Raw genomic sequence first — 72,089 nt, 5'->3', positions numbered from 1 at the left:
TTTTCAAAAATAGAACCAGTGCACCCCAAGGTGACATACTAGGCCTAATAAACCCCTTATCAAGGAGTTCCTGAAGTTGTTCTTTCAATTCCTTCAACTCTGCCGATGCCATACGATACGGTGGAGTAAAAATGGGTTGAGTGCCCGGCACCAAATCAATACCAAAGTCAATATCCCTGTCAGGCGGCATGCCCAGCAGGTCTACAGGAAACACATCCGAAAAATCACGTACCACCGTAACAGAATCAATGACAGGAGTCTCTGCACTAACATCCCTCACAAAAGCCAAATAAGATAGGCAACCCTTCTCAACCATGCGCTGAGCCTTCAACTATGAAATCACCCTACTTGGTACATAATCTACAGAACCGCTCCACTCAACCCTCGAAATTCCCGGCATAGTCAACGTCACCGTCTTAGCATGACAATCTAGAACAACATGACATGGAGATAACCAATCCATACCCGATATCACATCAAAGTCAACCATACTGAGCAACAATAGATCCACTCGGGTCTCCAGACCCCCAATAGTCACCACACATGACTGATATACACGGTCCACAATAATAGTATCGCCTATAGGAGTAGATACATGTACAGATGAAACTAAGGACTCACGGGGCATATCCAGAAAATTGGCGGAATACGAGAAAACGTATGAATACGTGGAACCAGGGTCAAATAATACTGAGGCATCTCGATGATAAACTGAGACAATACCTGTAATCACAACATCTGAAGCAATAGCGTCTGGTCTGGCAGGGAGATCATAGAAACGGGCCTGACCAGCCCCTGACTTGCCTCCCCCTCTAGGGCGACCCCTAGCTGACTGACCTCCACCCTGAGCTGACTGGGTGGGTAGTGAGGTAACTGGTGCTGTAGTCGGAGTCTGACTCCTCTGTTGAGATAGACCTCCATGACGACGAGGACACTGCCTCCACATATGTCCAAGCTCCCCACACTCAAAACAACTCCCTGGTGCTGGCGGTGGAAACTGAAGGGAACCCCTAGCACCGGGATGACTGGTAGAAGAACCTGGCATGGAAGAGCCCTGAACAGGTAGAGCACGGAACGAACTCTGAACTGGAAGGGCACTAAGTGATGAGTGGCCCTGATGAGAACTGTGAGAACCTATGGCCAGATGATGCACCCCGATGAAATGGCCGAGCTGACTGAGCCTGCCTGAAATGACGACCTCTACTGTGCTGGAACTGACCCCCAAAAAGAGCATCACTGAATCCACCCTGACCACGAGGCCTCTTGGCCTCCCTTTTAACTCTCTCCTGACCGCGAACAATCTCAATCTGCCGAGCAATGTCGACAACCTCATCAAAGGTAGCACCTGAAACCCGCTCCCTGGTCATGAGCAACTGTAGCTAATAAGTGAGGCCATCAATAAACCTCATGATCCTCTCTCTGTCCGTGGGAACCAACCAGATAGCATGACGGGCTAACTCAGAAAATCGCATCTCATACTGTGTCACAGACATATCACCCTGGCGAAGCCGCTCAAACTATCTGCGCAGCTCCTCTCTGCGGGATCGAGGCACGAATTTCTCCAAAAAGACCACGGAGAACTGCTTCCAAGTAAGGGGTGTTGCACCAACAGGCCTACGCCTCTCGTAAGTCTCCCACCATCTGAGTGCAACCCCATAAAATTGAAAGGTAGTGAATGAGGCCCCACAAGTCTCCAAAATACCAGCAGTACAGAGTATCCTCTAACACCTGTCCAAAAAGTCCTGAGCATCCTCTCTCTCTCTATGCCACTGAAAGGTGGTGGCTGAAGTCTCCCAAACCTCTCCAACCTATGCTGATCATCCTCAGGCATAGCAGGAACCACATAATCCTGAGCAATAGCAACCGGCTGGGCTGGTGGTGCCTCCGGTGTCTGAAGTCCCTGAATAACCTGCTCGGCTGTGCGAGCGACGGGAGTCTGAGTGCCTCCCCTGGCTTGAGAAGTGGCTGCAGCCGTTGAAATAGAGACCACCTGAGCAAGGCTAGTACACGCTATCAGAATCTGAGCTAGGGCCTCCTGAAGGCCTGGAATCACAATAGGCACAGGTGGTGCCTGAGCTGGTGCATCAACAACTGGAACTTGGTCCTGATCTGGGACAACCGGTGGATCTGTAGGTACTGCCCCAACTGCTGTACGGGTTGCACCTCTGCCCCTACCACGGCCTCTACCGTGGCCTCAGCCTCTCGCGGCCCTGGCTAGTGGTACTGGTGGCTGGCCCTCCTGATCGGTAGTACGAGTCCTCACCATCTGTGAGAGAATGAAACAACAGATGTTTAGTTACTAGAATCAACAGATTCGCACGACAAGAATTCAAGAATGTGGAGTTTCCTAAAGGTTTTGCAGTCTCCTAAAGATAAGTACAGACGTCCCCGTACCGATCTGCAAGACTCTACTAAACATGCTCATGACTCGTGAGACCTATGTAACCTAGGCTCTGATACTAATCTGTCACGACCCAAAACTAACCCCTGTCCTGATGGCGCCTATCGTGGAACTAGGCAAGCCGACTCATTTCCAAAACAAACCGATATTCTCATTTTAAAGTTAATTTCAAGGTTATTTAACATAAAAACCTTCGTAAAGGAGTTCCAATCAAAATAAAAGTGCGGAAGGAAAAGCCCGATATCGGGGTGTCACTAGTCATGAGCATCTACTACAATCTGTCTAAAAATATCAAGGCTAACTCAGCCTGAAAAATAGCTAAATACAACTAAAGGAAGATAAGAGGGAGAAGAGCAGGGGCTGCGATCGCCAAAAAGCTACCTTGCTATCTCTAAGAAAATCTGCAACCAGAACACTCAATAATCGCTACCGTGACCAGCTACACATGAATCTGCACACAAGGTGCAGGGAGTAACGTGAGTACGCCAACTCAGTGAGTAACAACAGTAAATAAAAACTGAGCAGTAGTGACGAGTAATAAAGCATATAACATTCATATCGGGAAATCTCAGTAAAATACCACATGCTTTTAAAAATCAGGATTTGAATCAAAACATCTCGTTTAACCTAGTTCCAGTAAAAATCATTTAAAGATATTTTTCAACAGTTTTCAGACAGAGGAAAAATGCAAAGGTGAGCAAAAATGATGAAATCATAAACAGCCCCTCGGGCAAAAACATCACTCATAAACAGCCCCTCGGGCAAACCTCACAGTCACTCGTGCCACTCGGGCATACCTCATAATCACTCTTGCCACTTGGGCATACCTCACAATCACTCATGCCTCCCAGTCACTCAGCACTCAGCACTCAGTAGGTACCTGCGCTCACTGGGGATGTGTATAGACTCCGGAGGGGCTCCTTTAGCCCAAGCGCTATAATCTGCATTGACAACTCACGTGCTACACGGACAACTCACGTACCATAATAATAAAGTATGTTGTAGGCGGGCACTCCCGATCCACACTCATCCTCATAAATCATTCCCTCGGCGTCACTCAGTCATAAACCTCTCAAGCCACTCGGGCATTTCAGTAAAATAGGGCATTCGGCCCAAAATATTTATATGCATCAAAATAGAGTCATAAAACTGAGTTATGCGGTAAACAAGTATAAACATGACTGAGTATAGATTTTCAATCAAAAACAATGAGAGGATGGTAAGAAACAGCCCCTAAGGGTCCAAACAGCATTGGCGCAAGGCCCAAACATGGCATTCAACCCAATTTACAGAAATTCTTTCTAAAACATATAAGTATCATATGGTTTCAACAAAGTATGCAACTTTACAACTGCTACGAGGCGGACCAAGTCACAAATCCCCAACAGTGCACGCCGACACGCCCATCACCTAGCATGTGCGTCACTAAAAATAGTAGAATGATACAAAATTCGGGGTTTCATACCCTAAGGACTAGATTTACAATCGTTACTTACCTCAAACCGCGAAATTCTTATTCTGCAATGTCCTTTCCTCGTGAATTGGTCTCCAAACGCCTCGAATCTTGTCATAAATAATTCGTTTCAGTCAATAAAATTTATTGGAATTAATTCCATAAGAAAATACTAATTTTTCATAAAAATCTGAAATTTAGCTCAAAAATTGCCCGTGGGGCCTACGACTTGGAACCCGACAAAAGTTACAAAATCTAGAATCCCATTCAACCACGAGTCTAACCATACCAATTTTACCAAAATCCGACCCCAACTCGACCCTCAAATCTTCAATTTAAACCAAGAGGGTTTTCAAAATTTTCCAACTCAATTCATCAATTAAATGATAAAAACAACCATGGATTCGGGTAATTTAACCAATATTGAGTTAAGAACACTTACCCCGTTATTTTCTCTGAAAATCACCCAAAATCGCCTCAATTCCGAGCTCCAAATCGCCAAAAACTGAAAATGGGACCCATTTTCATAACTTAAACTCACTGCCCCGACTTTTCTTCTTCGCGAATGCGTAACACCTCTCGCGTTCGCGATGCACACCCAGTCCACCCTTCGCGAACGCGAAGAGCAAATATTGCCAGCCTCCCAGTTCCTCTTCGCGAACGCGAGGCTCCACTCGCGAACGCGATGAAGGAAACCAGATGGTGCATCAGAAAAATTCCAGCAGAGTTCCAAGTCCAAAATCCAAACCGTTAACCATCTGAAACTCACCCGAGCCCTTCGGGACCTCAACCAAATATACCAACAAGTCCTAAAATATCATACGGACTTAGTCGAACCCTCAAATCACCTCAAACAATGCTAAAACCATGAATTACACCCCAATTCAAGCCTAATGAACTTTGAAATTTCTAATTTTTACAAACGACTCCGGCACCTATCAAATCACGTCTGATTGACCTTAAATTTTGCACACAAGTCATAAATGACATAACAGAGGTATTCCAATTTTTATAATCGGATTTCGACCCCGATATCAAAAAGTCAACCCCCGGTCAAACTTCTCAAAAATTAAACTTTCGGCATTTCAAGCTTAATTCCTCTACGGACCTCCAAATAATATTTCGGACACGCTCGTAAGCCCAAAATCACCATACAAAGCTATTGGAATTATCAGAATTCGAATCCGAGTTCGTTTACACATAGGTCCATATCCGGTCTATTTTTCTAACTTAATTTTTCAATTATGAGACTAAGTGTCTCATTTCACTCCGAGTTCCTTCCGGACCCGAACAACCTAACCCGATATAACATAATATAGCTGAATAACACAAAAAGAAGTAGAAATGGGGAAAATGGGGCTATACCTCTCGAAACGACAGGCCGGGTCATTACAAAGCTTGACTTGGGCAGGCCATGAACCAGGTCCTTCTTGACCAATTTGTTCAGCAACGTAAAACTTGCATGACCTAATCTTTTATGCCATAATTCAACATCATCATCAATAGTGCTCAGACAACTTAGATCCCCATTTTACAAGGACTCAAAATCAGCAACATAAATATTTTTGTATCTTTTAGCCACCACAACCACCTCACCAGTTACAACATTTGTGACCGTGCATATTTTTAACACAAATTTCACTTTGTTTCCCTTGTCACAGATTTGGGAAACACTCATCAAACTGTACTTCAAATCGTTCACATAGTACACATTTTCAATTGAGTGAGAAAGAGACTTCCCAATCCTTCCAACTCCCAGAATGTATCCCTTTTTGCCATTTCCAAAGGACACACTCCCCCCTTGCATGGTTTTGAGTGAAAAGAAATCATTTGTGCTTCCAGTCATGTGTTTAGAACATGTCACAACCCAAAATCCGACTAGTCATGATGGCACCTAACCCAACCCGCTAGGTAAGCCAATTAACCACTAACTAATTCCAATAACAATTAATAGAGCAATTAAGTAAAGAAATATCTGAATCTAATACATTCCCCAAGAACTGGTAGTACAAATCATAAGCTTCTAAGAATAGAGTTTACAAAGCCGAAATTAAATAAATACATAGTCTGTTTGAAAAGTACATAAACAGAGTTTTATAGATCTAAGGCAACCACGAACAAGAGGCAGATACAACCGGAACGCAGGTACATCTTCAATCCAGCTCCTATCGAACACAACAACATCAAGGTGCAGAAGTATAATATGAGTACAACCGACCCCATGCACTCAATAAGTAACAAACCTAACCTTAGGTTGAAAGTAGTGACGAGCTAATAGAAAGAGGGTCGAGTCCAACACCAATATTCCACAACAGTTCATAACAACATAGTACAAGTAACAAACGAGTATCTCAGAAATAAAAGGCTCAGTTCGTTCATAGTTCCAGAAAAATAGGCATTCTTTTTCAAGTATATCAGTGAAAATCCAAATCTTTTACCGAAAAGCCAATATACGAGTAAGTTTGAAAACTGTGATTTCCCCAAAACTCCTTTCAACAAATAGTAAGATGTTTCATTTTTAGATAGCATGAGGAAAGTACTTCTCTATGCCTGCATGTCAAGATACAGGTAAAATCCTAAATGTCCCCAAAACTGGATAGCAGAAGGAAATGCACCTCTATGCATGTATCTCAAGTACGCATGTCAAATGCAATGCATCTTAATGATGAGCTCATGTACTCACACTCTCAGAGTACTCAATCTCATTGTCTAGCATTCTCTCTCACTATGCTCAGCACACTCAAACACACGGTGTTGTACCATACGCGCTGCGGCGCGCATCCCGATCCATATTTATAGTCGATTGCGCTCACTGGGGTGTACAGACTCCGGAGGGGCTCCTTTTCAGCCCAAGCGCTATATCGCTGCGGCGTGCAGCCCGATCCCATAAAATGTAATCCATATAACATGATGCAGCATGCAACCCGATCCCAAAATATCAATATAACATGCTGCGGCGTGCAGCTCGATCCCAAAATAGCAATATAACATGTTGTGGCGTGCAACCCGATCCCAAAATATAAATCTCACTCAGGCCCTCGGCCTCACTCAGTCATCACTCTCCAGTCTCACTCACGGGCTCACAATGCTATGAAACTAGCCCGACAACAATGATATGATATAATAATAAATAACTGAGACTGAGATATGATATGAATGCATGAATATGACTGAGTACGAAATATCAATAAAATCAGTGAAATAACAACAGGAAACGACCACTATGGGTCCTAGCAGCACCGTCATAAAGCCTAAACATGGTATCTAGCACGATTGACAGCTCAATTACTTTATCACATGGTGAAAACACTGATATCAACAAAGTAGGACCACTATACAGTGCCATGGGAACAACAAAATCTCAATTCACATGGTGCACGCCAACATGCCCGTCACCCAGCATGTGCATCACCTCAACACTAATCACATAACATGTATTTCGGGATTTCATACCCTCAGCTCTAAGATTAGAAGAGTTACTTACCTCGAACAAGCCAATACCCATGCCGAGCAAGCCAAGTGATGCTCCAACGATGCCATCACGCGCGTTCCAACCTCTTAACGGCTCGAAACTAACTAAAAATAACTCAAATACATCAAACAATGCTAAAGGAACCAATCCCGATCGAAAAAGATCAAATCTTGAATCAAAAGCCCAAAATCGGCCAAAAGCCCAACCCGGGCCCGCACCTCAGAACCCGACAAAATTTACAAAATTCAACAACCCATTCAATTACAAGTCCAACCATACTAGTTCCACTCAAATCCAACTCCAATTCGATGTTCAAAACTCAAAAATTCATATTATGAAACTTTAGGCCAAAAACCCTCAATTTCCTCTTTAAATTTCATCAACCAAACGCTAAAATTGAAGATAGATTCATGAAATATAACCAAAACCGAGTAGAGAACATATACCCCAATTCATATGGTGAAAATTGCTTCAGGAATCGCCTCAATCCGAGCTCCATAGCTCCCAAAATGGAAAAATGAAGCCAAAATCGTGAACCCTTGTATATAACATTCTGCCCAGCACATCCGCATTTGCGGAAATATTCGTCGCACCTGCGACCACCGCTTTTGCGGAAACACCTCGTACATGTGATGCTCGGCTTCCTCACCATTTCCGCTTCTGTGACTCTCTGTCCGCATCTACGCCATCGCAGGTGTGTAAATCACATCGCACATGCGACCTCTGCTGACACCCTCCAACTCTGCACCTGCGCTCGAGCGGTCGAACCTGCGGCATCGCATATGCGCTCGAATCTCCGCTTCTGTGGTCTTCCTCACCTAGCACTATTCTCGCATCTGCGATGCCTTTATCGCTTCTATGGCTATTGCAACTGCGCAAACCAACCGCAGGTGCGATCCTACTAGAACCAACAGCCTCCAGCTTTGCACATGAAATGAAAATGATCTGAACCTCGTCCAAAACTCATCCGGGCCACTCGGGACCCCGCTCGAATATACTAACAAGTCCAATAATATAACACGGACCTACTCGAGGCCTCAAATCACACATAACCATATCGAAACGACGAATCACACCTCAAATCGAAATCTATGAACTTTGAAACTTCAACTTCCACAACCGATGCCGAAACCTATCGAATTACGTCTGATTGACCTCAAATTTTATACACACATCACATTTCACATTACGGACTTATTCCAATTTCCAGAATCGGATTCCGACCCCGATATCAAAAAGTCCACTCCCAGTCAAACTTTCTAAAATTTCAACTTTCGCCATTTCAAGCCAAATTTCACTACGGACCTCCGAATCATAATCCGGATGCACTCCTAAGTCCAAAATCACCCAACGGAGCTAACGGAACCATCAAAACTCTGTTCTGGGTTCAAATTCACAAAAAGTCAAACTTGGTCAACTCTCCCAATTTAAAGCTTCGACAATGAAATCCATTCTTCCAATTCGATTTCGAATAACCTGAAAATCAAAACCGACGATTCACATAAGTCATAATGCATCATACGGAGCTACTCATGCATGTAAACTACCGAGCGAAGTGCAAATGCTCAAAACGACCGGTCGGGTCGTTACATCCTCCCCCACTTAAGCATATGTTGTCCTCGAACGTGTACAGAGTTGTTCTCAAAGCCATCAAATCGCCGTATATCCTTACCATGCACATATCCGGGGGTGATCCCACGTCACCTTATCCCATACTGGTCCGATAACACAACATAACCAAAATTTCTCAATGCAACCTAGCCTACCAACCTTCGAATCTAATTTCTAACATCCGAAATTTCTTATAAGATCTGAATCCCACAACCTACACACTGTATAAGTCTGAACAAGCTGTACCAAAAGCCATAACCATAATTCAAATACTCAAAACTCAAATACCACATAGCTCAAATGCTCGAAGCAATGATTTCTAATCACAGTAGCTGCTCAAAATAACCCATTGCCGGTAATAACCTCATGTCAAACCAAACCTCGTCCTAAAACCTTCGTACACTGCCGATGATGAAAGAAACACGCAAAAACTCATAACCATTCATTAGATCAACCAGTCATGAAATCCTCTCTCCTTCGACAAGAACTATAGCAAATTTCTAAGCCGACTTTCGATATTATCCTTCCAACCATGTTGTAATCTATTCCGATAGTATCCATCCTAGGTCCAATGACCTCATCACATCCAACACGACCACTCTAGTGACATGACACATCAATACAATCTGAAGCCACAACCCTCGCCATCCGTGTACCAATAAGCAATAATCCAAATGTACTCAATCACGAAAATGACTCAAACAAGAGAACGATCCCGCAAGCTCAACGGGTAACACCACAACGCGATGCTAAGAACCCATCACACACTGGCCCATATGAGACACCTCGAACCACCATGCTCAAAATCAACAACCACGCACAATTCGACATCAAGTCCCCAAAGTGCATTACCATAACCACGGAGAAGCCAATGACACAATGCCACCCAAAACTTGAAAGGACATAACCAATACGCAATCAATCATGAAATACCCAAATACTCATCTCGCTCAAATTCCGCTATAAGGCCCTAATAGAAGTGCACCATGGGTGCATACAACCAACGGATCACGACCCCTCGTAGCATAGAAGAGTAACTCACCGAACATAACAAAATACGAATAAGATCATCTACAACTGAATGGCATATCCCTCAACAATAGCAGTATGGAGCCAACCAATCCGGCTTGGTGTAGAATACACATCCTAATTGGGCCTACCAATGGACCCCCAACTCAACTCCGGGCACCCGCACATGGATAAATAACCCTCTGAAGCCCACAATAATCGAATCATAACGCTTACTATCATCTAGCTAGCTTCGGCCAAGACTTCACAATCCACAACCATAAAAACAACCTGCTCTTGAGAACTCCCAGTCTCTAAATCCATAGAACACACGAATCCCATATATGATCCCAACTCCACCGCCACAATGTCTAACTCATCTCTCATACACGATCATCCCACGAGGAATACTTCTAAAATACTTCCGTGTCACATAGCAAAATTTAAATATCAGCAGTCGATCAACTAGAAGAGTGCCACAATACCAGTGAAATGTCCATAAATCAAAACACATCGCCCCTTCTGAAATGTATACTCTCATCAAGCCATGCCAAATAGTAATATCATTTACCTAGTCATCTGAAACCGTCCATGCTTCCAAACAGAATTGTGATCCCGCTCACATAAATCTCAATCCCATACAACACACCGCATATACCATGCCATAATATGAAAAATACGAGAACTTCATAGTCCGCTCTGAGTCACAAGCAACTACATACTCAATTAGCCAAGGACCTTCCATTTCATCTCATCCCGGAGAAAATCCCAATACGCAACATATTCCTCACGCCGGTAGGAAATATACTCCTCAAACTGTGGTAAAAACCATTGAGAACTCTTCGAAACCCATTTGCGCACAACCAAGCTATCAGAACCGAATCTCTCCAACTCAACCCAGCCACGCAGGTTGCCAAGACCCAAGAGCATTGCCACGAAACACCTGTAGAGACTAGCCACGTCATAAGTACCTATAGAACCGATCATCCCCATTACTGTGCTAACCCAACCTACTACCACGCTATCCTATTTCTCCAAGTCCTTTCCAAATTGCCTTCAAATTGATACTTCTCCTTGCCAGAACACCACGATCCCTAACCAAAATTCACCACACAAGAGACCCTAGTATAAAACCATAACGCCCTAAGGCCCATAAGCCGCTGACTCCCCTCTTAAGCACCCCAAGGCACCACAACCAAGACACCCACTCTAAAGAGACCTTATGTGAACCTAAAACTGTTTCTTTCACCTTCTTGATGCTGAAATGCATAATCCACAACGGTATAAAATGTCACAAGTCTCGACACTGTCCCATGTAACTCTCAGTTTCTAGCCATATACAAATCTTGAAAATTATCCAAATCGCTACATATAAATCTTGAATCCATTAGAAACATTCTCGAGAGTCATCCACTCTACTCAAATCTCAATTAAACCGACCAAACGGACCGAACGACCTGTGCCCCATTAGCACACCAACCCCTCAAGGGAGTAACCTATACTCCTAAGCAACTGAGCAAATTCCTATTCCATGTACACTACATCCTTCGTGAATAAACACTCAATTATTTTGTGATTCCCACATACCCATAGAGTGTAATACAGCATGTATCCAGAAATTCCTTTACCCGAGTCATCCTCTATCTCGACCTCTGTAAATCATAACTGATTCACCAGTATACCCCGAACCGAAACCAATACAACACATAACCGTGCAATCCACTCGTCGATAGCAGACTCCCCCACTTGGCTCAAATCTATAGAACCAACTAGTCGATAACATCACGATACCCATACTCTATTGCTTCCAAACCATACCGAAATTCAACTAAATCCTTCGTAAGCTCATGTAACACAAACCATATAATACCTCAAATCGTCTGCAAATCTCGCATTCATCCTCGTGATAGTCAGGTCAACTCCCACAAGCGATCCAAACTCAAATTGCAATATATATCATTCATTGGTAAAAGAGAACTCTCTACAAAACATCATAAGGACCACACAACCTCAGGTCGCCTCGCAGGAGATAACCCGCCTGCTCTGTCTCAAACTGACATCTCTCTATACCCTTCCACAGTCACGACCACTACGCAATCACTTAATCTTCTTGATTCTGAACTCATCGACAAGACATGAGAATCTACTTCTCTCCACAACTAAACAACATGAGAGATCCCTCAACACACCCATGACTCGAGACCATATGCCAAATCAAGACAGAAATCAGACACCCCATAGTCCTTGCTACATCTCAAGTAAACTCTTCTCATCACATTCGAACAATTTGAACACCTCTCGCAGTCTCATCATACTCACCACATAGTCATCCAATCAAATTCTACTAATAGGGACACTAACTGACTTATAAGTCCCAAAAGCACGTGCTCACACAATCAAAATCTCTATGCTCAAGCTACAGTCGAAACCCGACCTCAAGTCCTCTAGACTGGACCATCATCAGCACGCCAAAATCACATCTCGCACCTCAACCATGGAATCACAAGTCGCCGGTGCACAGCCGATACCGAGTGCTCACATGCGCATACGAATGCATGGAAGTAATTCAAAGGGTTACGCTTCAAGCTGAATCAATGCCGCACGATAAGGAAAGAAAGATGGGAAGTAAATCCTAAATGTCATGTAGCCTCTCAAAGATAGGTATGGACATCATCATACCGATCCGCAAGACTCTACTAGACACTTGCTCATGAATTGTAGAACCTATGAACCTAGAGCTCTTATACCACCTTGTCACGACCCAAAATCTGACTAGTCGTGATGGCACCTAACCCAACCCGCTAGATAAGCCAATTAACCACTAACCAATTCCAATAACAATTAATAAAGCAATTAAGTAAAGAAATATTCGAATCTAATATATTCCCAAGAACTGGTAGTACAAATCATGAGCTTCTAAGAATAGAGTTTACAAAGCCGAAATTAAATAAATACATAGTCTGTTTGAAAAGTACATAAACAGAGTTTTATAGATCTAAGGCTACCACGAACAAGAGGCAGCTACAACCGGAACATAGGTACATCTTCAATCCAACTCCCATCGAACACAGATACATCAGCAACCAATATCTGCATGCAAGGTGCATAAGTGTAGTATGAGTACAACCGTCCCCATGCAGTTAATAAGTAACAAACCTAACCTTAGGTTGAAAGTAGTGACGAGCTAACAGAAAGGGGGTCGGGTCCAACACCAATATTCCATAACAGTTCATAACAGCATAGTACAAGTAACAAACGAGTATCTCAGAAATAAAAAGGCTAAGTTCGTTCACAGTTCCAGAAAAATAGGCATTTCTTTTCAAGTATCTCAGTGAAAATCCAAATCTTTTACCGAAAAGCCAATATACGAGTAAGTTTGAAAACTGTGATTTCCCCAAAACTCCTTTCAACAAATAGTAAGAAGTTTCATTTTCAGATAGCATGAGGAAAGTACTTCTCTATGCCTACATGTCAAGATACATGTAAAATCATAAATGTCCCCAAAACTGGGTAGCAGAAGGAAATGCACCTCTATGCATGTATCTCAAGTATGCATGTCAAATGCAATGCATCTCAATGATGAGCTCATGTACTCACACTCTCATAGTACTCAATCTCATTGTCTAGCATTCTCTCTCACTATGCTCAGCACACTCAAATACATGGCGTTGTACCATACCCGCTGCAGCGTGTAACCCGATCCATATTTATAGTCGACTGCGCTCACTAGGGGTGTGCAGACCCCGGAGGGGCTCCTTTCAGCCCAAGCGCTATATCGCTGCGGCGTGCAGCCCGATCCCATAAAATGTAATCCATATAACATGTTGCGGCATGTAACTCAATGCCAAAATATCAATATAGCATGCTGCGGCGTGCAGCTCGATCCCAAAAAAGCAATATAACATGCTGCGGCGTGCAGCCCGATCCAAATATCAATCTCACTCAGGCCCTTGGCCTCACTCATTCATCACTCTCCAGTCTCACTCACGGGCTCACAATGCCATGAAACTAGCCCGACAACAATGATATGATATAACAATAAATAACTAAGACTGAGATATGATACGAATGCATGAATATGACTGAGTACGAAATATTAATGAAATCAACGAAATAATAGCAAGAAACGACCACTATGGGTCCTAGCAATATCGTCATAAAGCCTAAACATGGATCTAGCATGATTGACAGCTCAATTACTTTTATCACATGGTGAAAACACTGATATCAACAAAGCAGGACCACTATACAGTGCCATAGGAACAACAAAATCTCAATTCACATGGTGCACAACAACATGCCCGTCACCTAGCATGTGCATCACCTCGACACTAATCACATAACATGTATTTCAGGATTTCATACCCTCAGCTCCGAGATTAGAAGAGTTACTTACCTCGAACAAGCCAATACCCATGCCGAGCAAGCCAAGCGATGCTCCAACAATGCCATCACGTGCGTTCAGACCTCTTAACGGCTCAAAACTAACCAAAAACAACTCAAATACATCAAACAATGCTAAAGGAACCAATCCCGATCGAAAAGGATCAAATCTTGAATCAAAAGCCCAAAATTGGCCAAAAGCCCAACCCAGGCCCGCACCTCGGAATCCGACCAAATTTACAAAATTCAACAACTCATTCAATTACGAGTCCAACCATACTAGTTTCACTCAAATCCGACTCCAATTCAATGTTCAAAACTCAAAAATTCATATTATGAAACTTTAGGTCAAAACCCCCCAATTTTCTTCTTTAAAATTCATCAACCAAATGCTAAAATCGAATATAGATTCATGAAATATAACCAAAACCGAGTAGAGAACACTTACTCCAATTCATATGGTGAAAATTACATCAAGAATTGGCTTAATCCGAGTTCCATAGCTCCCAAAATGTAAAAATAAAGCCAAAATCGCGAACTCTTGTATATAACATTCTGCCCAGCACATCTGCATTTGCGGAAAAATTCATCGCACCTGTGACCACCACTTTTGTGAAAATACCTCGCACCTGCACTGCCCGGCTTCCTCACCATTTCTGCTTCTGCGACTCTCTGCCCGTATCTGCGCCATCGTAGGTGCGGAAATTACATCGCACTTGCGACCTCTACTGACACCCTCTAACTCCGCAGTTGCGCTCGAGCGGTCGCACCTGCGGCATCGCATATGCGCCCAAATCTCTGCTTCTACGGTCTTCCTCACCCAACACTATTCTTGCATCTACGATGCCTACCGCAGGTGCGATCATACCAGAACCAACAGCCTCCAGCTTTGCACATGAAGTGAAAATGAATCGAACCTCATCCAAAACTCATCCGGGCTACTCGGGACCCCGTCCGAATATACTAACAATCCAATAACATAACATGGACCTACTCGAGGCCTCAAATCATGCATATTCACATCGAAATGATGAATCATACCTCAAATCGAAATCTATGAACTTTGAAACTTCAACTTCCACAACCGATGCCGAAACCTATCGAATTACATCCGATTGACCTAAAAGTTTACACACACATCACATTTCACATTATGGACCTATTTCAATTTTCAAAATCGGATTCCGACCCCGATATCAGAAAGTCCACTCCCGATCGAACTTTTCAAAATTTTAACTTTTGCCATTTCAATCCAAATTCCACTATGGACCTCCGAATCACAATCCGGACGCGCTCCTAAGTCCAAAATCACCAAACGGAGTTAACGGAACCATCAAAACTCCATTCCAGGTTCAAATTCATAAAAAGTCAAACTTGGTCAACTCTCCCAATTTAAAGCTTCGACAATGAAATCCATTCTTCCAATTCGATTCCGAATAACTTGAAAATCAAAACCGACGATTCACATAAGTCATAATGCATCATACAGAGCTACTCATGCCTGTAAACTACCGAGCAAAGTGCAAATACTCAAAACGACCGGTCGGGTCGTTACAGAGCAGCCACTATCCATGTACCATTTTTGGCTGCTTCCTTTCACTGCTCCCTGCACAAGAAAATCAAGGGTTAGATTTAGGAACCCAAACAATTTTGGGTCCCTTGTAGTGAGGAAAAGTGTGAATTAGACTTCTTCTTGTACATGCAGGCAATATATGTTTTTCAGTGGAGCGACCAGGTTCCTTAGCAGTAGTTATCTTTCAACAAACACCTTGTTTTTCTGTTGGGACTGAACTCTAGCCTTACAGTTTTCTTTAAAGTTACCATTGTTGCCACAGTGAGTACAAAGCCAATTATAAGGGACGGTAACATACTTTCTATGTGGATTGTAGGGAGTCATTTCTCTTTGGAACCCGACTTCCTGCCTATTCCCACCATTGCTTGTATACATGGCAGCAATTGCATCAGAGGACCAACTCCACTTTAGAGATTTTTCGAGGTCACTTTTAACTCTGCCTAGGTCTTTTTGAAGTTTCATGTTTCTTTAAAGTTCTACACACTTACTAGATTTCACAGTTTAGAGTTCATTTTCAAGCTTAATGTGTGCCTCAGTTGCAACTTCCTTTCCCTTTTGGGTGATCTCACGCCTACCTTCCTTTTTTAGTTCCTCAATTGTTTCCTTTAGGTCCACGACTACTACTAATAAGTCATCTCTCTCATGCTCTATGCTATTAATCTTTTCAGTTAGAGCTTCTTTATCATTTTTTAAGCACTCAATAGTCTCTTTTAAATCGACCCCGACAACCACTAGATCATTCCTCTCATGTTCTACTTCTCCTAATTCTATAGTTAATGTATTTTTTTAATCATTTATAAGACTATGATAAGCATCAATTAAAATATTTGCCAAAGATATAAGCTTTTTCTGAGAGTAGGATTTCAAATTGCTTTGAATGTCCAGAAAGTTTACCTCTTCTTCATCATCGTCAGATTTTGCCATCAGGGCAAAGATAGAGTCATATTCAGCTGCTTCACTCTCTACTACCATCATGGAGCTGTCACCTTGTTCATCATCCTCTCCAGATTCGCTGGAAGAGTCTCCCCATGCAGCAAGAGCTTGCTTCACAACATTGTCAACGATATCTTTTCTCTTGAATCATTTGTCAGGAACCGGTTCCTCTTGGCTACTTTGTCTGTGTTGTGTTTGTACTGATCTTGCTTGAGGAGAGGGAAATACTTGATGAAATATCTTGGCTTTCCACACTTATGACATAGGTCATAGCCTCTTGGCTTGCTAGAGCTGCCCCTTTTTGGAATACCTACATTTCTGCGAACCATTTTCTGAAATCTCTTTGTCAGGTAAGCCATATCGGCATCCTCACCGCTTGAGTCATTTTTGTCTGTCTTGAGGATCAGATTCTTCTCCCTTTTGGGGTATCTTCTCTCATTATCCTTCTTCTTCTTCTTCATTTCATAAGTTTCAGATTGCCAATGAGTTCATCAATGGCCAACTTCTGCAGATCCCTTGCCTCCATGATAGCATTTACTTTGCTTTCCCAGGATCCAGGTAATACACTGAGTATTTTTCTCACAAACTTGTTTCTTGAAATGATTTCTCCCAGAGAATGGAGCTCATTGATGATAGAAGTGAAGCGAGTGTGCATGTCCTGAATGGACTCATCGCCCTTCATCCTGAATAGCTCATACTCAGTGGTTAGCATATCAATCTTCGACTGTTTGACTTGAGTAGTCCCTTCGTGTGCTGTTTGGAGGGATTCCCAGATCTCCTTGGCATATTGACAGGCAGAAATTCAGTTATATTCATCTGGTATAATACCACAGGCGAGGATCTTTTTGGCTCGAAAGTTCTTCTCTATAGCCTTTCTGTTAGCATCGTTGTATTCTTTCCTGGTCTTGGGAACTGACACTGTCGGTTCTCCAATGGTCTTCATAGGAACAAAAGGACCATCGCATATGACATTCCAAAGTTCTAAGTCTTCAGTCATGATAAAATCATACATCTTTGTCTTCCACCATCCATAGTATTGGCCATTAAATCGTGGTGGTATGTAGGTTGATTGATCTTCTTCAAAGTTTAGTGAAGTAGCCATGAGGATCCTTTCTAGGTGTTAGCTTGATAGAAAGAATTTGCTTTGATACCAATTGATAGAAACTAAGAGTCCACCAAACTATATAGAGAACCAGGTTCTCTATCAGTTTCCACATAACGTACATACACAAAAGTAAGTAAATGACACAATAGAGTTTTACGTGGAAAACTCCCAGCTCACGGGATTAAAAACCATGACCTACCCTTGTAGGATTTCAACATAACTACTGAGCAAACTTCAGTTATTACAAACTGTTGTAATCTAGGAATTAACCTTTAATCCCTCACTAACTTGTAACAACTCTATCACAAGCCCATTTGTAATAACTCTATTACAAAGCTTACAATTCGACTAACTCTAGCCAAGACACGAACGTATGGTTTATGATTTTACAAGGGTTTCCTATACAATGCTTCTAACTAAGCTAAGTAGGAATTACAAGTAAATTATTTTGACAAAGGTGCTATACAATTAAGGGCATATGATGACTCAATGCAGGAAACTGGTTCTTCGTTATGTTGCTCTTTGTTCTTGAAGCCTTGAATGTCACTTACAAGTTGGTAATACACTTGAGAGAGAGCTTGATCGATTCTGAGTGTGGAAGTGTATTGTTTTTGCTTTGCTTCATGCTAATATTACATAAGTGACATCATATGAATGATGCAAGCATGTTTGGTACAAAGACATTCCCTATAAAGTGATTGCTCCACTGTTTGCACTGTTGCGTGTGTGCAGAGGAACAGTTGCAGTCGCTTTATAACTGTGGGGAGTTGACTGGTATTGTCAGCAAGGGAACTGATGTCGATTTGTTCCCTCTGTTGTTTCTTGGACTCTGAAAGTTGGAGCATGTCCCAAACTTGAGACTTGTTGATCTTTGAGCACTCAGAGGATGTGGAACATGTTCCCCATCTGGTTCTTAACATTTAAGTTTGTCAGATTATCAAAACATAGCAGGATACATAACTTATCATACCAGTTTAGTGTAAGTTCAAGACAAGATTAATTAGTTTCTCTTGTATATTAATTTTTGGTTCAATACTCAAAAATCCATTAAACATGCATGATATTCAACTTGGGAAAGGCTTTGGGTTTTTTAAGGGGTTGTAATAGGGATTACTGGTATCTTTTCATAGTGGAATACTCTCTCAGCTCTTGCCCAGAGAGAACATAGGCTAACGGCCGAACCTCAATATATTTTGGTGTCAATTTTTTCCTTCTCTGTCCTCTTTAATTTGTACATGATTGTGTGCTAGTCTGATCATTTATAGCTTAACATCAAGCTAATGTGAAAGTTATACTTCCGGGGGGTTTTGTGTAGTAAAGATTAGTTAATGACAGGCCAAAAGCAACTAATCATATATAATATCTTCAGTCAAATATATTCTATAGTTGGTTAAACAGTGGATACGACGTTGATATAGTTATTTGCTAATTTGCTATGGCTATGACTTGCCAAAGGAACCTTTTTACGTGAGAGGTTGAAATAAAGAAAGAGAAAGAAGGGTCCAACACTTATTTTGGAGCGAAAGTAGCTCCCAACCATTAACCAATAATTATAGTATAATTTTCCTTAATCTTACAAACAAAAAAAATCTTGAGTTTTTCTTTTTCTTTTTTCATTTTCATTGTGTTTTTCTCATGTTTGAAACTCTTCCTCTTTCCTAAGATACTTTTCTTTTGAAGGGGAAAGAGAGAGGAAGAGTTTCATTAATCATGTGAATTATTTGAACAAGAAGAAGAAGAAGAAAGAAGATCAAGAATTGGCAAGATGTTGCAAAGAGCTGCAAGCAATGCTTATTCATGGTGGGCAGCTAGCCACATTAGGACCAAACAATCCAAATGGCTTGAACAAAGCCTTCAAGGTATTTTTTTTTCACAAAAAAAAAGGTCAAATGGCTTTTTGGTCTTGATAATTTTGTTTTTTGTTTTTTTGGGAAGGGGAAACTTAGCGTAACTGGTAAAGTTTCTGCCATGTGACCAGTACTTCACGGGTTCAAGCCGTGGAAACAGCCTCTTGCAAAAATACAGGGTAAGGCTGCGTATAATAGATCATTGTGGTCCGACCCTTCTTCAAACCCCGCGCACAGCGGGAGCTTAGTGCACCCGACTGCCCTTTTTTTTTTTGTTCTTTTTTGGTTGAATTTACAATATTGATTACAAAAGAGCATATAAAATGTATATATTGTTGTTGGGAGAGAAGGGGAAGGCTTAAACTATTCAAACATGAATATATGATATGTCATAATAAGGCTAATAGTTTGTTTTGTAGGAAAAACTCTTGTTTATAGTTTGATTGAAGTCTGCAAGATTTTGGAATATATTTCCAGTTTTTATCTCTTCATTTCATTTTTTGTTTACCTTGTAAAGCTTTTCCCCAAAACTTCTGTTCAATTGAAAACCAGGCAGAAAAATATTATCAAAGGGTTTTAAATATTTGCTAGATTGCACAATCTTATTACAACAACAACATTAGTTATGCCTCAATCCTAAACTAGTTGGAGTTGGTTGTATGAATGCAATATCATAAATGCTCTATTTGGTCCAGAATATTTCAATGGTCCATATTTAAAGATTATCTAACACTAGAGCCTCTCTAATATATTCTAGTGGTTATATCTCCAATGTACAAATCTTATTGCGAAAAGGGGCAGTCCGGTGCACAAGGCATGCATCCCACATTCATGTTTGGAGAAGGGCCGCACCCCAATAGGTGTGATGTAGACAACCTATCATAATTTATACATTAGTAGCTACTTCTACTGTTCGAACCTGTGACCGATAGATCACATGGAGACTACTTTGTCGTTACTCCAAACTTCCCCTTTTTATTGATAAAGAACCTAAAATAATAAATATAATCACAATAGTACTATTCCATTGCTAATATCCCCTTAAGGGGGGAGAATTGTTTCAAAGTGATCAAAAGTGGTGCTGTCAATCAAATGTGCCATTTTCCTTCTATCCTTTCTTGGATGATTTTGCATTGTTTCTTGCTTTCCAATAGTTTATAGTATATTTGTTATGGAAACAAATAACTCCATATATATGTTTGATGTTACAGATATGCAAGGGAAGGTGGAAAGTGTGATCAAGCTCATTGAAGAGGATGGAGATTCATTTGCAAAAAGGGCAGAAATGTACTACAAGAAAAGGCCAGAGCTGATAAACTTTGTGGAAGAATCCTATCGTGCCTATCGCGCATTGGCTGAACGATATGATCATTTGTCAAAGGAATTGCAGACTGCCAACAACACTATTGCTACTATTTTCCCTGAACAAATACAACTAGCAATGGATGAAGAAGATGAATATGGTGTCCCAAGAATGCCAAAAGATTTCACACAAATCCCGCCGAGTGGATCAAACATACCAAAGGTTCCAAAGGCTCCTATAAAAGATTTGAAGGGTGTTATGACAACTGCCTCAACACAAAGGCAAGGCAAGAAATCATCCAAAACAGAAGATGTTGCGAAATCTGGTTTGAACAAAAGTGAAGCTATTGAAGAGATTGACAAGCTTCAGAAAGACATTTTGGCCTTACAAACTGTGAAAGAGTTTGTAAGGAGTTCATACCAAAGTGGACTTGAAAAGTACCGGGGACTTGAAAACCAAATCATGGAAAAGCAGCAGAAGATATATGAATTGGAGGATGAATTTGGCGAGGGCCGGGTTATTGAGGATGCTGAGGCTTGTACTTTGATGGCTGAAGCAGCACTGCAATCATGTCAAGAAACATTGACTCAGCTCCAGGAGAAACAAGATATATATACACAAGAAGCAAGAGAGGAATTCCAAAAAATCGAAGATTCTTGTAAGAAACTGCAGTCCTTCAGGCATAAGTATCTTGGTGATAAAATTAGTGAACTAAAGCCAAATGTGTATAATATCCCAAACCAAGAAGTTGGTAAGGAAATAGAATCATCACAGAACAAGATTAAGAACCAAGTTGATGCGAGCTCTAAGGAGTCTTTAACGATGTCACAACTGGCAGAGAAAATCGACGAGCTTGTGAATAAAGTGGTCAGCCTAGAAACAGCAGTTTCATCTGAGACTCTTCTAATTGAGAGATTAAGAAGAGAAGCTGATGAACTCCAAGCACAAGTTCAATCTTTGGAAGATGATAAGGCAGCCCTGACAGATGATACACACAATCTGAATATCAGGGTGACGGCGATAGAAGCAAAGTTGCAAACTATTGAGAACCTCAATAAAGATGTTGTAAACCAAAACAGTAGCCTCAGAACTCACTTTGTGGAAGCTCGTACCAGTCTTGACCATTTGTCCGATAAATTGAGTAGCGTTAGACCAGATGAGGAGCACGATGTGACGGATTCATCACCAGATGAAGTGACTACACTTGTTGAAATCAGGTTACAAGAAGAGTCAGTAAAACAAAAAAATCATCCTAGTTCAAGTAAAGGTACTAAGAACTTAAGTACCATAAAAACTAAAGATAAAGAAGTTCGCAAAGAGCAAGGTTCCAGCACAGTTGTAAGTGATAATGCGGAAGTTACAAAAAGCAATAAGAAGCATGTCACATTTTTGGAGCCAACGCCAGTTGGAAAAGGTGATGAGAAAGTCTCGGCTCAATGTGGAAGTTGTTTTTATGAGACACAAACACAGAAAGATGCAGAAAAGGATGACGAACTTAACTGGCAACAGATGTTGTTGAGTGGATTGGAGGATAAAGAAAATATTCTTTTAAATGAATATACAACAATTCTCAAGAATTATAAGGAAGTTACAAAGAAGCTAAGCGATATGGAGAAGAAAGATAGAGATGCGGAGTTCAATCTCACACTTCAGATAAGAGAGCTTAAATGTGCTATCACAAAAAGGGATGAGGAGATACATAATCTACGTCTAAAATTAAATCTTCTGCAGAAAGGAAATGGTTCGGAAAATAAAGAGTTGAAGGAAGAAAAATGTCAAGCATCTGATCCTTCATTTGATCGAAGCTTAAAACCCGAGGATCTGCCACAAAGGAAGGACAAAGATAATCCTATTATAGAGAACGAAGAAGACATCAGGACGATTTTGGTTGATCAACATGCATCAGTATCGCCAACTGAGAAAAAACTACGGATGAGCATTGATGCAATATTAGACGAAAACTTGGATTTCTGGCTAAGATTCAGTTCAACTTTCCATCAAATTCAAAAATTCAAGACGACATTCCACGACTTGCAGCGTGAAATATCCAAAAGCAAAGACAAAGTGATGCAAGATCACAGCCCCAGAGTAGAAACAAAGTCAGAAATAAAGCCAATATATAAACACATGAAGGAAATTCAGAATGAGCTAACAGTATGGTTAGCACAAACCTTGTCACTGAAAGATGAACTTGAGCGCAAATTCTCAGCTTTATGCAATATTCAAGACGAAATAGCAAACGCTCTAAAGGAGGGAATTGAATCAGATGAGATCAGATTCAGCAGTCATGAAGCTGCAAAATTCCAAGGTCAAGTTTTGAACATGAAACAAGAGAACAATAAGGTAAGTGAGGAACTAGAAGCTGGTTTTCGTCGTGTAACTACACTTCAAGTAGATGTTGAGAAGACTATAACAGAATTGGATCAAGAGTTTGGACTTAGTGGAAACCAATCACAACTAATGCACTCAGTGAGTAGGTCAAGAATTCCTTTACATTCATTCATCTTTGGAACTAAACCAAAGAAGCAAAGGCGTTCACTTTTTTCGCGCATTAATCCCAATAGGAAATACTAGCTGGTCCTGAGGGCTTGAGTACCTTTGTAGAGCTTTTATTCTTGATCTTGTTTTTATTCTTCCTTTGTTTTTTTTTCCATTTCTTGTTCTTTCTCAGGTTATACATGTATCTGTATAGGCTACAAATGGTGGTCGTTCTTCTTTCATTTTCTTTTTTTCTGATTTTGCAGTATTTGAGGGTTGTTTGTATGTTGTAATGTGAAGATTGTTATTAGTCTAAAAATGCAAGGCTAAGGGCCTAAAGTTCAGGATGATTCTATTTCCGAAATATATAAATATAAAGAAAAAGGCCTCCTCTCGTTGTTCTCTTTCTTTCTTTCTCTCTCATATTGACGACTTTTTTTATAGTCGAAATAGTGAGTTTTTTTTATTATTAATTTTTTCTTGATTTACTTCATTATAGAAAATATATTTATCAATCAATTTGTTTGTTAATTCAAGAAAGAGTTGTGTATTAATTGAAATTGAATTTATGCTTTATCCACTTATTTTATATCATGGTTCAAGCGTTAAAAATTAGTGAGGTTTACTCTTCCTTTTCGATGCCCGTGGTACTACTTTCAATGTTTTACTCAATTACTTCCAGGGAGTGTTAAAAAAGAGAATACTACGTGATTTTTAACACCGGATGAAAATATTCCAACACTAAAGTCAAGGAAGAAAATTCTATCGTGTCCGTCAAAGATCGATCTAATAATTGCGCCTTCTATCTTGGTGAATAATGTTCCACTGATTAGGTGGGGACATGATTCGAACATGCAATCTTCAGGTCATGAGCCCGATGAGTTGACTAAGAGCATGTTTGGATGGGCTTAAAAGCTAATAAAACCAGCTTTTAAGCAGTTTTTAACCTGTGGAAGTGTTTGGCAACCAAAAAAAGGATTTTAAAAAGTTAAAACTTGCTTAAAAAAGCCAAAACCAATAAGTTGGAAAACCCAACTTTTTTGAAATTGGTTTAAAAGTCATATTGCTTTGACCAAGGATATTACATTCTTCCCTTATATATTTTTTTAATCCCGAAATTACACCTCGTTGAATCCTTCCTTTTTTTAATTGGTGTAATTATATTCTAAAATCAAATCATTCAATGAATTTACGTGTTACCCCTGAATTTGAAGCTATGAACAGAAAATATAATATTATAGTCATCATCTTCTTTATAATGTTAACAACTTTAAGGATATTTCAGTCATTTTAACAAGAAAAAGTACTTACCAGCACTTGTTTACCAAACACTTCATCAACTTGTTTTAAGTTTCAGCAATTTTATCCAAACACGTAACTGTTTATTTATAAAATAAGTTTCACCACTTATAAAGTGCTTTTAAGCACTTAACTTAAAAGCCACTTTTTAAGCCAATCCAAACGGGCTCTAATTCTTCTACCTCGCATTCTCTTTCGAACTCCGAAAATCAAGGTTCAACTTAAAGTGGATTTTTTTTTATTAATTTTTTATTTATTTACTTCATTATAGGAAATATATTTATCAATCAATTGTTTGTTAATTCAAGAAAGAGTTGTGTATTAATTGAAATTGAATTTATGCTTTATCCACTTATTTCATATCATGGTTCAAGCGTTAAAAATTAGTGAGGTTTACTCTTCCTTTTCGATGCCCGTGGAACTACTCTCAATGTTTTACTCAATTACTTCCGGGGAACGTTAAAAAAGAGATTACTACGTGATTTTTAACACCGGATGAAAATATTCCAAAACTGAAGTCAAGGAGGAAAATTCCATCGTGTCCGTCAAAGATCGATCTAATAATTGCGCCTTCTATCTTGGTGAATAATGTTCCACTGATTAGGTGGGGACATGATTCGAACATGCAATCTTCAGGTCATGAGCCCGATGAGTTGACTAATTTTTCTATCCCACATTCTCTTTCGAACTCCGAAAATCAAGGTTCGATTTGCATGTATTAAGCATATAGTCTGAGTAGCATGATTAGAGCTTCTTCTGGTCAAATAAGGAATTTCTTTTTTCTATACTCTTCATCACATAAATATTGATAAGAACTCCCCGGCATGAAAACAAAAAAGTGTGTGATGGTGAACTGAACTCCCGATAGTCATAGATGAGAGAAATTGTTATCTCCATTGCAATATGTTTCAATATAATATTCAAACTTGGAAGCAAGATTTTCACCCGGCTTAACCACTAATTTATTCTCTAGTAGCATTCATCATTTACTGAAAATTGCATTTGATTAGTCTGCTGTCAAATTCATACATGTAACGCATTCAAGTAGCTCCATTGGGGTCGTAAAATTACAATTCAAACGAGATAAAAAGGATATTACTACAATATAGTATTTGATGTCCTGTGATAATTTCATATATTTTTGACGTTATTTACCCTACTTGCTTGTTATTTGGATGCTAATTTGTGCAATAATTGCGCTTAATAGAGCTTATTTCACATGTAGGAATGCTTGGACATGAATTGGAGAAAGGTTGCACGAAATGATACCCTAGAGCTATAAAATGGAGCAATAAAAGAAGAAGTGCAAGGCAACGAAACAACAGTGCCATAGACAATGCAAGGCATTGTCCAGGGCACTGTCATTGGCGCCCCAGACAATGCCTTGCGCAGATGCAACAGTGCCATAGGCAGTGCAATGCATTGTCCAGGGCATTGTCATTGGCGCCCCAGACAGTGCCTCGCCCCGAAAAAATGGCGCCATAGATAGTGCCTCGCGTCGACGATGCCATTAGAGCAAATTTTAATTCCTCATTAGTTTTGGACATGTAGAATTCGGCCCCTACCCTATAAATACCCCTTAGAGTTAGTTTTTTGGGGAGGGAGATATCATTAGAGAGGGAAGACATCGTTAGAGAGGGGATTCGACCCAAGGAGGCAAGAACACGCTAGGAGCAAGGAGGTGAATTCTTCTACGAGTTTTTCACTTTATTCTTCCTATTTTCATTATTTGGTTATGAATTCTAGTATTGTAGTTTTGCATACTATTATGAATAGCTAATTTATTATCTAGGATTTTGATAGAACCTTTTGTAAGATAAATTCTCGTTATGTTTTTATATAATTGAACTGTTAGATTTCTCTACGTGTTCAACTACGTGTTTCATGCTATTGATTGAATGACCATCAATTGACTGTGTCTATTTAGTGTGTATTGCTTGAGAGATAGTACATATTTAGATAGTTGTTGAACAACATCACTCCTAGCGTATGTGAGAGATCAATATGGAAGGTTTAAAGGCGGGATTAGAGATAACAAAACTTTTGTGCGATCGTGGTGAGCGGTGAATTAGTGTCAGCTAACGTAGTTCGAGAGAATATGTCTAATAAATTGTGGTAGTTGCTCGAAAGAGAATTACGACACCCGAAGTACTCACGATCGGTAGATAATACTTAAGTGAAATTATAGAAGACGTAGCGGGGAGGATTCCGACAATTGAGAAAATCATAACTCTAGACCTCCTTAATCTTTTCTCCAACCCGTAGTATCTTTAGTTGTTAATATACTACTTTAATTTGTTAGTTAATTAGATATAATAATCTTAATATTTATCTTAGGAATTGTTCGAGCTTGTCTTCTTAGTGATAGTGAACAGTTGTAACTAAACCCCAGTTCTCTATGGGATTCGACTCCGGACTTTTAGACCGGATTATATTTGCAGCGACCACTTATTCTTTTTATGACTAGACTTGGGCGTGATCAGTATTCTTTAGTAATACCACTTTTTGCTTCATTATTTCTACATAAGCATTTACTATCATCATCCTCTTCATCATAAACAACATAGGCATAGAAGAAAAATGCACTGCTAGCCGCGACAACAACGTAAAACAAAAGAGCAGTTGGGAAGCCTAAAATCGGCGAAAATTGACCGATAAAGCCGAAAGTGATGGCCGAGTACAAGAACCATATAACAAGTCCAACAATGTCTTTATGCAATGACTTTCCATTTGGTGGAAAGCAATTATATATGTAGGAGCAATACTCTAACAAGAAAAAGCTAAAATATATGAAAAATATGAAAATATGAAAAATATAAAATATACTCTAACAAGTATAAGATCAATAACAACCCCATCTAATGCTATATTCATCTATCTCCGGTAAAAAACTATACAAAATCCTTATGTATTGCTTGAACTAACAAGGGTTCATCATATAGTGGTTGAAACATATATGATTGTTCCAAACTTGTTCATTTTGGTGGAATCTTCCGGGTGCTGAAATTTTCTAGTGCCGAAATTTCTCTAAGGGGTCGTTTGGTATGGGTATAAGAAAGTGCTGGTATAAAAATTTAATACCATCTTAATACTTTTTTTGGTTAGTAAATTTGGTATAAGTTATCCCGGGATTAAAATTAGTACCGGGATAACTTATAACTTGTAGAGAGTGGGGTAATTAGTGACGGGATAACTTATACCTTCTTCTTAGAAATTATGCAATTATCATTTTTAATACAACTTACCAAACAGTGAATAAAAAATAATATCAGGATAACTAATCTCAGCATAACTAGTCTCAGCATAACTTATCCCGGGCATGTATTCAAACCAAACGCCCCTTAAGTGTTGTAAACTTTTTGACATTGAAATTCAAAATTTCAAGTGCTGGAAATTGCATAATAATTTAATATTTATAAAATAACTATCACACCTTTTAATAAAAGATGCATCCCTTAGTAATGGACGGCACCTTTTCTAATATTTGCTTAGTTTTTTATTTAATTATTAATGTTATTAAATATAAAACTATATCACTAAAAGGGGTATTTTAGTCTTTTACTTCTAGTTTATAGCTTTCCACTCTTAAATTAGTATAGATAGATATTTAATTATCGGCAAAGGGCCAAATATACCCCTCTACTTTTGAAAATGGTTTAATAATACCTCTCGTTATAATTTTGGGTTATCTATACCCCTGCAGTCATACTTTGGGTTCAAATATACCACTCATTTAAACGGAGGGACACGTGTCATCGTCATGTTGGTCAATTCTAAATATCTTCTAATTAATTAAAAAGACCCATTAATTATACCCGAAAATCAATTTTTTAAAGCAATCTTTTTTTGTAAAAACTGGAAAAAAACTGAAATTATTTTTACTAAAAATTGAAAAAAAATAATTTATTTTTTTCAGTTTTTACAAAAAAAATGCTTTAGAAAAAATTGAAAAATATTTTCTAAAACAATATTTTTGAAAAAACTGAAAACAAAGGCTGAAAATTAATTTTCTAAAGCAATATTTTTGTAAAAACTGAAATTGTTTTAACTAAAAACTGGAAAAAAAATTGTTTTTTCAGTTTTTACAAAAACACTGCTTTAGAAATTTGCTTTTAAGTTTTTTTTTCCAGTTTTTACAAAAATATTGTTTAGAAAATATTTTTCAACTTTTTTTAAAGCAGTTTTTTTGTAAAAACTGGAAAAAAAAATTTCATTTTTTTTAGTTTTTAGTAAAAATAATTTCTGTTTTTACAAAAAAAAATTGCTTTAGAAAATTGATTTTCAGCTTGTTTTTTCAAAAACATTGTTTTAGAAAAAAAGATTCAATTTTTTCTAAAGCAGTTTTTTTGTAAAAACTGGAAAAAAAATATTTTCGTTTTGTTCAGTTATTATTAAAAATAATTTCAGTTTTTACAAAAAAAAACTGATTTAAAAAATTGTTTTTCGGGTATAATTAATGGGTTTTTTAAATTAATTAGAAGATATTTAGAATTGACCAACAGGACAATGACACGTGTCCCTCCGTTTAAATGAAGGATATATTTGAACCCAAAGTATGACTGTAGGGGTATAGATAACCCAATAATATAACGAGGGGTATTTTTAAATCATTTTCGAAAGTATAGGGGTATATTTGGCCCTTTGCCGTTTAATTATAATTTGAACATGCTAATTCACGTGCAAATTTGATTATGTTTTTCGTGTCGCACTAAGTAAAGCACGTGAAAGATTTTATTGACGTTGTTTGTGAAACTAAACTCAAGACTTCAACCGCTAATTTGATAGAGTAAAAATAGTTTTACCATTTTTTTTAATAACCGTGATGTCTGGGTGTCACGACCCAAAATTCCATCACAGGAGTCGTGATGGCGCCTAGTCTCTAATACTAGGTAAGCCGATTTTTATTATATTTTTTAAGCTATTTTTTTAATTAAATAAATAATCAAAACTAACAACGGAAATTATTACAATATACAACCTCCCAAGATTGGTAGTACTGAGTTACGAACTCTAACTGAATAAATGGAATGATCGCGAGGACCGAATATACAATATTGTTTGATTTCAAATTAACAGTACAATGAAATGAAAAGACTCCAAGGGACTGCGACGGCCAAGCACCTCTACCTTTAATCTTTACGATCGCGCTTTAACTCTGCTCAAGTCCGTTATCTTCAATACCTGGCTCTGCACAAAATGTGCAGAAGTGCAGAGTGAGCACACCACAGCGGTGCCCAGTAAGTATCAAGACTAACCTCAATGGAGTAGAGACGAGGTACAGTCAAGACACTCACTAGTCTAATACCCTGTGCAATATAGCAGTATACAATAGTACTGGAAAATAACTAGCAATGATAACAACAACTCAACCAGTGATATCACAACAAGGCAACATAAAACAACCAATGATATGCACAGTAAGACAATAAGATTACCATTTAATATCGCTCAACAATTAATAAATACAATTACACCTATTTAAATCAAGTTCATCAATTAATTATCTTTCACATATAATTCTTACGAATAAAAGTCCTTTGAAATAAATATTTTGAATATAATTCTTTCGATTAAAAAGTGACCATGTGACACCTCATTTCAAAATCATAAAAATACGGGTCTCAACCCATTTTTCATATATCCACGGCACTTCGTGCCCATAATTAAATCATCATATTTTTCCGACACCTCGTGCCCTCATTTCATATCTCAACTGCACGGATAACTCACGTGCCAATAACCTCAATGTATATAAGATCCACATGATCAATTTATTTACAATAAAGTAAGGTTAGAAAATCTTTAAATCAAGTAAGAAATCAATAAATGAATGAATTTATTTTAGAATCATTTGGGTGGAAAAAATAACATTTCAAATAAAATGAAACATCAGATAAACTACTGATTTGGATTAAAAAAATTATCAAATTTAAAATATATTAGAATTTTTTTATTTATTTAAAAACAACTAAATCATCAAAACAAGTATAACCCAAAAATACAAAGTCTCGTACGAAAAAGTCGAGGTCAACACAATACCTCAAGAAATACAAAACACTTAATATTAGGTGAAATAATACATCACGAAAAACACAAGAATTTATAAATTTCGGAAAAATAAAATAACCAAAGGCAAGTGTAGCCATAGAGAAATATCAACAAAAGGGCACTCCCGAGGTACCGCCTCGTAATCCCAAATCATAAATAAATTCACAATATTTTTATTTCCTTATATCACCGCGGGAGCCTTCACATTTAATTTTAAACAAATTATTTTTTCCCCCGAAATAACATCCCACGTTTTTAGCCACCCTTAACACACCGCATGACTTCTAGTAGTTTCCCTACTAGCCACGCGTTTCAAGCCACTCTTATCTCACCACATGCGTTTCAACACCCTGACCTTTTATCACTGCATGACTTCTAGTAGTTCCCTTACTAGCCACGCATTTCAAGCCACCTTTATCTCACCGCATGCGTATCAATATCACAAATATTTCACAAATCGCACCTCAAATGCCCAAATATCACAGCATAATATAACTTGTACCTCAAGTGCCAAATATTACAACATTTCACAAATTGCACATCAAGTGCTCAAATCTTACAACATATCACAGATTCCACATCAAGTGCTCAATCTTACAACATATCACATATTGCATATCAAGTGCTCAAATCTTACAACATATTACAAATTGCACATCAGGTGCTCAAATCTTACAACATATTACAAATTACACATCAAGTGCTCAAATATTACAACTTGCCACAGAAATCAATAATACATTATTTCCCACAATAAGGAGCCCATGACTCGGCCATAAGGTGCACAACACCCAAAAACAATCAATAGAGATATAAATTACTCGACATAAAGCAAAGTATTCATTAAATTTAAATTTTCAATAATTATATAAATACTTCTTCTTAAGCTCATTTAATTAATTATTTGCAAAGGAAAAAATCCAAAATAAAATTAAATTCCAATAATTATCAACCAACAAATTCACGAAATTTCATAAATAATCAAATAACAATCACATCACATTATCATATAACAACAGAGTCAACAACAAGGGTTTAAGCACGACAAGTAGATAATTAAATATATGCCAACAATTATCCAATTTACTACACAATATGCTCAAGACTTTGACCCAATAAAATTTGCACGTATAAACCAAGTACGTACTCGTCACCTCGCGTACATGGTTTTCAATTACCCAAGTTGCACATAAGACTCAATGCCTAAGGGAAATTTCCCCCACTCGAGGTTAAGCAAGACACTTACCTCTTTGAAGTTATGCCGATATTCCAAAATCGAAGTTATGCCAATATTCCATAATCGCCTTCTTGCTTGATGACCTCCAAACACCTCGAATCTAGCCACAAATAATTCGATTCAGTCAATAAAATATATTGAAATTAATTCCATAAGAAAATACTAATTTTCCAACAAAACAATCCGAAATTAGCTCAAAAATCGATCGTGGTCAGCTCAAAAATCCGAAATTACATTCTTAAAACGACAAGTCGGGTCGTTACACCGGGTCAGCTTACGCGCACCTCGACTAATTCCACGGGATACCTGCCACCTCCCACCAGCAACATGTACCAGGTAACTCTATCCACCAAGACTTGGAAAGAAAAAATAGTTTTACCATTGTCACACATTAGTTCTCTTTGTAGTCTAATAATTCACACTCTATCCGTTACATTTAAATGACGTAATTTGATTGGACATAAAATTTAAGAAAAAAGGACACAAAATTTTTGAGACTGTAATCTTAAACATATAATGAGATTCTTGTGTTTATAAAAGTATGTCATTAAAAATAAAATAAAACGTTTAAAATTAAATTATTTTTAAATATCAAATTTTCTTTACTCTTTATGAAATGGCCTAATAAGAAAAAATGGAGCCACATAAAATGAAATGTGGACAAGTTTTTATTAGAGGTAATATACTAAGTAGTAATATATAAGTGCCTGAAATTCAACCAAAAATGTCGTAGATTTAGCCTTGAAAAGTCAAATTTCAGGCAAAAATATCGAAAGTTTACCCTGCCAAAGCCAAATATCATACGGGAATTTTTATAACTTCAGTCGCGTATGCCTGAAATTGTTTCAAAATGGTTAAACTTGCAATTTTTTTTAATATTGCGACTATGATTTAAATGATAAATGCTAAAATAGGCTATCTGTGCACTTGTCACGAATGCATAGATTGCGGCCTGAAGCCCAAATTACCTCAAATTCAAATCCGAGCTTCAATTGCTCCAATTTTGGCAGGGCTTCTCTTCGCGGAAGTCGGCGACGTTCTACTTCTCAGGTAAGTGCATAAAATCTGAAAAATCAAAAAAACGGACTGAATGTAATCGAATTAGTTATTATTTCGGTTTTGATTTTTCGGTATTCGGTACGTTATTGGGTATTGATATATTAATATTTCGATTATACGGTCTTCGGTATTAAGGTATCAACCTAAATTTTAAATAATACTTATAAGCTTTTTTTGGGTAAACTAATACTTACTACAAGTTACCGAGTATAAATAAGTCCAACCCAACTCCCAAGTTCCCGATTCAACGTCCCAACCCCTAAGCCTAAAGTACAACCCAAGTCAATCAGATTAAACTTCTTACGCTAGGCTAGGTTTTCTAAAAAATCAAAACAGCTTCTTCATTCTTCATTCTTCTAAGGCAAAGCGAGGTATACTCTGCAATTATTGACTTTTTCTTGTCATTCTAGTGATTTATTTCTCCCAATTGTGGAAAATACCTTAAAATGGTTTAGTTCATACTACCTCTATGTGCTTTGAGGTCTTGTGCATTTGTTCTAATGCCGTTAATTTTTTATTCCTGTACTTAATTCATCGCCTTTAACTGCATTTTCTTAAGGCTGGAGCTGGGTTTCGAGGATTCGATTTGAGTCATTTGACATTCTTTGGTCTCTTTTCTGTAAGACTACTAATAAAGTGGAATCATCAACCATGTTAATGACTACACTTTCTGCTAAAGATATTCCGATTAATTTGAAACATAGCATGAAGTAGATTAGCAGAGTATCGAAATGCAAGAAAATTACTCAACTTGAAGAAACATAGATAGTCCAAAGCAAGAAAATTACTGACTAATATTATTGAAATGAGTGTTTGGTTGGCTATCAGAACCGAAGCCGTACCGAACCAAACAAGAAATACGGAACCGTACCAAACTACTTTGGTACGGTATTTGGTATGGACAATGATAAACCGAATATGGAAGTACCGAACCGTAATTTTTTAATACCGTACCGAAGTACTGAATGTCCACCCCTACTTCTCCCTCTCTGCTACAAAACTCTTCACATTCTGTCTCTCAGACCCAATAAAATCGTATGTATTTCTCTTTTTATCTACAGATAATTTCATCATTTCATGTCTTTGCAATAATTTTAATTGTAAAAGCACTAATTTTTGTGAATTTGATTGTAATGTTGCGTATGTTCCCATTGCTTAAGTTAAAGCCTCAACTTTGGTATCATAGTTGTGAATTGACTGCTATATTAAACGTGCTCCAAAAAAAAAGGATTCCACTAATTTGAAATGGAGCTTTGCTTCCTTTTCTACATTTTACTTTGAATAGCACTCTGCAATATGCTATTTTCGGCTTCAAATATGATTTGTAAATGATTAATTTATAATTGTGATTGATCTAGATGGCACTAAGAGGTGTTTGGCAGCTAAAGAAGCTGGTAGTGAGCTATTGCAATTGGGGTGGCAGTAGCAGAGGAATAAGGTAAAGGTTAACTTGACACCTGTTGTCTTACTCCTTCCGTCCAGTTTACATGATCCTATTTTCTTTCTAGTCTGCTTAAGAAAAAATTACCACTCTCTAAATTTTTAAACAATGTAACTTAAACTTTCGATTTTATCCTTAATGGCAAGCTTTTATCACACACAAATGTTATGACATGTTTAAGACTACAAGTTTCAGAATTCTTATAGCCACACAAATGTTATGATATGTTTAAAACCACAAGTTTAAAAAATCTTCATTTCGTGCCCAGCCACTAATGCTTGCATTAGGGTAGGTTGTCTACATCGTTACCCCTTGGGGTGCGGCCCTACCCCGGATCCCGCGTGAACGTGGGATGCCTTGTGCACCGGGCTGCCCTTTTTTAGGAAATATGTATTTGTAGGCCTGTTACATTCAATTTGAATCATAATGAGACTGTTTCTACTGGGGATTGTCGAGTTCCATGTAAGACGAAGTGAGAAAGGATTATGCAAACTGAAACTTTTAGAAAATCAATACTTTAGTTCAACTCTTTTAAGGAATGTGGCAATTGCAGATAAGGTAGTTGCAACTTGAAGCAAAAACTGGAAGTTACTCCTGCTAAAAACTCAAGAGAAAAGAAAGAGGTTTATAGTTTATATCATTTCAGCCTTGACAATGCTTTTTCATGGATAATTATCCCACCTTCACAAATTTAGAAGTGTTTCACGCGTATCTTTATGCATCTCAATTTAATAACCTCTTCTGAACTTTGTTGTCTTATAATTTTTGGTGCTAGTGAAAGTGTGAAAATTGGTCAACCGAAAATGGGAATGAACGGAGCATTTTTATTTCTTTGATAAATGGGATGGATTGAGTGTTATAATGTTATTAGTCTGACTTCTATTTGAATTTCTTTTTCAAACCTAATAGGAATATTGGCACAATCTAGATATAACAAGAAAGTTCGTTTTTTCATGTGGAAATCAATTAAGAAGCATCACTGCATATATTTTGATTTCTGTATATTGTTGATGGGCCATACTGCAATTCTACATATGAATTGTTCAGTCCTATTTGAAGTTTAAACATGTAGGAATTGTAATTAGAGGAAATACTGAGACTCTTGATTGTAAAACAAAATGGGTTAACAATTATTCATAAGGCTTTTAGCAGAAAAGAGGAAAAAGAGTGGGCTGCTAGTTTTCGGATGATTGAGGTAGAGGAATATATATAACAGTGATTCTAACTTCTATGGTATATGTTAAGGTATGTATCTACTGTTTCAGGGCATTCATGGAGTCTGAATTGCCAGCATTGAAGGAGCAAAATCCACAGCTTGAGGTGGTGACTGAACTAAATCGTGGTCAGCATCCTTTCTTGAAGGGATTATACAGTAAGACCTTGTCTCAGCGTCCTCTCAATTCCTTGCTGTAAAAAAAAGTATTGTATTTTCAGTTGACTGTGACCTGAGCATCTTTTGTTTTTCGCTTGGGTTGCCTAGGCATTCCTAGACCTGATATTGAGACACTAAAAAGGGTTCCACTCGATTTCTGGTCTATGTTTAGAAGCCCTCTTTATTGTGTGGTTTTCCCTTTTTTCTCATATATCTAGTATTTTTACCAGAATCTTAGGTCAAAGAGCATAAGTGTCTGAAAAACAATTTAGGGAAGCAAATTCCTGATTTATTATTCAAAGGGGAAACCAGGATAGTGGAATATACTTCGTGCCAAAGCTACTCTAGGTGGTGCTTTCAATTATGGCTCTTTGTTGGCTGAAACCCGTTCTAATTTGGAACCCTCTTTAAGTTATAGCTTTCTAAATGGTGATTAGCAGGAGAAAAGTTTTGCTCTGTTTTTGAATAAACTGTATTCAGTTACCATCCAGTATCCTCACACCCTCAGCGATTCCAACTACCCATTGTAATTGTCTTTGCTGCAAATATTGTGGAAACCTCTTAAGTACAAACTCTGATTCTCCAACCGTCGGCTTGCATCCCTCCATCCTTCTCCCTCTTATCTTCATGATCTCATATACTTTTTTCTAGTCCTTTCTTTCACGATTTCACTACTTACGCATGTGGGGCTCAATGGATCTTTTCTGACTCTAAATCACACATGAGGCTCAGTATTTCAACTATGTCTAGATAGATGTAAAAGGAGTCGGCCTCACCGACTCGGTAAGAGATAACATCGTTCATGGCGTCTCTGGGATAATAACTTCAAAACAAGACTCATGCATGTAACTCGTCAAAACTTTATAAAATTCACATGCAAGTATTATCTTCTACAAAACTATTTTCCTAGCGATGCCATGAATGATATCATCTCTCACGGGGTAGATGTGACTGACTCCTTATTTCATATCTTTCCGGACATAGATGAAGACAGAGATACTGAGCCTCAGGAGTGATTACCTTATCAAAAAAAAAAATTGTCTGTAGTCCACTGATCCCCATATTGTCTGTTGAGGCGTGATTTGTTACGTTTGAGTTTTGTTAATCATTTGCACACATTTGTGATAAAACTCTAGATGCTTCATACATGTAACATGTTTGTTATGTACATTAATGTATTGTTATCTTAGCTTAGACGTGTTTTATGTGTTTGTCACTATGAATGACCTCTATGACTAGTAGGCAGTTGCATTAAGACTCATTATGTTAGGATGGAGTTTGTCCAGCTCTAGGGTAACTTCTGCCTAAAATTCCATTGATGGGTTAGACTCTCGACGACAGGTTAAGCCCTTCTAAGTGCCGGTCATGGTTCCCTAGTTGGTTTATCACACCTGGCCCAAATTTCGTGGCTCTGAACCCTCTTTATCTCCACAAAGGTGTGCCACCTATCATCATCGACAAGGGAGCTGCCTATGCATGCCCACTTCCCTTCCTAGAGTAATAGTCTCCTGCCTCGCGCAGAGTCCCTTCTATATATCATACTTATTTTGGGCGTCCACCTCTTCGATGGTAGATATTATTTGATTGGCCTAAAACATGGCTTTCCTTAATATTGAATCTATGCATTCATCCTTTTGTGCATTCGAGTCAAATGTAATTGAATCCCTCTTGGACTCTGCTGGATTATTTACGGTAGGTCGTGCTCAACTCTGCCCAAGCTCCATGAAAATGTTTAGACCAGGAATCAGCTTATCGAGATAACACAAGACAACTTAACCAGCTTCCTCTTTAAGTCATCCAATCAGCGGGTTACTAATAGGATTGTGGAGGTCTAGGTCCTTAGGAAGGACAGACCACTATAGTGTGCATAACAAATGCCCAATTCTACATATCTAGAGACAAGGAGAAGACTGCAACAACCAGTCAACCATGCATTAAATAATGGAGTAACAAAGGCATATGATGGCGTGCGTTTTGTGCATTTTGAAATAGATGCTGTGTCCCTTTTTTGCGCTACTTCTGAACAATATGCCAAAGTAGAACACAATAAGAAAAGAGATCTAGATCAGGTAGTCCAGAGAGAATTGCGGAAGTAGCAACTAGCAAACACTAAAATAGAGAGCAAAAAGGACAAATGAAAATTTAAGCAGTCCAGAAGTAGAGCTTGCAATCCTGAGGAACGTTGGTGGAAGTACCTGGTTTTTGCTTTTCTCTATCCCAGTACTTCCTGGCCCTGCTGTCATATTAATTACAGGCCCTAGGTTTCTTTTTACCACTTTGGCCTACAATCCGGCGGACAGGTTTGATGTTGATAGCTAAAGGAAGTGTCAAAGCCAATATGTTTGCTCATATCAAATACATTTTGCCAACCACAACCCCGTCCCAAAGAAGACAAATACCTATAAATGTACTTTACCAAAATATGTGTTTTGAAGATAATATTCCTAATTATACTTTGTACATTTGTTGTATTGGTTTATTTAAAACCAGTTGTTTCTCCTGTAATTTCTATTAACGGATGAAAATTCATGCATGAGCATCTAACTTCCAAATCAGTGTGCAATGGGTGCCATTTCATGTGTGTAACTATCAGTGGGTTCTGATTTGCTTTGCCAGTTATGTTGCAACTATCAGTGAATTCTGATTTGCTTTACAATTATTTTTTATTTGCTTTACAATTAGAAAACAAGAATGAGCGTGTTGTATGTGTGAGAAATTTGAGTCAAGACGAAGTACTTGAAGCAGCAACCAAGCTAAGGAATTCGCTTGGCAGAAAGGTGGTGAAGATGAAGACTCGACATGTTACAAAACAACCAAGCGTTCAAGGTACATGGTCAACAGCATTGAAGTTATAAGCCTACAGAAAAATTTCAAAGTTAGTGTTTTTGACTTCCTAGGTTTTATAATTTGGATTCTTAAGTCAGAGGTGTAGTCTTCTGGACAAACAAGATAGGGATGGTAGACTTTTCAATGTGATGCACTTCATAATATAATAACATAGTCATGATGCTACTGGAATAGGGGAATGTAAGTGCATGTGTTTGTTATTGTCATGTTGAAGTTTTGCACTTGATTTGATGTTAGTCAACAGTTAAATCCTTTGGCTGAAAAATGTTGGTCATACTATGGCCCTGATTTGCTTTTCTTCATTGTTTTTCCAGTTTCTTAATTGTGAGGATTGTTGAGGAGCTTTTAGCTTCTTTTCAGACCATTGTCGTTTGGCTGGTTTAGTAGGGAGATTTAATCTCCACATAATATTCAGCATTTTGGCTGTGATTATTTGTTTTCCTCATAAATAATACTTGGATTAGAATCAGTAAGATAGCGTTTGTGGGGTTTCTTGCAATTTTTTTTGGTGTTTAGAAGGCATTGTTTCAAAAAATGTTGACTTCCAATGGTCATTTCTTGACCTATTAACGATAATTTGTGACTGAAAAAAGCAGCTCCAATGGTGATTTGTCACCACTAGTCATTTTTAGGCTTCCGATGGTAGTTTTCTAAGGGAGATTTGCATAGAAGTATGACCCCAACACACTACGTTGCATCTACTTAGCTATATTCTTAAGTTAATTCATTATTTTTGATGTTGCATAATGTCATATATCAAATTTGGTTTCGCACCAACGAACTTGAACTCACGAAAAACATTATCAAATAGCTCAAATTTTCATGAATAGCTTCAAATTTTAACCATAACTTTCAAATGACAATCCCTAACGGACCCAATCATAAATTTGTCAAAAGTTTCAACAAATCACAAAACTCATTATGAATTTGCGAACTTTTAAAAACTCTAACAATGGAGTTTTTATTTTTCACTTTAATTCACCCACCAATGTTTAAATATGGTATGATAAATATGAATATCACTCTCAAATCAATTTATATGAAATTATCTTTATTAGTTTATAACAAAGAGAATGACTATCTTTCTATATCTGATAGCAATTTGATCTTAAAATTTCTATCTTAGTTTTAATAGCATAATAATAATTTTATATTCACTAAAATCTTATTGCCACGTTTAAAGCTAGAAAGACAGCAAATTTAGCACTAAGTCACAATTTTCCATTTTCTACTCCGTCGGGACCTTCGCTAATTGCATCGATTAGCCAAACAAAATTTGAAGATTCCGGCAAAAACATGTGCTACGGCGATCAACGACTGCCGTCGAGGGATGATTTTACTGACCCGAACCGTATCCGAACCCGACCCAGACCTGCGGTGGTGCAAAACCTAAGAGAGCGGCTAGCGGAGGTGAATGAACGGCTGGAACAAGCCAGGGCTCGTAAAGCCGAGTTGACTCGGCAACTCGAGGAGATGAAAAAGTTCGTCGGCGTCATGGAAATTCTCGAGAGTTACATCGAACGCCAGTTCCGTGAAAATCAACTTCAGCTTGCCCAACTTTACAGTTAATGTTTAGCCTTAATCAAAGGTAAATAATCAGACTATTTAAGTGTTGGAAAAATTACTGAACAAGAAATTGAACGCGAAAAGTAGTTCTTTTTCGTTTTGTTTTTGCCTTAGGATTTCGTCGATTGCTGATTTACATGGTTTTAGTTTGTTTTCGAGTTTCGTCTTTGGTACTCTTGAATACAGCCAATGAAAAAAGTAATTAACCAAGATGTGAATTATAAATTCTCGAGTAGTCGAGCATATTTCTTTTTCAAATATGTATTTCTTTTCATAGCTGTAGTACTAGTGTTGTGTTCCCTATTTTTAGATCGCTATTAGTTTTTTTTTTTTTTGGGCTGTTGTTACTATTTCTCTTTTCGTAGTTATTTGTCATAATTGCTATGATTTTTCTTTTATTGAGGTGAGGGTCTACCGGAAACAACATCTCTACCTTCACCAGGTTGGGATAAGGTCTACGTACATACTACCATCCCAGACCCTACTTGTGGGAATACACGGGGTATATTGTTGTTGTTGTTGGGTGCGTGTCGGATCCTCCAAAAGTATAGGATCCGACACGGGAGTAACATCATTTTGGAGAGTCTTTCAAATCTTTCAAATACATTCAAAATGTTGTGTGCTCTGTGGACTGTGTGCCTGCCATAAGTAGGTAGGTTTGGGTGGTTCTTTCAGCTATTTTCTACAGTTTAAACCAGAACAAGATGACCTTTTCGATCTGTCTCTATCAGTTTATTGAACTGCAATTGTGGTGACCTACAATGTGTTTGGTTCTTTTTCATAACTTGGATCATTTTCTGCTTTGTGGACAGTACCAGATAGTGCTAGGAGTGCAACATGTTGCTGCCATGTGACCAGGAAATCACGGGTTCAAGCTGTGTAAACAGCCTCTGACAGAAATGCAGGGTAAGGCGGTGTACAATAGACCCTTGTGGTCCGGCCCTTCCCCGGACCTCGCGCATAGCGGGAGCTTAGTGCACCGGGCTGCCCTTGCCTTGCCTTATCTGCAACATGAGAAAATTAGTTGTTTTATTTATGAAATTTCCTACTTATAACTCCAAAGGTAAAGATCCAAACATGTGATGCAGTTGTGTACGTTGGCTGGATGTTCAATTCTGAGACGGCTCATGGCATTTTCTGTTATTAGTTTACTGTTAGCACAGCTTTCTACATATTTGAGAATGTAGGCCTCTTTAGTAGCGGCCTCTTCCATGTTTTGTAGTGCTAAGTTCTGGTTGTTTGAAATTGCTCGAATAAAATGGTTCCTTTAATGCGATGTTGCAAGTGATATTTGGTTCTGAGGTACAGTTTACAATTACAGCAACATTGGTAAAGGCACTGTCTCATCTTTTGGCCATGAAACCTTGTTTCTTGATCTAACACGACGATTTCCGTTGTTAGCATTCAGCTTCACTGAGCCAGAATATCCCTTAGATTGGCTATATTTCATCTCAATATTGGCGAATGCGATCACTGATACTTCACAGAAGTTCCACTTTATCGTTTTTATTCTATATTTCAGTGATTTTGTGAGATGGTACTGTCCCTTCTTGTCTATATTTTTATTAATGTGGTGCTTATGCTTTCCTAAGCTGAGAGTCTATTGGAAACAACCTCTTTATCCTCACAAGATAGGGGTAAGGTCTGCGTACACAATACCCTCCCCAGACCCCCACGGTGAGGGATAATACTGGGTATGTTGTTGTAGTTGTAGTGATTTTGTGTGATGTGTTTACCTTGAGTAAGAGATGTATTGAAAGTATCATCTGATGCAATACGATTCACATTACAAGTATATATAGGTTTGGACAGTATTTGATCTTTATCTCACAGTGGTACTTATGATGACTCCATACCACAATTTTAAATCGTTTCCTGTCTCTTCCTCGCCTTTGATATCATCGTTTATATGAGTTGGTTTGATTTTAACCTAACTAACCCATTATTTAAGTCACTTAACCAAACTAGTACATTTTCTTGAAGTTTAACCGAAATAATATAAACGTATTTCTCAGTAACGAAATAGGAAATATTTTATTCAAAAAATTTAATGGCAAAAAGTAACGGCTGACGAAACAAACAGAGGTATAAATTGTAACCATCAATAACGTTCTCTTATAGCGTTACTGAGAGTAATGATTCTTTGGCAATTAAGAATTAGCCGTACACCAGTTATTGAGTGTAGTTGGAATTTATGTAATAATGTTACTGGCAGTAACTATTGTAACCTAAAATGTTACGGCAAAGTTTTATCACTGTACAATCTCGACCTCGGATGATTTGACAATGCATCATTTAATAAATTGTTGCTCACCAAATTTTCTTCAACCAGTCTTCTGCCTATTTTACATATGCATAAGCAATTCAAAAGGTATGGGTTAAATAAATAATTCAGTTTCTTGTCATCTATTACAAAAATATATAATTTTTCGTTTGTTACGATTTTACGTAATCAATTTTTATGCGTCATTTCTTCATAGGTGTAAAGATGTCAAATTTTGAACATAATGTCATGGTTGAACGGATTCCGGTATACTAAATGTGCCAGAATGATTATTTTGTCAAATGAACGGATTTCGGTATACTGATGAATGTGCCAGAATGATTGTTAACATGTCCATTTCAATGAATTATGTTCAGTTGGTTGCATTATTGCTTGAGAAAATGGGAACAAACAGTGATGATGTTAAAGTTTCAATTTCAGGAAAATATCCAAGTTCATTTCAAGGTAACAATACAAGCTTCATCGAGTTAAAAAGTGAGAATGATCAGTCATTGCAATATTTTTTTACTATGCCTCAAAAATTTGCGGATAAGATTATGATATAAGCCTTTTGGAGATGTACGTCAAAGACTGAATCAACAAATAGAAACAACATTTTTAAAATGAGTGGTCAGCATAGTTATCACATGAATTTACTTGCTCAGAATTATGGATTTGCAATGATAGGACGACCTCATTTTACAACGCCAATTATTCAACCATCATTCCAGCAATGGCCGGTGCATGACATTGCTCTCATATCAACAACTTTTCAGACAAACAGATTCATCAAAAATTACCACAGACATTGGATTGTTTAGTGCCATATTGCAGCCGAGACACAAGTGCTACATTTAACTTTACCCAAGTAATTCAAGACTTGACTGATAACTGGGGACTATTTATCGATGAGGATGAATATGAGGAAGAAGGAGAAGATAGATGAAGACATAGTAGTGCCGGACAGTGAGGAAGATTAAGCTAGCGTTTGGCCATAGATTCCCAAATTTGTTTTGAAAAATCTGATTTGGGTGAAGTTTGGTTCGAAGATGAAAATGTGTTTGGACATGATTTTTCAAAACATATTTCACTTTTTATTTGAAAAAACATGAAACATGACTTATACCCCACAAGTTCTAAAAACTATCACAAATACCCAATAGTACCATTATCGCAAACCATAGTCCTGAACATAAATAAGTTTGGTACAAATTTTTTTTTTTTTTAATGAACTATATAAATCATTAATTACAATGAAATCCCATTAGAGAATTACGGCTCCTAATTAAAAAGAAAAAGTTAACTGATATGAGTATTCAGAAAGCCGTTTAGCCTACAAATCAGAAGCAAAAGTAAGATGCACAAAGTATTGAGCTGATAAGGGAGCATATTCATCAAATATTTAGTTAGTTATAATAAATGTGGGCTCTTTTACAAACTATAAAAGTTTAGGGTAATATTTAAAAAATTTAAAAAATATAACGGTCATATTTTGGCCCAAAATCAGCAATTGAGGTGATTTTGGAATTTTGGATTTGGGATTTTGCCAAAATGTGGGCAAAATTTATGGCCAAACATGTGTTTGCCAAATAAATCCCAAATTTATTTTGACAAAACTCATGGCCAAACGGGTCCTAAGTCTTTACAAAGTTTATCCCTTAAGTTTACCCAATGAACAATGCCGGGTAGACTTAACAGATTCCCTAAAGTTTCACTAGTTTAGTAGCATTTTAACAAAGAAAAAAAAAGCTTGTTCAATGCTTATCTTTATTAATTAGTAAATCACTTCATTCGTGCAAATTATCTGCATAAGTCAAGATAATCTCCAATCCTATGAACTAGTCCAAAAAAAGAATTCAAAGTAATGGCAATCCAGCATTTCAAAGACTATTATTTAATGGGTAAAAATTCTAAAAATGAGCTCCAGCAATTGACACTGATATATCAAAGAACATGGGATAATTAAAAAAATGGCAGAATAGCCCCTTAGATACTTGTACTTGTTTCAGTTTGTCATCCCGATCCCTATACTCTACAAAGTTTCATCCATACACTTTAACTTGATCAAAACCTATATTTTAAACTCATCTGACCGTTGACCAAGCACATGTGGCAACAAAATGGTTGAGCTGGACAATACGAGTGTAGTTCAAGCGGACAACGAGCGTGAATATGATATTTTGAATAAGAAATAATTAAAATAAGAAGAAACAAATTATTAAAATAAGAATAAAAAATAAAATAAAATATGAAAAAAAACAAAAAACAAAAGATTCTTCCGCGCACCCCACCCCATTTTTTTTTTTCCTGTAAGCTTCTTCCCCCACCTCTCCTTCTCCCTCTCCCTCTCCCCCTCCCCTTTTTGTTTTCTTGTTTTCCCTATACGCTTCTTCTTCTTCCCCACAGCCGCCTCCCCTCCCCCCACTTTCGTTTTCTTGTTTTCCCCACATCCGTCTCTTCTTCTACTTCTTCTTCCTCACTGCCCTCCCCCTACCCCCTTAAAAAAAGAAAAACAACCCAATCTTTGAAAATCCTTACTAAAAGTGGCCCTTCTGGTTGTGAACATTTCTCCCCTCCCACTACTAGAAATTCGGTAAAAATCGACCTAAACAACCGACCAAAGTTGGTCGGTAATGGCCAATAACCGACCAAAACGCGACCATTTACGTGTGGACGGTATTTTAGGGGTCGGAAAGGCATACCGACCAACTTTGGTCGGTAAATTAAATTAAAAAAAAAATAATATTGCAAAAAAAAATCCGACCAAAGTTGGTCGGTATTTTAATTATGTAATCCAAAAATTCACCATCTGGGAATCGAACCGGAGTCTGTACTGTGGCAGGATACTATTCTACCACTAGACCATTGGTGCATTTTGTTTTAAGACTGTCTTTTATTTGATTTATACACTTTAATTGTATTTTCGCACGAAAATAACCGACCAAAGTTGGTCGATTTTTTTAAATGACTGGCCGAATTAACGACCAATTTTGGTCGATTTTTTAATATTAATTTTTATTTATTTTAATTAAAAAATCGACCAAAGTTGGTCGGTTTCTTGAAAAATAAATTTCGCGGGACTCAAAAATAGTTTCCCGCATTTTTGCGCCAAAGAAAACCGACCAACTTTTGTCGGTTTTTTGACCGATCAAAGTTGACCGGTCGACCTTGGTCGGTTTTTGCCGAATTTCTAGTGGTGTCCCTCCCCCCAAATCCAGCTCCACAAGCATATATTATCCGACTCCGGCGATGCGTTGATAGCTGCTGCTAAGAACAATGCGGTGTTGAACTGGCTAATTAAAAATAACTAAATGATTATTCACCGGAATGGTGAGACGGACAAGGGAGAAGAAATCTGTGCATTGCTAAGCACTAGGCATGGCTAATTTGAGAGAAGGGAGATAATATGGAGGCATTAATTTTTTTTTTCTTTTTCTTTAAAAAAATAGTATATAATATTCCGTGTTTTTAGTAGATAGAATATAAAAAAATAACGTGGAATATGATGTATCATCAATGTCAAGCAAGTGAGATACACACATAGTCGAGTTTAAAATATAGATTTTGATCAAGTTAAAGTGTCTGGACGAAAACAAGTGAAGTAGAAGGACTGGGATAACAAACCGGAACAAGTACAAATGTTTAAGAGGCTATTCTTTCTTAAAACATTATTAAAAATGAGCATTGATATATCAAACAAAGAGAACAATTGTCTTAACCATTTATTTGATTGAACATTATGAGTCATAGTGTTGTTTAATGAAAATATACCTTAATCGCAGGTAAAAAATAGCTCTGTTCCAACCATAATGAAAGCTATCTACCAGCAAAATTACCGAATATTTGAAGTATCAATCATGAAATTGCAGTCAAAACAGACGTTTTCCGGCAGCTCCTACAGCGTCTATTGGGATATATCAGCAGCTACTTCTTTTTTCGTTAAACTCTGGTGTGATTTAGGGATCTTGTTGATTAGGAAAAAAAGCTTACCGCTTTATCATCAGAAGAAGCTTTGGAGTGACGAGCATAGTAAGAGATGCAGCGGCGAAATTAGAAATTTTTACAAGGGGATCGTCAAATTAATCTGACCAATTCGTGGGGGCAGCTAATAACATTGTAATATAATTTTTAAAAGAGAAATGATTATTTAAATATACACTTTGTTATATTATGAGTCCAAATATACACTGTCATTATTTTTTGGGTTCAAATATATCTCTCATTTAAACGGAGGGACACGTGTCGTCGCCCTGTTGGCCAATTATAAATATCTCATAATTAATTAATAAAAGACTCATTACTCATACCTGAAAAGCAATTTTCTAAAATAATTTTTTTGTAAAAACTGAAAAAACTGAATTTTTTTTACTAAAAACTGGAAAAAAACGAAAATATTTGTTTTCCAGTTTTTATTAAAAAATTGCTTTAAAAAACTGAAAAATATTTTCTAAAGCAATATTTTTATAAAACTGAAGAAAAAAAACTGAAAAATAATTTTCTAAAGCGTGTAAAAACTGAAAAATTGAATTTTTTAAAACTAAAAACTGAAAAAAATGAAAATATTTGTTTTTTCAGTTTTTACAAAAATATTGCTTTAGAAAATTATATTTTAGTTTTTTTTTTCCAGTTTTTACAAAAAATATTGCTTTAGAAAATATTTTTCATTTTTTTAAAGCAATTTTTTTCTAAAAACTGGAAAAAAATATTTTCGATTTTTCAGTTTTTAGTAAAAAAGAATTCATTTTGTTTTCCAGTTTTTACAAAAACGTTGCTTTAGAAAATTATTTTTTATTTTTTACAAAAATATTGCTTTAGAAAATATTTTTCAGTTTTTTTTAAAGCAGTTATTTTGTAAAAACTGGAAAAAAAATATTTTTATTTTTTCAGTTTTTAGTAAAAAAATATTTAAGTTTTTTCTAGTTTTTACAAAAAAAATTGCTTTAGAAAATTGCTTTTCGGGTATGAGTAATAGGTCTTTTTAATTTTAATTAATTATGAGGTATTTAGAATTGGCCAACAGGACGATGACACGTGTCCCTCGGTTTAAATGAAAGATATATTTGAACCCAAAGTATAGCGGTAAAGGTATATTTGGATTCATAGTATAACAAAAGATATATTTAAACAATTTGAAAGTATAGGAGTATATTTAGCCATTTTTTCTTTTTAAAAATGTAAGCGTCAAGATAAAAACGTCACTGACAGGTACGATTAATCTGTGTATCGTTTTCATCGACAACGATTTATGCCTCCGTTTGTTCCGTCAGCCATTACTTTTTTGCCATTAAATGTTTTGAATAAAATATTTCCTATTTCGTTAATGAGAAATACATTTATATTATTTCGGTTAAACTTCAAAAAAAAAAATGTACTAGTTTGGTTAAGTGACTTAAATAATGGGTTAGTTAGGTTAAAAATTCCTTCTTCTCAAACCTACATTGACAGCAACATTTGTCTTTCTTGTGCGCAAAGCAATTTTTTAATATTTGAACCAAACTGGATTTCCCAGTTCCAGTCATTCTAGGAAACCAAAAGAAAACATGACACAATTCCTATTCCTACTCACTGAAGGAAAACCAAATTCTCTTCCTATAAATTCAGTTGCAACGCCTCAAAGTTCCTCACTTTTTCATTCAACAAAATCAATCTCCTTTTCTTCGTAAAATCACAATGGCTCCAATTACCAAAACACATAGTGATTTAAAGAAAAATCAATCAAGAATAACAATGCTTTTAAAGGCAGCAAACACAATAGCATTCAAGAAACAAGAGACAAGAAAAGAACCATTTCAAAAGGGTGATGAAGTTGAAGTAGCAAGTCATGAATATGGCTTTATTGGTTCTTACTACACAGCAACTATTGTTTCTTCTGTTGGTGCTTATCATTACAAAGTCAAGTACAAGACTCTGTTAACTGATGATAATTCTGCGCCATTAGAGGAGATTGTCACTGTCGGCGAAGTCCGCCCTGTACCACCTGAAGAAGAAGAAAATTTGCCAGAAAACAAGTTTCGTTTGTATAATATGGTTGATGCATTTGATAATGATGGTTGGTGGTTTGGATTTATAACTGGAAAAATTGGAGAAAATTGTTATGTCTATTTCCCTACAACTGCAGATAAAGTTGCATATCCTCCTGAAGTTTTGAGATTTCATCAAGAATGGTCTAATGGCAAGTGGAAAAAGGAAGGAGTTTTTGACTTATACTGATTTTGGTTTCAAGAGATTAACTTTCTCTTTTCAAGAAAAAAAAATAGTGTTTATATGAATATGGGGTAAGAGGAAATAATATTCATTTATTTGTATTCGTTTAGCCGAGTGATTCATTACTTTCTTCCTGAAGTACTGTGAGTTCGATCGTTTCCAGGTTTTTTAGTTTACTCTGGTGTAATATGAATGTGACTTATTAAATTTTAAAATTTCCATTTTGCATGTCAGATACTATTAATTTCCTTTAATTTGAAGAAAAACATAAATTTTGTATCATCCGTTCCAAAATTATTGATCAATATTCACGTCTAGTGCAGTTTTTAAGTACAAAATTGTGCTTGGTCATGAATAATTAGAAAGAACGTTTTAACCTTTCAAGAATTGAGACATTGTAAAAGCTTTAGCTAGGTGTCTTTAAATTTCTTTCAACACATTTAAAACAAAAAAAAAATCTTTGAGTCAAATCCAAACTATTCATCACATATATTCCTAATTCAAAGATCAAAAATTGAAGAAAAGCATAAATTTTGCGACTCTTTTTATGAGACTCTCATATATGTTCTCTTTCAAGCATGAGTTAGGATTTAATTTTGCGTCTCTTTTTAGAAAATTTCCAGAATAATCAAATGGTGAATGGTAGTTGGCTAATATTTACTGGACAAAAATCAGAAAGTGTTATAAATCCAATATATGGAGATGTCACTTTCAATGTATGTAGATGTTCTCTTTGTAACTGTCTTTGGCAAATTCAATACCAAACGAATGAGTTCATTAATACATGTAACTTGATGGCAAATTCAATACCAAACGAATGAGTTCATTAATACATGTAACTTGAGAAGAGATTTGTAACCTATAAATAAGATGTTATTCTCCTATAGAATATACATAAGAAGCATACTTGAAATAAAAAAAAAGTTTCCTCCTCCTCTCTACATCTCTTATCTATTCTTGTCTTCTACTCTTTTGGTGCTTTAGTTTATAATTATAATATTTATTTTATAACACGTTATCAGCACGAGTTTCTAACCAATTGAAGTTATCTGCTTCGTCCGAATTTTATCGTCTTCCTAAAGAGTAAGCTTTAATTTTACATTATCATACGGGCATGTCTAGTTCTAAGTTTATTTTTATGAAATAGAACAAAATGCTATCCATTCTTTGCCATGATATTAAAAGAACCTTATGATATTATGCTTTTGAACGACTTCTATTTAATATGGTAAATATTTTCTGTCTATGTTAGAGCTATTATTTGGTTAGAAATATGAACTTTGAAAACTATCAATTAGATATTGACAAGTCTTTTGCTGAAAATTAGAAATAGTGATATCATTAAGATTTATGCCTAACTACACTATTGAGAGATGTAATAAGTGTCGGAACATGATATACTTACTTTAATTTTGTAACTCTCTGATTATTGCCTATTGAGTAAACGTATTTGGCTTCTCATGTATACATAGGGTAATGATTGTGTGCTAATTTTCAGTCAAGCATGATATAGTAACATTGCATTGCATGTAATTACTTTTTATTTTTACAAGCTTATATACACGATATTAGTACACGATTATGTACTGCACTGAATTGATAATAATTCTTGTCATTCTAATTCACTTATTTCTATGATAGTTTTCACTATGTCGAATTTGTCAAAACTTGAATTTATGGCACTTGACATCTCTGGGAATAACTATTTGTCATGGGTACTTGATGCTGAAATTCACCTTGACGCTAAAGGTCTTGGTGACACTATTAAAGAAGGAAATGAAGCATCAAGTCAGGATAAGGCGAAAGCCATGATTTTCCTTTGCCATCATCTCGATGAAGGGTTAAAAAGTAAATATTTAACCTTGAAAGATCCATTTCAATTATGGAGTAGTTTGAAGGAACGATATGACCACCTAAAGGCCACGGTATTGTCAAGAGCTCGTCGTGAGTGGATGCACTTACGGCTACAAGATTATAAGCCCATAAGTAAATATAATTATGTTGTATATAGAATAATTTCCCAACTAAAATTATGTGGGGAACCTATGAATGATGAGGACATGCTCGAAAAGACTCTTTCCACTTTTCATGTCTCAAATATGGTTTTACAACAGCAATACCGTGAAAGGGGCTTTAAGAAATATTCTGAGTTAATTTCATGCCTTTTGGTGGTTGAACAACATAAGCCCTTTTAATGAAAAATTATGAAGCCCGCCCCACTGGATCAGCTCCATTTCTAAAAGCGAATCTGGAAACGATAGATCCAAAGTCTGAAAAAAGATAAAATAATTATCCTGGTCGTATAAATATACGTGGGCATGGCAAAGAGCAAAATAATAATCGCCATAGTGGTGGTCGTTATAAACAAGAGAATAATAAGGGTTCTTAAAATAATCCTTCAAAAGGCAAAGGTAATGTTTGCCACCGATGTGGTATGAAAAATCATTGGGCATGAATTTATCATACACCTGAATATTTTGTCAAACTTTATCAAGCATCTATAAAAGGGAAACAAAATAAAGTTGAGACTCACTTGACTTTTCAAAATGATATTGAGGCGGCCCCTATAAATAATCATGATAAAGTTGAAACAAACCTTGTCTATAAAGATGATATTTTTGAAGGCCTTGCAGATATTACTCATTTAGAAGCTGGAGACTTCTTTGAGCATCATAACTGAAGACTTATTATTGGAAAAACTTATAAGAATAAATATATTTATTTTTATGAAGTTTATATTTTGAATAAATTTTTTTATATTGTCAGTATTTAATTTCATAAATGTAATTTCTTTTATTCTTAAATTTTTCAATATTACTTATCATGTATTTTTTTTTCTTCTTGAAGAATATGAAAACTTCCAGTCTTCAGTTGGGCGTATGAATAATAAAGAAGAAATATGCCTTCTGGATAGTGCTACGACGCACACCATATTAAAAGATAAGAGATATTTCTCTTATTTAATTATGAAAGAAGCCAATATCGTAACAATATCTGGTAGTACAAAATTAATTGAGGGCTCTGGAAGAGCGACTGTATTACTACCAGGAGAAAACTATATTGGCTGTTATTGATGCATTATATTGTAGTAGGTCTCAAAGAAACTTGTTGAGTTTCAAAAATGGCTATCATATTGAGACCACCAATGAAGAAAATGTTGAATACCTTTATATTACTACAATAAAAGCGAAAAAGAAGTATGTGCTTGAAAAGCTTCCCGCATTTTTCTCCAGATTATACTACACTAATATTAGTATAGTTGAATCACATGCCATAGTAAACAAGGAGTTTACTAATGGTTTTATTATTTGGTATGACCGGTTGGGACATCCCGGTTATAATATGATGCGCAAAATAATTGAGAATTCACATGGTCATTCATTGAAGAACCAGAAGATTCTTCAAACTAAAGAATTCTCTTGTGCTGCATGTTTTCAAGGAAAACTGATTATTAGACCATCGGTAATTAAAGTTGGAGTTGAATCTCCTGCATTTTTTAAACGTATACAGGGTGATATATGTGGGCCCATACACCCTCCATGTGGACCATTCAACTATTATATGGTTTTGATAGATGCATCTACAAGATGGTCACATGTGTGCTTGTTATCAACCCGAAATTTGACCTTTGCGAGGTTACTAGCTCAATTAATAAGATTAAGAGCACAGTTTCCAGATTATGCAATTAAGACACTTCGTCTTGATAATGCTGGTGAATTTACGTCCCAGACCTTTAATGATTATTGCATATCAATTGGGATAACAATTGAGCATCCACTTGCTCATGTTCATACTCAAAATGGTCTAGCGGAATCATTGATCAAACGCCTCCAATTAATTGTTAGACCAATACTTATGAGAACAAAACTTTTCATTTCGGCATGGGGCCATGCTATTTTGCATGCAGCAGCTCTTGTGTGGATCAGACCCACAAGTTATTATAAAGTCTCCCCAATACAGTTGGCTTTTGGTCAGGAGCCAAATATTTTCCATCTTAGAATATTTGGATGTGTAGTATATATTCCAATTCCTTCACCACAACGCACAAAGATGGGACCCCAAAGAAGATTGGAGATATATGTTGGGTATGAATCTCCTTCTATTATAAAATATTTGGAACCTATAACTGGATATTTATTTACGGCAAGATTTGCTGATTGTCATTTTGATGAATCAGTATACCCAATATTAGGGAGAGAAAATAAGCAGCTGCAAAAGGAGATAGATTGGAATGAATTATCACTATCTCATTTAGATCCTCGAACAAATCAATGTGAACACGAGGTTCAAAAGATAATTTATTTATAAAATATTACAAATCAACTACCTGATGCATTCACTAACTTACCAAGGGTGACTAAGTCACATATTCCAGCTGCTAATGCTCCTATTCGAATTGATGTCCCGGTTGGACAATCTATAAATGCAAATGAGTCTAAGCCACGCTTGAAACATGATAGACCAATTAGTTTCAAAGATAAAAATCCTCGAAAGCGAAAAGGAGCAAATGATCTAGGAGATCATAATATGGAGGTAATTGCTCAAAAAGAGCCCCGTGACATAACAAATGATAAGACCTCAGAGGAGGTCTAGATACATGAAAATAATAAGAATGAATAGATCTCAATAAGTTATGTCTCTACGGTAAAAAGATGAAACCGAAATAATATTATTGTCGACAATATTTTTGCTTATAATGTTGCTGTTGAAATAATGCAACAAGATGAGGATCTTGAACCAAGATCTGTTGATGAATGTAGACAGAGAAATGATTGGCAAAAATGGAAAGACGCTATCCAGGCAGAATTAGCGTCACTCGAAAAACGTGAAGTATTCAGACGTATAGTCCAAACACTTGAAAGAATAAAGCCAGTAGGATACAAATGGGTTTTTGTGCGAAAACGAAATGATAAAAATGAAGTCGTTAGATATAAAGCACGACTTGTGGCACAAGGATTTTTGCAAAGACCTGACATTGATTATATGGAGACATATTCTCCTGTGGTGGATGCAATCACTTTCAGGTATCTTATAAATTTGGCAGTCCATGAAAAACTTGATATACGTCTAATGGATGTTGTCACAACCTATTTGTATGGCACATTAGACAACGAAATTTATATGAAAATCCCTGAAGGGCTCAAAGTTCCTGAAACTAATAAAAGTTTTCGGAAAACTTGTTCAATAAATTCAAAAATCCTTGTATGGATTGAAACAATCAGGGCGAATGTGGTATAATCACCTGAGTGAATATTTGTTGAAAGAAGGGTATAAGAATGATCCAATTTGTCCTTGTGTATTTATAAGAAGGTCTGGATCTGAATTTGTTGCAATCGCTGTGTATGTTGATGATCTAAATATCATTGGAACTCCTGGGGAACTTCTAAAAGTAGTAGACTGTTTGAAGAAAGAGTTTGAAATGAAAGATCTTGGAAAGACAAAATTTTATCTTGGTCTACAAATTGAGCATATGAAAGATGGAATTTTTGTCCATCAATCAACTTATACCGAAAAGATCCTAAAGCATTTTTATATGGATAAAGCACATCCATTGAGTACCCCGATGGTTGTGAGATCACTTGATATAAATAAAGATCCATTTCGACCTCATGAAAATGATGGAGAGCTTCTTGGTGATGAAACTCCATATCTTAGTGCAATTGGGGCACTAATGTATCTTGCAAATAATACTCGACCAGATATAACTTTTGCAGTAAGTTTATTAGCAAGATTTAGTTCCTTTCCAACAACAAGACACTAGAATGGTGTTAAGCATCTTTTTAGATACCTCTTAGGGACTATTGATATGAGATTATTTTATTCTTATGAATCCGATTCACAGTTGATTGGTTATGCAGATGCAGGTTATTTGTCTGACTCACATAAAGTCCGATCTCAAACAGGCTATCTATTACTTATGGGGGTACAACTATTTCATGGAGTTCAACAAAACAAACTTTAGCTGCTACATCTTCCAATCATGCAAAGATAATAACTATTCATGAAGCTAGTCGAGAATGTGTATGGTTGAGATCGGTGACTCAACATATTCAATAATTGTATGGTCTTTCTTTAAAAACGAAAATTCCAACGATATTGTATAAAGACAATGATGCTTGCATAGCTCAACTTAAAGGAGGATATATCAAAGGAGACAGAACAAAGCACATTTCACCAAAGTTTTTTTTTTCACACACGATCTTCAGCAAAATGGTGAGATAGATGTTCAACAAATCTGTTCAAGTGACAATCTAACAGATTTATTCACTAAGGCATTGCCAACATCAACATTTAAGAAGCTGAGACATAACATTGGAATGCGTCGTCTCTGAGATATCAAATAAAGCTTTCATCAGGGGAGTATAATATGCGTTGTACTTTTTTTCCCTTAACCAAAGTTTTGTCCCAATTGGGTTTTCCTGGTAAGGTTTTTAATGAGGCAACACTCAATGCGTATTACAAGATATATGTACTCTTTTTTCTTTACTAGGCTTTTTTTCACTAGATTTTCCTAGTAAGGTTTTAACGAGGCACATTATCTATGGACATCCAAGGGGGAGTGTTATAAATCCAATGTATGTGGATGTCACTTTCAATGTATGTAGATGTTCTCTTCGTAACTGTCTTTGGCAAATTCAATACCAAACGAATGAGTTCATTAATACATGTAACTTGAGAAGAGATTTGTAACCTATAAATAGGATGTTATTCTTCTATGGAATATATATAAGAAGCATACTTGAAATAAAAAAAAAAGTTCCCTCCTCCTCTCTACATCTCTTATCTATTCTTGCCTTCTACTCTTTTGGTGCTTTAGTTTATAATTATAATATCTATTTTATAACAGAAAGTACTATTTAAGAAATCAACAAAACCGGGATTTATTGTACCAAAATAGTAAGTACTACTTAAGAAAAGCTACAAAGTGTAATAAGATTAAGCCACTAATGGTGTTTAATTTGTTAATATATTTGATTAAAGTATAAATGAGAGTGTAGCTCGTATGGTAGAGCGCTCGCTTCGCATGCGAGAGGCACGGTGTTCGATTCCTCGCACCTCTATTTTTTTACTTTAATTATTATTCACTATTCACTTTAATCTATTAACGAGCATTCACTGGCACAACGCATGCTGCTAATAGAAATATTATGTACATCCGTATCGGTGGCGATCAGGATTTTCATCAAGCGGGTTAACATGTGAAGAAGAAATGTACTAAGAACTCAACAAAATAAATTGTTATTAATATTAAAAATTAAAATACATTATTAAAACTATTTTCTTTGGGAAAATTTATGGTCTTGGATTGGTAAGGACTTTTTCGGAGGTATGCTCTTCTAATCTCGTCAAACTCACTAAAACTAGTATATAAAAAAAGCTTTTCTAGTCTAAAAATAGAGAAAGAAAGGATTTGTGTCATTGTATCTAAATAGGTTTCGAACTCAAGACCCTCCTAAAAATTTGAACCCGCTTCACCATTGGGCTGGACACTTTGCTTGAACCATGTGGGTTCAAAATAAATTTTATAACGGAATATCTTCGAAGAAAGAGAATATATATATATATAGTGTTATTTTTTGACGAAATGGTTCATATGAACCATCTTTGACTCCACGTGGATGCGTCCCTGATCCGTATGTTTCTCTGCTACTCTATTTTAAGAAAGGGATAAAAAAGAATAATAGTACTATAGTAGCATCATACTTTAAAAAATAGAGGGTATCACCAGCAACTTATTTTTTCTTGATTGCTAAAATGGATAATATGGGGTTGAAATACTTTATGTTATTTTTTTTTTTGATTTCCTACCCGGTGTTTGGTATCCGCACAGAGGCGGAGCTAGGATTTCAACTTTATTGGTTCTAAATTATATAACGACGAATTCAAGTGCTAATAACTGAGTTCTAAATTCAATATTTGTACATATTTAACGAACTTTTTGATGCAAACACAATGTTTGAGCAAAAGTTATTGGGTTGGGCCAAGCCCGCATATGGGCTTCTAGCTCCGCCCCTGTTTCCGCATGGAGCTCGACTATATCTGGATTCGCGTCGTGTAAGGCCCATTTAAGGGGAAAATACTCCCTAACAAGATTTTCCCCATATTTAGGACTCGAACCTGAAACCTCTGGTTAAGGGTGAAGGAATCATATCCATCTCACCACAACCGATGTTGATATATTTTATGTGATTTAAGATTATGAAGGTAAGAACATGTTCAGCTCCATTATTTTAGAACCTCCAAGTTTTTCTTTAAGAAAATAGGCTAATTACTCAAATTGACCATCAAGAGAAAAGACCTGCTCTTCTTAATTTAAACAAACTTTGTTTCTTGATAATGTGAGATGAGAGTGATTAGGAAGTTTTAGAAGATGTGTTTTTGTTGCAAATTGTTTAAAAAAACACAGAAAAGTCTGTGTATATATATACATACATACACCTTGATATAATATATACAGACCACCTTATCAAATTCTACTATTTAATATACAAAAATATGATCAGCTACAAAATGAATCATCAGTATGATGATTGCAACCAAATCCAATAACAATAAGAAAGAAACATAAAACATGAACTCTTTTCTTTTACATATGATATACTGTACTTAATGCAGTACAATCCCTTGTTTCCTACTGCATAAAAAACTTGTGCTGCTACTAGCCAGAGAAACTCAAAGTTTTGGATGCTGATTCTCTGCACTAGACCGGGCAGCTATTGGCTTTAACGCTCTCCCTTTTACGCGCTTATATATCAAAATGGATAACAACTAGAATAAGTATAGCAGCAGAAGCAGAGGAAGAATCGACAGCATTTGACAAAAAAGTGGAAAAAGATTACTCCATAACGAGCTCCATATGGCGATTGAGATCCTGAAGATAGTTTGTGCTGGTATAATCTTCTGAAAACATCAATGCCCTCCCTCCCATTGACTTTTGCTTCATTTCTACTGGCGCGTTCTCGCCTTTCAGTAGCTGAACAACCTGCAGATTCAAAGAATATGTAACCATTTGGTGAAGCTAAATTTTCATTTGCTGAATAGTTTGTTTTTTTGCATATACAGTATACTCAAAACATTGAGTGTCAACTCTTACTATAGAAGGATCTTGTAAGTCGCTTTGGATATATGTTAAGCCGTTTACAGATAAAAGGGCAGTCCGGTGCACTAAGCTCTCGCTATGCGTGCACAAGGGTCTATTGTTCACAGCCTTACCCTGCATTTCGGCAAGAGGCTGTTTCCACGGCTCGAACCCGTGACCTCTTGGTCACATGGCAGCAACTTTACCCGTTACGCACAAGGCTCCTCTTCAAGGCGTTTACAGATAAGTGTTGTTTAATATCCTTGTTGTTCTAACTCTATGACCAAGATTTTGTAGGTAATCGGATCCTTCACACGATCAATATTTTACTTATAAGACTGAATTTATAAACTTAAAAAACTTGCAAATTCGAGCAATGATCAACAACACTCAAAATCAAAACACAAATGCTGGTGGAATTTGAAGGCTAATTTCAAGTTGAAAAGGCGACAGAATGTAAAGATGCAGCGTTACCTTTTTCATGTTGGGACGCATATCAGGCAAGTTATGAAGGCATGTTAAAGCTGTAAACATGGCGCGTTTCATCTCAACAACATCATAGTCATCGCCTAAACGAGGATCTGCTATTTCCTTGATGCTGTTGTTTTCCAATAATGGTTTTGCCTATGCACAATTGCAACAGGTATTCAATAAGTAGTAAAGAATATGACAAGTTTTTCTAAAGAATATGTCAGTTTAAGAGGATCATACCCACATCACAAGGCTTTTTCTATACGAATCAACTGCACGACGACCAGTAATAAGCTCCAATAGTAAAACTCCAAAGGCAAATACATCTGTCTTTTCATGAACAATTCCATGCATAAAATACTCTGGAGCCATATATCTGATAACCAATTTGCCATACATCAGATCATAACAAAGCAACATTGATAACAAATATAAATCTTTACATACCCGAAAGTTCCTTCAATGGGAGAAACAACATGATGAACCCATTTTTCTGGCAGCCATTTTGCTAGTCCAAAATCAGAAATCTGCACCAATGCAAATTAATAAACGCTCCATATAACAAACTTCAAAACTTGAGAAATTCGGATGAAATCCTACTTTACAGTAGAGGTTTCTAAAGGGGAAAAAAGATTGAAACCTGAGGTTCATAATCTTCAGTTAGTAAAATGTTTGAGGCTGTAATATCTCTATGGATTATGCGCTTTTGGCAATCACAATGAAGATAATGCAATCCCTCAGCTACACCAACAGCAACTTTATGTCTTATTCCCCATTCAAGTCTCTCTTCTGAACCTGAAATGCTGAGTTTTTCGTTTATCAGTCAAAATAACATAATATTTCCATGTTCACCTCATCACTCTCGACATTTCATTCAATATTAAGCGTCCATATTATCAGTCATTAAGCCAAGAAATCAAGATTAAACAAACATAACTAGCCAAGTTAAGAGGGATTACAGCACCGTGTAGTAAAGTACCGATGCTTCCATGGGGTAAGAACTGAAGAATAAGGTACAATCCGCCATCAGCGCTATAACCGATTAATTTAGCAGCATTAGGATGGTTAATGTGAGCAATAATTCCCAGCTCAGATAAGAAATCATCAACTTTGTCCTCATCATTCTTTTCTTGCTTTGTTATCTTCTTCACCGCGACAATCTGACCATCAGGCAAACATCCTTTGTACACTTCTGCATGTCCACCTTGCCCAATCAAGTTGTCTGTCACATTCCAAGGCACAATTCAGTATAACAAAGGGTAAACTACGCGCAAATTTTTATTATCGAGTAATAGAGATTATGCTATCTAATTAAAACAGTTTAAAATTTGCAAGAAAGTAACATAATTGGTGTAAAACTGTGGGATCAATGACAATGACAAGAAGATGCAGGCATGTGCTATCACTTAATGAGACAACAGCATCAACTTGGCAATTTCAGCTTTTGAGGGGACAAATTAAAACATAAAGGACCATAGACATTAAGGAAAATTTAATAAGTTGGTCCATCAATAACTCATGCCAATTCGCGAAAAAGTTCCACATTGAACACTCTGATCTGTTAGATGGACAATGATCTGACTACTACTACTACTACAACAACAACAACAACAACAACAACAAACTCAGTGAATTTTCACAAGTGGGGTCTGGGGAGGATAAGATGTACGCAACCTTAGCCCTAGTCTCCTACTCTGGAGGGCCAGAGAGGCGGTTTCCAATGGACAACGATCTGACTATACATTCTAATTTCAGATAGGGACTACCACTTTCTCATGTCTATCTAATCCAAATCCAAATGTTACTACTCTAAGGACTTTATCAGTTAAACCATAGAACTATTATAACTTTCATGCAAAGTACTCTATATATGTCTGCCTGTCTAGTCATTCTCTAATTAAATTAATTAGAAGTAGTATATAATGTCATTTTCTAGAAACTGGTCCTAAATTTTGAGAATATGACTTTGGCATCCCAAAAATGCAAATAGGAACCACCTCTGGCGATAAATAATACTTGTAGACAATACCCAGGATAAGATGTGAAAATTTTGAATTAAGTTATTTATACTTACAATGTAAAGTTCTTTTAATTAATATTTTTTACTAGGTTATTAATTAGTCTATTGGAAACAACCTCTCTATCTGCACAAGGTAGGGGTAAGGTCTGCGTACACACTACCCTCCCCATAACCCACGGTGTGGGATAATACTGGCATGTTGTTTTTTAGGTTATTAATTAATACCACATGTTAATATTTTGTCTCTGTATGACCTATAGGTCACGCGTTCGAGCCGTTGAAGTAGCCAATAATGCTTGCATTAGGGTAGGCTATCAACATCACACTCCTTGGAGTGCGACCCTTCCCCGGACCCTGCGTTAATGCGAGATGCTTTGTGCACTGTGCTGCTCTTTTTTCATATAGATTTACCTGAATTACCTTATAAGCGACTCAATTGCGTAAATATTCTTTAAACCAAAGATGCATAGAATTTAAACTAGAAAAATTGATTAAATATGGAGTATTACCTTGATTAAAATTATCAGTAGCTTCAGCAAGATCCCTATAGCTAAAATTCCTCCAAGAAGGTTTTGGAATAACAGAATCATCATCACAATCAGTAGATTCTTCTTCAGCACTTCTATTTTTGGACAAAATTCTCCTTATATTCTTTGGTAATATCATCTCATACCCTCCTAATAATGGTATACTTGACAATCTTCTCATTGACCTTCTTTTTATATTATCAAAAAGATTTTTCCAATAAACACCTTGAATTAATTCCCCTGAAGATGATGATGCAAAACTGCTGCTCCTATCATCACTGCTGCTAATGCTGCTATTGTCTGAATCTGATGAATTCAATGTAGGAATTTCTAATACTCCTCTTGGTGATAATGATGATGAGTACTGATTATCGTCTCTGTTATTGTTGTTGTTGTTGTTGTTATCTTCCGCTTTTTTATTACCTTCTTTTTCTCCATTTTCTTGGTCACAAGCAGCAACTCTTCTACCTACAAAATTCATAGGTAAAAGAAGAATTTATTGGCAAAAAGGTGTATAAATCATAAGTCAGTGGCGGAGACAGAAATTCTAGATTTGATAACATGTACTTCTCTAGTGTCAAGGATATTAAAAAACCATTTATATATGTACAAAAATTTAGAGTAACCGTCAAGTTATGTTTGTGTGATCTATAGGTCACCGGTTCGAGCCGTAAAATCAGCCACTATCAGGTTAGGTTGCCTACATCACACCTCCTTGGAGTGTGGCTCGTCCCCATATTTTGCGTGAACGCGAAATGCTTTGTGCACCAAGCTGCCTTTCTTTTTATTTGCATAATATAACTTTTTGACAAAGTGAATTCTCTTCATTACATGTGACTCTGCCATTGTTTGCGCTAGATTGACAATCAGCAATAATTTTTGAAAATATAATAATATGTAGGAAATTTGAGATTAAAGCGTAGTTATTATGACAGTTCTATTTAAATCATTAATAAACAAGAACATTCATATAGTACATAATAAGCAAAAAGCTTTACACCAAAAATAACGCATATAAAGGAAAATAAATGATAATAAATGCAAAGAAAAGCTAAGAATAACCTTCCATTGGGATATTTGGAATTTGTGTCAAATGCTCAAATGAATCAATAGAAGCTTCCTGTAATAATATGCAGGAAAGGAGCTAACAAAAAATTCATAGAAATAAGCTCTGAATATATTTACATTTGAGCAAATTAAATTCCAATCAAACGCTCTTCTCCCCTGCAGAAAACAGGAAGAAGAAGAAGAAAGGAAGAAGAGAGAAAGAAAGAAAAAATGGAAGAGTTTTGAGCAAAAATGATTTAGCTTTGAGAGGTTGTTATTCTTCTTTGAAAAAAATGGAGGTGAAGCTGTAGAAGTGGAGAGAAAAAAAACGGCTTTTGGGGTAATTGAATAAATGTTTGAGTACATTTATATACGCTAATTAATAACTATAGGTGAATTAATATTGTAATCAATTAAAGTGTAATTCATTAAATAGTTGTGGCTGATGAAATATTATGACATTCTTGATTTTTGGTGCAACTATCATTAGGACATTGTCGGAGAAAAGAGTGTATATATTACTTCCTCCGTCTCATATTATCTATCGTGATTTCTAAAACTAATTGTCTCAAATTATTTATCATTTTAAAAGTTTAAAAATAAATTAATTATTTTTTCCTATTCTACCCTTAATATTAATTATTCTTGAAAACTACAAATACCTTAATTATGAGTAAGTAATAAATACAGAGAAATTATACCTTAAGACATAAATAAGGGTAAAATAGCCAAAACCTTCCTATTTAATATTTTTTTCGTGTAAAAGAGAAACACGACAGATAATATGAGACGGAGCGAGTACTCCTTCCGTCTCAAATACGGCACTTGAGAAAATATTAATTAGAAAGGGTTTGGACTATTTTACTCTTATTTATGTCTTAAGAAATAATCTTTCTTTATTGAATATTTACTCTATTTATGTATTATTTCCATCTTAAAAAGCAATTACCATTAAGGGTAAAATGAGAAAAAATAATTTATTTATTTGAGACAATTATTTTTAGAAATGAGGATAGATAATTTGAGACATGTGTTTTCATGAATTAAGCAGGAACGAAATTTAACCACAATACAATCTCCTTTCGTAATAACATGATATAAACGTGTAATAATTAATCTGGTCGGATTATTAATCAAATTTAAATAGACTACCTAAATCGACTGGCCAATCCTATATGAAAGAATAGTTATTCAGTGAAGCTATTAGCTGTACAACTTTAATATAATCAAATGAATTACTAATTAGCAATATTTTCAAATACCACTTAAAACTATCAAAAGTTATGGTGGAGTGATAAGTGCTTCTTCTTTCTTAAGTAAAATATTTGGATTCGAACCCTGGGTATGAAATTGACTTTTGTAGGAAGTGTTTTACCCCTAAAATAAAACTTTCTGCCACTAATCCAAATTAATCAGACGTATATAAGGCAACAACAAAATTATAAAGTTGTGGTGGAGTGATAAGTGCTTCTTCTTTCTTAAGCAAAATATTTGGATTCGAACCTTGAGTATGAAATTGACTTTTGTAGGAAGTATTTTAATAGAACTTTCTGCCACGAATCCAAATTATCACAGGCGTATATAAGACAACAACAAAATTATTACCACTTGTGGGGTAGGGTTGGGGGTGGGGGGTTATGGGGTTATAAATCAAAGTTTCCAATTCCAAGGGTCAAAGTTGGAATGATTTTGTTGATGAAATGTGGATTTAATTTGAAAAAGTTTTAATATTAGTCATTAGTTAACATGATGATATAGTCAAGATCAATGTGATGTGCTTGTGTGCATACATATTTGGTAATTAACACCAGAGTTGAATTTAATATCGTATAAATTCTTAGAAATCAAATGAAACAAAACCAAAGTTTATTTATTTGGAATAACTCTGCAGACCTCTCTCCGGATAGAATTATCTCTTAATACGTTTTAGATAAAAAGTTATTTATTATATTTTCTCGAATTACCCCTTACTATACCAACCACCAATGAATGGTGTAGACAATAAATTGGGTCAAGAAAATAAGCGAGATCGAAAATTATTGCAACAACCTCGGTATTTGATTTCAAATAATATGAGTGTATAATCTCTATGAATCCTCTGATTCTTCTTTTCAATAGTAAATAAATTCAAGAGCCTTTGAGCTTGATCTTAAATCTATATCTGTTGTCACGAACGATGATCTTGAATTCAACTAGCACGAACTTTGATTTGAACTCATACTCCTTGAATCTTGATTTGTTCTTCGTTCTTGAGTTTGAACTTGATTTCTTGAACTTAAACTTGATTGCTTGAAACTTGTAGAAATATTTACGGCGTTTGATCCACGAGCTCTCTCTTGCTTCTTGTTATAACTTCTGGTGTCTTTTCTGAGTTATGAAGACCTTTATTTATAGTTGTGGAATAGAGGAGTTGTGATGAGAATAAACTCTTTCCGACCAATCAGACTGAAGTGTGGCAAGGCCGTATTTGATTGGCCAGAACATGTCAGTTGCACATGTGGCGCGATTTTACTGGCCTTTTAATTTGATTTCGCATGCCTTGTCATATTGACATGTGGCATGATCCTATTGCTCTTTCATTTGACTTGGCGCACCACGTCATTTGACATATGGCACCAAACTGGTCCTCTAAGACGATGACATTTTGAGCTCAATAAAGTGGGCTTATCACTTGTGGCCTGATTACCTAGGCTAGCCCAATAAATTTGAATTTATTTATTTAACTCATATATATCGGACTTATATAATTAATTCAATTATATTATCCCATATATTTAGTCGGACTAATATATTTAAAATATAGCCCATATTATTTTATCGATTTAAATTCGATAAAATTTAAATGCTTACAAATGGAATGTTAATTTACGCAAAACGCTCTAGGCAGGATTAAGATTAGTTTAGACAAGCACTCTTATAATTAAAATTATTAATTTTCTTTAAAGGTATAAAAAAAATTCAAAATTCAAATAATATAGACCTAAGACAATGTTAATTTTAATTTGAATATGATTAGGTAGCTTGTCCTAGTGCTTCATGTCTTCTTAATCATGGTTTAGAGTGCATTATTTTTTCTTGAGCGCATGAGGAATGATCATTAAAGTCTGGAAAATTTGTTATTTGAGTTTTCAATCTTCTCTCCCCTTCCCACAGACATACTTTCGTCTTTTTTCACCTGGTGTCTAGTATTTGTTTTGGAGTTCTATTAATCAGGATTCAAATTGAATATTTTATTTTAAAGGAGTTCTATTAATCATTTCTATAACTTTCTCTTCAGCTTTCCTTTTTCTTTCTTTTCTTCTTAGTAAACAATCATTTTCATTATTGTATCCGGTCCATTTTAATTGAATTTTTGGCCTTTTTTATGGTGCATAATATTTGATTTTTTCAAGTATCAAAAAAGAATTAATTTATTTTTTTTCCAAAGTTGTCAATAGAGTAAAGAACCTAAGAGTATTTGTTGTATTTTTAATAAAAAATTAAAGTTAATATGGTCAATTATATTATTAATTAATACTAAAAAATAAATTACTTAATATGTGCGAAAACAATAAAAAAAAAAACAGACTTGAGGGAGTAATATTTAATGAAGCGCATGGTAAGGTCCTCCTACTAACAAAAGAAAATTTAGAGAGAATTTCGGACATGGTTAATAAATTAATGAAAGGATTTGAAAGGATTCCTATAAGATACAGTGAGATAAATAAGATCCTTACACTTTAACTAAAGGTCTTGGGTTCGAATTTCAAGGATAAAAAAATTCCTAGTAGCCGGAGCATTTTTTCCTTAATGGTCTTTATGTGGTGCAATCGAATTAATCATGACCCCCAAACGAGCATCGAACAGCTGGTGCAAAACCGAAAAATAAGAATTCATATTATCTCTGTTAATAAATATTTAGTTATGTATCAGGAGTCATAAACATCACAATTATGAATCTCTAAAGAGCAAACAAAGACCTAACGAGAGATAAAGATTAAATGGTTTAGTGGGTGAACTAAACTTGCTAATCTACTTAAATTATGCTTCATGATCAAAATAATTAATAACCTAAACTTGCTATTATACTTAATTTATACTTCCAAAATAAAAATAATATACCCTTACCTTACCAACCTCACCAATGTCACTTCAGTTAGGAAAGTGCGTTGAACTGAATTCCACAAATATAAAATTGGAAGAGCTCCTTAAGGTTAGTAATATTTCTTTCCACTCCAAATTACTCTCTCTCTCTCTCAATTTATGGGCAGCGTTCAAATTTTGGGCGTCAAACTTCTTAATTTTGATCGTGCATTCGGATACAAAATCTTTAAGTTTTTTGAAATAAAATTTATATAAGAAGTACTATAAGTTACAATAATTAACAATTCAACATATCCAAAAAGCATATGAAATAATCGCAGTAAAAAAAACTCCTTTGACTCTCGAATACGAACTCCGCCACATAAATTCAGACGAAGGGAGTAATTGTCTTAGGAGCATCGCTTTATGAACATCAAACTTCAATGTATTTTGACGCCAATTTTTGTATATATGATATATTAAAATCTAGTGATACTACTAAGTCGAGCTGAAGGGAAAAAAGAGATGGGTGGTCCGTGAACAATAACTAGAGAGGACTCATATCCTCCCTTGCACTCTTTTCCATGCCTATTTTTACACACCAACTCTAAATAGACACAAAACCTTCTCTTTTTAGTGTTGAAATATTGAAAATGTAAATAGCCTTTTTTCGCTCATTTTCGATATCTGTCTGCGGACTTATATGTTAATGTATTGTCTTTGAAAAGCATTTTATTCTCAAAAATAATTTATGAATATGTGTAATTGTAAGAATTCGAAAGAAAAGGTTACGAAAATGTTCTTGAAATTACAACATATTCTCAAATTAGCAAAGATACTATTTCAAGATAGTCAAGAAGGGGTTGATTTTTCTGCTATTTTTTTTCTTAACTGATCAAACTGCTTAAGGAAACAAATTTTCTTCTTCTAAGGGAATCTTTATCTTGGATATGACTTTCTTTTCCTAATAAAGACCTAAAACAGTTAATGGCATGAAGTCATCAGCAAAAATTCTTACCTCTATTAGGTAGTCAAAATTCAAAGTGGGGCACCAACCTATAGAACTACTACTTTCACCAAGATATCCAATTGAAAGTTGTAACATGATGAGTGATAATGTTAATAATAATTGAAATAATCACCAAATTATGGTGGAGTGGATAAAATTTATTTACCAATAATTAGAGGTTTCGGATTTGAATTATATAACTAGAAAATTTTTAATAGAAAGTGCTTCCCCTTGTAATTAGAACGCGAACGACGCAAATTTAAATTAGTCGGAGAAATATGACTACCGAATTCGAAGCGAGGAAAAAAAAACTAAGTACATTGGTTAGTTGGGGTTTGCACAAAAGGAAGAGACTTATGGTTCGGTTGTTCCAACTGAAGACTTCCGTTTAGCCATTGGGGTAATAATTAAACATGTGGATATGTGTGTATAATATATTGAAGTTTTAAACTCTAAATTGCCTCTTATTATTCTTTTCCTAACATTCAAGAATGTGTCATTAAAGACTTAAAAGTAAGTTTTACAAAGTGGTAGTTAGATCGATTAAATTGTATGGGATGGAGTGCTGTTGGCCAATTAAGAATTCTTATATCCAAAAGTTGAAATTAGCAGAGATAATGATGTTAAGATAGATGCGTGGGCAAATCAGGAGAGACATGGTGAGGAATGAGATATTCAGGACAAGGTAGGTGTGGCCTCTGCTGTGGACAAGATGTGGGAAGCGAGATTGAGATGGTTCGAGCATATGAAGAGCGGATGTCCCAATGCCCCAATGAGGAGATGTGAGAGTTTGATGATGGTGGATCTGCAGAGAGGTAGATGTAGGCCGAAAAAGTATTGAGGAGAAGTGATTAGACAGGACATGACACATCTTTAGCTTACCAAGGACATGACCCTTGATAGGCACGTGTGAAAGGCGAAAATTAAGGTAGAAGACTAGTAGGCAGTTGAGTGTCTTTCCTTTCATTCTAGAAGTAGTAGCGATTCTAGTATTTCCTTATTCTTAGTAGTCGATCACTACATGTTGTTGCTTGTGTTTTGGTTATTCTACTAATTGTTATTACTACTTTCAATAACTTTTATACTACTGCAATTCTTCTCTATACTGTTATAATTTTGCATGTCTGCTTGAAGTCGAGGGTCTATCGGAAACAACCTCTATACCTGCACAGTAGGGGTAAGACTGCATACTCATTACCATTTTCAGACCCTACTTATGAAATTATATTGGGTTTGTTATTGTTGTAACTAAAGGTGTTAATCGGACCGGGCCGGCCCACTAACAGCCCGGTTCAACCAGGTTCAGCCTGGTCCGGTAAGGAGTGGGACGGGTTGGCTAGGGTAGGGAGTTGTTCCAGACGGGGTCGGGCCTTTTTTGACTATCGGTGCACTGGAACTCGGCTAGCCCAGTAACCCGTTCATGGGTTTTAATCGGATTCCAGCCTTGTCCAGCCCCGTTTAGTTGTTGTAATTTTTTTTTCTGACCGTTGCCAAAGGTCAAAATCAAAAATAGTCGTTGGGCAACAGTCATTTTTTTTACACTTTTAGCCATTTCGGCCTACCCCCTTACTAAAATATTTCCACAATCCTAATAATTGATAAATTATATTTTTAGCCTTTTAAAAACTATAAATAGCCCCCATCTTCTTCATTTTTTCTCACAACTTGCTCTCTTCTTCTACTCTAATTCTCTCTCAATTCCCTCTTGATCATTGAATTTCTTATTGCTTTCAAGTTTTTAATTAATTATTATTTCAAATTTTATCAATTATTTACGGTAGCCACTACAATTATCAAGTTTTATCAATTATTTAGGTTCAAGTTCAATCATGCCCCATGCTCCTAGAGTTCGCTTACATGTTTGGGAACATTTTGAGGTGGTAGAAAAAATGAAGAAATTCGCAAAGTAGAGTGCAAGAACTGCGGTCGAGTCTTTAATGTTCATCGAAAGTAGGAGGGCACATATGATTTAAGGAAGCATATCAAGGGTTGTCTTCTAGGAATTCGTATTTAAGTTGATTTGAGACAGTTTGTGTTATTTAGAATTTATTAGACTTATTTAAGCTTAATATATTAGTTTATTAGACAATTTGCTCTTATTCGTATTTGGCAGTAGTAAACACTAAACTTTTAATTGTTGTAAACTTTCAATTTGCAAGTTCAAAAATAAAAAAATCAAAATAAAACCTTTTTTGGTAATTAAAATTTTTTATTAATTACCTGTGAGAATTACAAGCCAGGGGAGATTATTCCAGATCTACCCCTCTCAGAAATAGCACAAAATATCCCTACGATTGTCTACTCTACACCACCCCATACAATTTCTAATTTTCTACTATAAAGAACTCACATATTCATATAAGACTCTATTGTTTCTAACTCTAATACATAGAGTAGTCTTCAGTGAGTGTACTAGAGCCTCTGCGTCCCTGCATTTGTTTTGAAATACTCTTTCATTTCTTTCGATTTACAAATCAATCACTATAGCAGCAAACCCAGCTTTAAGTAGCTTGCCTCGTGCACTTTTACCCTTTGAGTTCTGCAACACCCAATGACATTCATGTTCCTAATTAAGTATGGTTCTTGTCCATTTTATCCACTCTAAAATTTTCTGCCAAACACCTCTTATATAAGAGCACTGAAAGAATAAGTGGTTAGCAGATTCATCAACTACTTTACATAAGACACATATTGCATCCATATTCATACCCCAACCCAACGTGACTTCCTTTGTTCTGAATCTACCATGTAGTGCAATCCATAGAATGAATACTTGTTTAGGACATGAGACATTATGGTAGATCAGGTTTCTCCATGGCACGGTGCTGACATCACCTCTTAAGCATCTATATATAGCAAAAATTTAAAATTTGCCTTGCTGAACAATCTGACTATGATCAGTCATGTCAGGCATGTGCTTTCTCATATTAAATATTTTTCTAACTATCCAAAAGGCATTTTTTGGGCTTTCCATTAGGTTAACATCCTATTTCTTTATATAATACGTGGAGATCAAGGCAATCCGCAACTTCTCCTTATTTTGAGTAAGTGCCCAAAACATCTTACATAGAGAAGCTTGGTTCCAGAGCCTCATATCCAATACATTGAGTCCACCTGTACTCCTAGGCAAGCAGATTTTTTCCCATGCCACCAATGCCCTTTTAGAGATGCTAGCCTTACCAGTCCACAAATAGCTTCTGCATATAGCCTCAACAAGCTTGATTATCTTTTGAGGGAGTAAGAATAGTTGTGTCCAATAAGCTTGAACACCAAACAATACCGTCCTTATGAGCTAGAGTCTACAATATAAGATAAGCTTCTAGCCATCCATGTAGTGATTCTTGCAGTGATTTTCTCAACCAAGGGCTTAAATTGGGAAATGGTAAGCTTCTTGGTAGACAATTGTACACCAAAATATTTGAAAGGGAGCTCTCGTAACTCATATCCCAGTAGATGCAGAATAGCTTGTTTGGTAGCTTCATCCACCCCTCCAAATTATACTTGGCTTTTTGACATGTTAGCCTTTAATCCTAAAGTTGCTCAGAAGATATTAAATATGTCCCTAAGAAGTTGAACAGAAAGCACATCCCCTCGAGCAAATAATAGGAGATCATCCGCAAAGCAAATGTGCGTAATTTTCAGCTTTCCACATCTATGATGAAAATTAAAATTAGGATTTTCTGCCAATGTAGCCAAACATCTATTCAGATATTCCATTAAGAGAACAAATATATAAGGGGACATATGATCCCCTTGTCTTAGTCCTCTCTTAGCCTGCATAGTATCTGTCAAGTGTCCATTGATCAAGAATGTATAGCTAACTGTAGTAATACATGTCATGATCCATGATATCATCATACTGGGAAATCTGAGTTCCATAAGTATGTGTCTAATGAAATGCCACTCTACTGAATCATATGTTTTTTGTAAATTCACCTTGATCATACATCTAGTGGACACGTGTTTTCTGGTATAACCCTTGACCATCTCATGGCTTAAAATAATGTTATCAGATATCAACCTTCCTGGGATAAAAGCTGACTGGCTAGTCCTGCCAGTACACAAATCACATTTTTTAATCTCTTAGTAATCTCCTTGGATATTATTTTATACAATATCGAATAACATGCAATTGGTCTGAAGTCTCCCACTGTTTCAGGGTGAGATTTTTTTGGGATCAAGGTTACCACTGTATTGTTTATAGCCCTTAACATCCTATTCCCCCGAAAGTATTACTGTATTGCCAGACAAATATCACCCCCTATGATGTTTCAAGTTGTCTTGAAAAAACAAGCATTGAATCCATCTATTCCAGGGGCTTTCTTATCCTCTATTTTGAATAGAGCCTCTTTAATCTCAGTATCTGTGATCTCTCTGGTCAGATCTTATTGTTGTGATATTAATAAGTTTATATCATTTCTCATGATATTTAAATCCACACCAGGGATAGACTCATCAGCTGAACCCAAGAGATTGCTGTAGAACTGTAGGAAAACTCTTTCAATATCCTTATGTTGTCGAAGTAGGTTTCCATTATCATCTTTCAGTACAACTACATTGTTAACATTTGCCCTAGCATTCATACAAGAAAAAAGTATTTATTATTGCCATCTCCTTCAGCTATCCAGTGAGCCTTGGATTTCTCTTTTAGTATTTGTTCCTGAAGTGATAACCATTTATTCATATCCCATAATATAGACTTTTCCAGCTCCAAAAGAGTATTGTCGATTTGCAGTGTTAGGAGTGACTGGATGTGCTGCAGTTTATCTTTTGTTTCCTTAACTCTGTTATCTATACTCCCCATCTCCCCATGCATCAACTGCTTGAGAGGCTCCTTGCAAAGTTTCAACTTTTGTCACACCTGATACATATAAGACCCATGAATAGTCTGCCTCCATACTGAAGTTACTTCTGGTAGAAACTTGTCATGTTCAGCTAATATATTGATAAATCTGAAGGGCTTCCTACCTT

At 36.4% G+C, this 72,089-nt stretch overlaps 5 protein-coding genes and 1 long non-coding RNA gene across 7 annotated transcripts; 5 read left to right on the top strand and 1 right to left on the bottom strand.

Moving 5' to 3' along the window:
* Positions 1-19,540: 19,540 nt before the first annotated feature.
* Positions 19,541-23,975, top strand: LOC107765300 (kinase-interacting protein 1-like). Its single transcript, XM_016583926.1, has 2 exons — positions 19,541-19,798; positions 20,998-23,975. Exons 1-2 carry the CDS (start codon positions 19,705-19,707, stop codon positions 23,661-23,663), a joined length of 2,760 nt encoding a protein of 919 aa, XP_016439412.1. The 5' UTR covers positions 19,541-19,704; the 3' UTR covers positions 23,664-23,975.
* A 9,141-nt stretch (positions 23,976-33,116) lies between these two features.
* On the top strand, positions 33,117-39,076 carry LOC107765301 (large ribosomal subunit protein mL43-like). 2 transcript variants are annotated; one of them, XM_016583928.2, is made up of 4 exons: positions 33,117-33,201; positions 34,569-34,648; positions 35,917-36,023; positions 38,706-39,076. In XM_016583928.2, exons 2-4 carry the CDS (start codon positions 34,569-34,571, stop codon positions 38,876-38,878), a joined length of 360 nt encoding a protein of 119 aa, XP_016439414.1. In that variant the 5' UTR covers positions 33,117-33,201; the 3' UTR covers positions 38,879-39,076. The 2 variants fall into 2 exon arrangements, with proteins under 2 accessions (XP_016439414.1, XP_016439413.1); XM_016583927.2 differs by lacking the exon at positions 33,117-33,201 and adding an exon at positions 33,424-33,581.
* An 855-nt stretch (positions 39,077-39,931) lies between these two features.
* LOC107765302 (uncharacterized) lies at positions 39,932-42,374 on the top strand. Its single transcript, XR_012706175.1, has 2 exons — positions 39,932-40,458; positions 41,525-42,374. It is a non-coding gene; the product is annotated as an uncharacterized LOC107765302 (long non-coding RNA).
* Positions 42,375-48,369: 5,995 nt separating this feature from the next.
* On the top strand, positions 48,370-48,909 carry LOC107765304 (protein AGENET DOMAIN (AGD)-CONTAINING P1-like). Its single transcript, XM_016583931.1, has one exon. The coding sequence runs from the start codon at positions 48,370-48,372 to the stop codon at positions 48,907-48,909; it is 540 nt and encodes a 179-aa protein (XP_016439417.1).
* Positions 48,910-50,552: 1,643 nt separating this feature from the next.
* On the top strand, positions 50,553-51,098 carry LOC142177027 (uncharacterized). The gene has a single exon (XM_075245486.1). The coding sequence runs from the start codon at positions 50,553-50,555 to the stop codon at positions 51,096-51,098; it is 546 nt and encodes a 181-aa protein (XP_075101587.1).
* A 6,197-nt stretch (positions 51,099-57,295) lies between these two features.
* LOC107765303 (receptor-like cytosolic serine/threonine-protein kinase RBK1) lies at positions 57,296-62,389 on the bottom strand. The gene is made up of 8 exons (XM_016583930.2): positions 62,063-62,389; positions 60,983-61,468; positions 59,418-59,675; positions 59,094-59,248; positions 58,901-58,980; positions 58,694-58,829; positions 58,457-58,606; positions 57,296-57,886 (listed from the first exon to the last, which is right to left on the bottom strand). Exons 1-8 carry the CDS (start codon positions 62,067-62,069, stop codon positions 57,740-57,742), a joined length of 1,419 nt encoding a protein of 472 aa, XP_016439416.1. The 5' UTR covers positions 62,070-62,389; the 3' UTR covers positions 57,296-57,739.
* Positions 62,390-72,089: the final 9,700 nt, after the last annotated feature.

This window comes from Nicotiana tabacum, chromosome 23 (assembly GCF_000715075.1).
Source record: "Nicotiana tabacum cultivar K326 chromosome 23, ASM71507v2, whole genome shotgun sequence".
NCBI lineage: Eukaryota > Viridiplantae > Streptophyta > Magnoliopsida > Solanales > Solanaceae > Nicotiana > Nicotiana tabacum.
The sequence above is the reverse complement of the archived record's forward strand: the minus strand, read 5'-3'. Positions and strand labels throughout refer to the sequence as shown.

Bases quoted from the DNA above. Each gene is read 5' to 3' on its own strand.
- LOC107765304 (XM_016583931.1), top strand. From the start codon at position 48,370: ATGGCTCCAATTACCAAAACACATAGTGATTTAAAGAAAAATCAATCA.
- LOC107765301 (XM_016583928.2), top strand. From the start codon at position 34,569: ATGGCACTAAGAGGTGTTTGGCAGCTAAAGAAGCTGGTAGTGAGCTAT. The intron at 34,649-35,916 runs GTAAAGGTTAAC...CTACTGTTTCAG, and splicing joins GGCAGTAGCAGAGGAATAAG to GGCATTCATGGAGTCTGAAT. The intron at 36,024-38,705 runs GTAAGACCTTGT...CTTTACAATTAG, and splicing joins TTTCTTGAAGGGATTATACA to AAAACAAGAATGAGCGTGTT.
- LOC142177027 (XM_075245486.1), top strand. From the start codon at position 50,553: ATGTCGAATTTGTCAAAACTTGAATTTATGGCACTTGACATCTCTGGG.
- LOC107765300 (XM_016583926.1), top strand. From the start codon at position 19,705: ATGTTGCAAAGAGCTGCAAGCAATGCTTATTCATGGTGGGCAGCTAGC. The intron at 19,799-20,997 runs GTATTTTTTTTT...TTGATGTTACAG, and splicing joins GCTTGAACAAAGCCTTCAAG to ATATGCAAGGGAAGGTGGAA.
- LOC107765303 (XM_016583930.2), bottom strand. The intron at 59,676-60,982 runs GTAATACTCCAT...GGAATGTGACAG, and splicing joins TACTGATAATTTTAATCAAG to ACAACTTGATTGGGCAAGGT. The intron at 57,887-58,456 runs GTAACGCTGCAT...TTGAATCTGCAG, and splicing joins TGCGTCCCAACATGAAAAAG to GTTGTTCAGCTACTGAAAGG.